A 59,811-nucleotide genomic window follows, 5' to 3' on the forward strand; every position below is an offset into this window, starting at 1 on the left:
AGCATATTTTCCAAGCAAAATGTTGGCTGGGTCTAGGATGAACCCATATGGAGTTCAGAACCATTACCCAGTCAGTAAATGGATCCAGAACGTACCTTGAAGGGGCACCACTGCTCCCACCGCATGCCCTGCTCTTTCAGCTCGGCACCCTTGCTTCAGAGAGAGCTATCTTACAGCGCCTATGTCCTGGTAGAGCGGGGGGATGTATTTATTGTTTGCCTTAGAGAGGGCTCTTTTGTAGATGTTCTTATCTTTAATCAGGCGGTGTCTCAGCCCAGACAAAACACATCTTCTGGCCCTTTCCTGGGAGAGATTAGAGGCAAATCTTCACAATGAATGCATTGAGAACTGGTCCCTGGAACCCAGAGTCTTGGCTCTACAGAGAGCCCCCTTTCCCCATGAACTATCTGGAAGTCACCTAATCTTCTTCTAATCTCTCAGACAATCCCTTTTCTTTTCATTAATGTGCCCTGTGATGTGGACGGGTGCATTTCATTCACAGGTGGCTGCAGACAGTGCACTTATTGGGATGGGCGCACAGCTGCGTACACAAGCCACACAAATAGCTGAAAGGGGATGATGACAAAGAGAAGTGATGCAGGACGTTTGTCATGTCACCATGCCATGAAACCACTTTATGATGTCATGGTTGCCTTGTTAATGAGACAGCTAAAGCATTGCTGTGACATCACAAATCTTTATAATCAAATGCAACCAAGAAAATCTAACAGGCCGATACAGTACAGTGCACTCCGGTGGAGCTCCGACGGAGCGCACTGTTAGCCGGCATTTGGACGCACGTTTTCGATGCGCTAGCTTTACCCCTTATTCAGAAAGGGGTAATAGCGCGTCGAAAATGCGCGTCCAACCTCCCCCAAACCTAATAGCGCCCGCAACATGCAAATGTATGTTGATGGCCCTATTAAGTATTCCCGCGCGATTCAGTAAGTAAAATGTGCAGCCAAGCCGCACATTTTACTTTAAGAAATTAGCGCCTACCCAAAGTTAGGCGTTAATTTCTCCAGGCACCGGGAAAGTGCACAGAAAAGCCGTAAAAACTGCTTTTCTGTGCACCCTGCGACTTAATATCATGGCGATATTAAGTCGGAGGTCCCAAAAGTTAAAAAAAAGTAAAAAAAAAAAAAAATTTGAAATAGGACCGCGGCTCGCGGGTTGGAAACCGGACGCTCAATTTTGCTGGCATCTGTGTTCCGAACCCATGGCTATCAGCGGGCTCGAGAACCAACGCCGGCAAAATTGAGCGTCGGCTGTCAAACCCGCTGACAGCCACTGCTCCTGTCAAAAAGGAAGCGCTAGGGACGCGCTAGTGTCCCTAGCGCCTCTTTTTACCGCCGACCCTAATTTAAATAAATTACTGTATCGCGTGCACAGGAGAGTGTCCTGGGCGCTCGCCCGCTCTCCTGAGTTTTTTACTGTATCGGCCCGTAAGTCAGCAGCCAATTGACACCCGAAGCCATCTAGTTTTCATTGTAGAATGCAACTATGTAAAAAAAAAAAATTGGTTAAAAGCATGTTTCTTGCGAAAGGGATGAGAAGGGTGTTACGTCACTGTGGTTATGAGAGTAGCCAAGAGAAACGTCTCTGGGATGATGGCAGATTCTGTAAGGCATTGGTTAAAACAAATTAAGCACAATAATAAGGATTTGAAATTCCAGGGGTGTGGTCTTCTCCTGAAGAGCCTGGAAGATTCCACCAGTGGGAATAAGTTCAAGAGAGGTCATTAAAAGGTTTTGCGTGTGACAAAAATGACACCTGTGAATTGCCCCAGCTGTGTGAATCCCAGTCCAGGAAATCAAACCAGAATAAAGAGTCACTGGGGGTTTTTTTTTACCAGACTGCAGGTGGGTTTCAGGAACTGATGCTGGCCAACAATTCTCTGGGCTAATTCCTTCATGACCTCAGCTCTTGAAAAAACACATCTGGGGTTGTGCAGCTCATTCCCACTCTGCAATATCTGCAACTGTTATTACTGGGAAGGGAACGTTAGGTCTAGATATGCAGGGAGCAGAGTCTCTGTGTCCTGCCCGGCGAATCAAGAACACAAAATAAAGTGTGAACACAATGGAGCAGGTGAAAGGCTGTGTATTAAGTCTGGCTCACTCAGTGTTAAACTTCTAGTGTACAGGCACACACACACAGACCCCACACAACACGCTGGGAAGGAATGCACTGGGTTACATTTAGGGATAATTACACAATAAGGAGTCCATACTATTGTGAGGGAAAATCCAGATCACAATACAAGTTTTGCTTTTACAATAATACTTTGTAACAATACATTCAACATTACAGATTCTTCATACAGATATGGAGATAGCGTCATAGCCACAAATATGCTGCAGAGGGAGACAGAGAGAGAGCAGTTCACTGCATCACATCAGGAATTCATTGCCACAAGCACAAGGAGATCTTTTAATTTGGGCTTAAATGACCACAATTGTGTTCATTGGTTTGCTGTATAACCAGGGTTGCCAACTGTCAGTGTATTTACTGACAGCAAAAGAAAAAACCAGACATGTCGTCAGTAGCAATGGCCTGTCTGCAGTCCCGGAGTCCTGAGGCTGTGAGAGGCTGCTGCACTCGGGAGTTGGGGATTGGGACTCGGTGCAGAAAGAGGTGAATCTTGGCGTAGTACATGCAGCTGTGCACAAAATAGCGACAGTAAAATGCCAGCAAACATCTGGGAAACTGTCAGTAAAAAAAAGCACGTTCTTGAGTTGGCAACCCTGAGGCCAATTTTTGAAAGATTTAGGGAAATGACTAGCAGTCCTAAATTTAGGTGAATTTTCAGCTAAGAACTTAGGAGGGCATTTTCAAAGGAGTTACGTGTGCTTCTGTATTTTGTCTTGTAAACAGCTCTTGTGGTCCTTGTTCTGTATCATATTGTTATATTATCTTATGTACCCCTCCCAAACATTAGAGGGTGTGGGAAATAAATTCTTTAAATAAATACTATTGTAGCAATCTTTAAAAGCCCATTTACATGCATTGGGCCTGAAGCAATTACATGCTTAAAATTGGGTTTTATACGTGTAAGTGGGCATTTGAAAATTGCTACAATATATGCCTTTGTATTGTCGATAGGATAATCATGGGTAAGTGCACTTTACGCATGTAAATGGACTTTTTTAAAATTGCTGTGGTAGTATGTTACAGTTACGCATTAACTCATTTGAAAATGTGTGAAGAGCATTTACATATGTAAAACCAAGTTTTAAGGATGTAAATCTTTTGAAAATTACCTCCATAGGATCTGAAATAGGCATGTAAGATTTAGGCAATCAGCTTTTTTTTTAATTGGCCTCCCTGTGTCTAACCAAGCAAAGGCAAATGATACAACATCAATATTCCAACATTATATTTCTATTTTTGTTCATCTTTTATTTAATAGATGCTGGCTACTACAATTGTTATTCTGTCTGACTCTAAGATACAGCTGTGTAAGCATGAAAAACATCTGCAGCAAACAGCACAACACAGGCTCCCTCCAAACTCCAGGTCCCTCTTGCAGCGTGATGCTTCCAGTCCTGTGCTTCAGCTTGCTTGCAGGTTGTTGAGGAGACCCTCATCCGTGTCTACCTTTTGCCTTGTAGACAGACAGCTGCACAGCTGTCCTCCAGGTGTCAGGTGCCCACAGCTGGCGAATGAGGCGTGAGCCTCATACCCAGGCCTTCACGTGACTGTTCCATGCCTGGGCGCACCCACATAGACCACCGTCCTGGTACCACCGCCACTTCACGCCCTTGTAGATGGCCCTGGCATAGGGCTGAAAGCACAGAAAGAGGCGGAAGCGACGGGCCAGGCTGCAGTAAATGGCCATGGCGAGCACAATCAGCGGGGACATGATGACAAAGCCCAAAATGATCAGAGCAGAGGAGCTGCTGTCATCCAGAACCGTTTTGCAGTAGGAGGCATTGGAGTGGAACACCTGTGGCAGAAGAAAGAACATTATCAGTGCAGGGAGGAGGGCGAGAAAGAGTGAGACCTGTCCGGAAGGACCTCCTCTGGATCCACCCTAGAAATGTAACAAAAGAAAATCTGACCCCCCCCCCAGGTCCCTGCGGCAAAGTTTTCAGCATTCTGCAGCAGTGGAAATTTGCATAATTTTGCATAAAATTCATATCTCTGACTATGCAAAACTGTCTATTGTTTATTGTTAAAGAATAGCTAGACTGTCTATACAAAAGCAAGATTTACCAAATACAAAAATCAACTATTTATCAAACTCTTCACTGTGAAATGTCATTTTTGGTTGGAATTGAAATACAGTGCAACTCTCCTGTTTATATTTGCTTGAGAAAGTCCTTGGCATTTTCCGAGTAAATGACCTTAAATATGCTGAAAACGCCCTCAGCATCAGTAGTTTGTCAAGCTATTGATTACACAGAAAAGTATATTGGATGCATGGTATCAGACACAGTCAGAGAGTAACTTTAAAATGGACGTGCGGGTGCACACATGCACGTGGATATGGGCGAGAGGCCAAATGCACTGCAAATTTATATCCTGTGCATGCATACGCACGCATTTTCTAAAGTAGCCCTGGCGCGTGCACGAGTGCTCCTAATTTTAAGTTTGTATGCAGACAGCAGCGTAATGTCGGCTTTGAGCCATGCAGTCATGACCAGTTTCACCAGTTTAGTCACCAGTGTAGGTCCTGGTTCTTTAGCCTGCACTCTTCCCAGTAACCCTTAAGCACTTCATAGATGCCTGGAAATAGTTTTTAAACACAATGTGAGAAATCTCACTCAAGGCAAAACCTTTGGGACAAATACGAGGAGGGCCTGCTGGGAGGGCTTGGACATCAGGGAATATCAGGAGGACACAGACGGAGAGACAGACCTGAAACCAACCCTAGTATCATACTCCTGAGGACAGAGGCCTGTTCCTAAACATTGCAGTGGTGAGCAGAAGATGAGATTTCATAAAGGAAGACACTGGTTATTTTGTGCACCAGCGCTCCGAGAAGCCGTTCCTTTTCCAAGATCAGTCAACAAGCTGAAGATACGCTCAACTTCTGTGCTACTATATAATGTATTGTATATTCTAGCCAAAATCACAGAAAAATAGTCAACATCCGTCTGTCAGAACACCTGGATAACCACAAAATCTTATCTGCATCGCAATTCGGCTTCTGTAAATTCTTCAGCACGGAAACACTCCTACTAACACTCACTGACACCATACTCAAGGGCACTGACCAAGGGCATTACTTCCTCCTAGCAATGCTCGACATCTCATCTGCGTTTGACACTGTCAGCCATAAAATCCTGTTAAACCAACTCTCTGACATCGGCATAACAGGGACAGTGTTACTCTAGTTTAAATCCTACCTTGAAAATAGTTCAAGGTCAAGTTGGTAACAATGAATCTGATCCTATGAACCTCGCACTCTCCTCTACCCTTTTCAACATCTACATGTTACCCCTCTGCAAACTCTTATCTGAACTAGGTATCACCCATTTCATCTATGCGGACGATGTCTAAATCCTCATACCCTTCACTGACTCTTTACCTAAAGCCTTAAAGATCTGGGGCAACTGCCTCGCCACAATCAATCAACTCCTCACTACCATGCACCTAGCGCTTAACCCCGCCAAAACAGAACTCCTTGTCATTTCCACCGATGCCCTCCGCTCGTCCCACACAGACTCCAACCCTTTGTCTCCCACCTCTCCCCTCTCCCTGCATGTACGAAACCTGGGTGTTACCTTCGACAACAATCTTAACCTAAAAGCATTCATGAAATCCACCCTAAAAGAACGCAACTTCAAACTCCCTGTTCTAAGGAAACTAAGACCCCCTCCTACATTGCAATGACTTTAGAACCTTTCTTCAGACCTTAATCTTCTCCAAAATCGACTATTGCAACTCCCTCCTCCTAGGCCTCCCCGCTTCTACCATTAAACCTCTACAATTACTACAGAATGCTACAGCCAGAATACTGACCAATACACCCAAGAAAGATCACATTACCCCCATCCTAAAGAGTCTCCACTGGCTCCCTATTTCCTCAAGAATTCACTACAAAAGCCTCTTACTAATACACAAGACCCTTTACAACGAAAACATACATTGGCTACACGACTCCCTCCAATTCCATACGTCCAACAGACCCACTCGAGCCGCCTATCAAGGAACACTCCACATACCAGCCCCTAAACTGACCCACCTCTCCTCCACAAGGGCGCGGGCATTTTCGATAGCGGGTCCCTTATTATGGAAGGAATTGCCTCCCGACCTCCACATAGAATCATGCACACAGAAGTTTAAAAAGAAACTGAAAACATGGCTTTTCAAGCAGGCCTTCGACTAAATGCCCGTCCCTCTCACTCGTCTTTCCTTGTGCTTAAACCTCCTTTGCAACCTCTGCCATTTTTGGTCTTCCTCCCAACAATTGCCTCTCCCCAGACTTACCTCTCATTTTACCCATCTTCTCAGCCTCCTCCTTTACTTTTGCATGTCTTAGATGCCCTCGCCCTTAAACATGCATAATGATAATATGTATAGTGTTATCCATATTTGGCAACCCCACATGCCCCCCAACCGCCCTATGTAAATTTCCAAACTCCCTATCTATGCTGCCGCCTTATTAATCTCAGTCATAGTTTTACTTTCAGACTTAGACAAATGTTATCCCTTCCTTCTGCAAATGTGCACTATGTAAATATGTTATGTAAAGTGCAGCAGTTATGCTACACTCTACCAATTTGCGCTATGTAAATGGTTTAATTATATCTGTACTATACCTTATAATCACAATGTTCCTTGTAAACCAGTTCTATGTAACCACAATGTTCCTTGTAAACTGATACGATGTGCAAACGGTTATCGGTATACAAAAACCAATAAATAAATAAAATAAATACAAATATGCAAAGAAAACATGCTTAAAACATGAAAGCAGACACTCGCCAGTGACCAATGATTACAACTTAGCACACTACAGGATTTCAGAAACGCGAAATCTTTCATGTCTGACCTGTGCAGTATGATGGTGATAAATATTTAAAGAGGTGAGTCTAATAATTTGTCCCGAGTGAGCTTTGTCACATTGTGTTTATCATTACTGATTCACGTTTTGGGGTTCTTTTTATTCATTTTAGTCAGACTTGCACCTCATCCACAGCAGGACGCCCGTCCAGATGCCTGGGTACTCGCGCACGTATCTCTCAGCCTCACCCTGGGACGTCTCGTTCCTCCTCCTTTTTACGAGATATTTCCACGTTGGCACTTGTGCACATATGTGGCCGGTTGGACATGCGCATGTGCTGAATGCGCCCCATCTCCTGACTTTGGAGCGTGTCCGGCTTATTAGCGAAGGTTAGAAACTTGTCAGCAACACTGAAATTAATGTCATTTCTGCCAGTTGGGGGCTCCCAGCAGTTGCAGACTTCCAACACACATCCAGGTCTTTGTAGCTAGGTCACGTATGAAGGTACAAAAAGAATCTTTGTATAGAGTGAAATTCTTCTAAAGGGACATCACTCCATCTTGCAATGATAACAAAATCATCTTTGGTTTCATTTAGGAGATCTTTGAAGGATAAAACTTTCTGATTGCATTATCTATCCACTCCCACATCGCCCCTCCCCTTCAGGAGAGGTGGGAGGGAGATAACAGGAGGGGAGGGGGCTGGATTAAGGAGCAGAAGTGCCTCTTCTCTGCTCTGTACTGTTCCAGCCTCAGCCTCTCCTGTCACTTGCAGGCAGCTTGTGAGGGAAGGGGCTGTAGGGGCAGGAAGCAGACAGAGCCGAGTGTGAGTGACTCTGGACATGCACCTTGTAGCTTTATTCACATGGCTGAAGGAGGTGGGAGAGCTGTGGGTTTGTTGATTGTGCCGCAGGATGTAAGTTATGTGGCAACAGATTAATTAGGTGTTTCTGCAGGAGTCTGGGGGCACTGGGTATAATGCACATGATTTGCCTTTATTTCCCAGAATCATTTTTTTTTTAAATTCATGTGGTAAAAGTTAGTTTTTTTTGACCAGTCTTTTAGTTAGTGTTAATATTGAATCCATTACTCTGCATTCCAGAAGCGGCTGTCAGTAACAAGTTCCAGTATTAGACAAATCCCAATAGACACCGATGACCAATAGGACCACTCATTTTATACAACCTTTTCTGGACCTAGTTAACACCACTATATTGGGGTCTTTATAATGAGGCACAGTGCTGACCACCTGAATTTCACGGCTCTGAGCCCTGATCTCTTGTGGGACCCCCACTGACTCCAAGAATGCTCCACAGCAAACCACGAATCATGGACGGTGTGAATCTGCCACTGTTAGTTGACCACTAGCGGTGAATGACTTTCTGACCAACAGCAGACTCTTCAACAACGTGATTTAGCAACAGTAAAGGAGAGAGAGGCTGCTCTTCAGCCACAGCCGATGCAAGCTGTTAGAACATGAACGATATGCTATAAACTTCCTGGCAAATGCTGATACAGACACTGCATCCATCTTAGGGGGTCCTGCTGCTTTCCCTAGGGTGTGAGGAAGGCTGCCTCGCCGATACCCATGAAGAGAACAATAAAGACATAGACATTAGTGACAGGGCTGAGGAGCTTCCCTCTCTGGACCCTACGTCGCCAGCTTGCAGGTGCCGCACATCCCCAGTGCGCTGCTGTGCCGCTGAAGTCTCCCATTGTTGCTCCCTGTCCTTCTGGGCTCACCCTGGGTTCCTTTTGCGCAGTTAACATAGTTTGCTGAGGAAAATTCATGCATGAGAAAAGGCAGAAGGAGGCGAGAGGAGAAAGGCAGGCAGAATGAAAAGCTCCTTTCAGGCCCCGGACAATAGGGCACATTGTAAGCAGGCCCCTGACAAAGCTGAAGCTCTGCTGGGAACTCAGCCCTCATCTCAGCTGCTTTTCTTAGATGAAATGTTGTTTCTGATTTATGACATTGTGATTTATTTCTTCCTTTTTATTTATCTATTTTTTTTTAATCTAAAGTGCTTCAAAACTTCACATGAATGGGTTGATGGTTGTCTGAAATCACAATATTGTATCTATGCAGACTAGATAGGCCCTAATGCTCTTGCTCTGCGCTTCCCATGAGCCTTTCTGGAATTTCCTCCACCTACGTGTGACTGGCCCAGGCCACATCACACGCACACTGCTGCCTGGTGGGCCATAAGTGTCCAAGTGCAGCTCACACTCATCCACGTGCAACGAGCACAGGAAGGAGGGACAAACGGGGGCGGGGAGAGCGGTTACCTTTGGACTATCGCATGGGATTTGCTGAATTGTCAGTTTGCAGTATCCCCGGCCCTGCCTACCTCCTCCCCCATCCCATTAAATTGTGATTAAAGCCAGGAAAAATGTGAAAGGCCTCTTCTGCCTGGGAGGAGGGAGGGAGAGGAGCTGCATCACCCAGGAAAAGGACCCCGGTGTCATTGCGACCTTCAGCTCAGGGTTCAGGGGCAGCCAGAGAAGCCAATGGAAAGTTAGGGTTTATTCACAAAAGGTAACAAAGCTGGGAACAGAATAAGTCCCCTGTATTGATCCATGGGGAGACCTCGCTGGCAATATTTTAGGCAATTCTGAAAGATGCAGAAAAGGGTGATCCCAACTGGTAAGAGGGTGGAACGGCTTGCAGAAGAGAACAGAGGTCAGACAGGTTTATAAACCCATGAGCAGTGTGGAACAAGTTGATAGGGAACAGCTATTTACTCTTTCCAATAGTCCTGCAAGTAAAACCAGTAACAAATTTAAGAATTTAGGTTTTCAGTCAACATACAATTGGAACTGTCGCCAGAGGATATGATGAATGTTGATACTATATTGGGTTTAAAGAAGGTTTGTACTTGTTTCTGGAGGACAGATCCATTAGAAATTATCAGGAACAGCGTCCCTTATAGGCAGGCGCTGGGAGTGATCTCCCCATTAGGTATACCATTGGTTATTTCTTTCAAGTGACTCAGGCCTGACGCCCCCCCCCCCCCCCCCCCCAGCGACTCCAGAGGCTGGCAGAATAGACAGATGGGTCTGTCAGGGCCTTACAGCGAGGGGGGGGGGGGGAGGATGCTATCTTACATCCAACTCTTCTGCACAGTCCCTAAAGTGAGGGGCCCAGGCTGGCCTCTCTGCCATTAACCGCATCACACGTCACAGTAGAACCCGCTCAGGAATCGTCGGCAGAGAGAAAAGATGGATGACCCGAGTGGAAACAATAATGTGCGCTCCATGAAGAAATGTATTGATCTGAGTCTGCTGGCAGGCTGCGGATTGTTCCCCCCAGGTAAACTGGGTGTTTTGTGGTTGCAGTTAGCTCCCTGGTGCCATTTATTGCGCTGATCGTCTCCATGGGAGGGAGGAAAGATTCTGAGGCCGGACTGATTCACAATAACAGAAAAAATTAAAGTGTAAATGGTGTTTTTTCTTTCTCACTTCTCTGCTGTTTTTTTGTTCAGCTTGAAAGAAGGCCCAGGAGACAATGCAAAGCCCAGTCATGCAAGAAATTGGAAATCAGCTGAAACCCCATCATTAAAGCACAGGCACTTTCCGAAAAAAGACTATGGATTTCAGGAACACAAGGACTTCTGATCTCTCCCACCCTTCTGCATATCTCCCTTGCTTAGCCTGTATGCTTAAGGGAACAGGAGCTTAGCAGAGTACCCTATGGCCCAGTCCCTGCCCTTATTATACAGCAGGAGCCCCTGGGAGCTCGATCCCTGACCTTACTATACAGCAGGAGCCCAGTCCCTGTCATTATACAGCAGGAGCCCCCAGGAGCCCAATCCCTTGCCCTTATTATACAGCAGGAGCCCTTGAGAGTTCAGTTCCTGTCCTTATTATACAGCAAGAGCCCCCAGGAGCCCAGTCCCTGTCCTTATTATACAGCAGGAGCCTCCGGGAGCCCAGCACCTGCCCTTATTATACAGCAGGAGCCCTTGAGAGTTCAGTTCCTGTCCTTATTATACAGCAAGAGCCCCCAGGAGCCCAGTCCCTGTCCTTATTATACAGCAGGAGCCTCCGGGAGCCCAGCACCTGCCCTTATTATACAGCAGGAGCCCTTGAGAGCTCAGTTCCTGTCCTTATTATACAGCAGGAGCCCCCAGGAACCCAATCACTGCCCTTATTATACTGAAGGATCTATTCCCTGTCCTTATTATACAGCAGGAGCCTCCGGGAGCCCAGCACCTGCCCTTATTATACAGCAGGAGCCCTTGAGAGCTCAGTTCCTGTCCTTATTATACAGCAGAAGCCCCCAGGAACCCAATCCCTGCCCTTATTATACTGCAGGATCTAGTCCCTGTCCTTATTGATCTTCAGAATTCCTACAGTACCTGCCAAGCTCTGAGAGCAGAGCCATTGCCCCTTCCCTGCACAGATCCTCATTGCTTCTGGAAACTGGCAGGAGGTTCAAAGCAACGCCGAGTAATGTCCTTGCTAGAAAGAGTGGTTTTAAAGACTGCTTCGATGATTCTGATGGTGAATTAATCCGGCCATGACATTGCAGTTCTCATTTGTAAAGCAGAACTTGCGCATTCATTTTAGTCAAAGTCCTTTACTAATCAAGGTGGACTGTTAAAGGGTTTTTTTTTCCAGTTACACGGTTATTGATAAGCATTAGAGAAAGTAATTATGCGAATTTCTGTGCGCCCTTCACGATTGCCCTCAGCAGGCTCTTTGTTCGTTATTGGCAGAATGCATGAATGTGGACACTTCTCCTGCTTGTACTGTGCATAAAGTCATTCGCATCAGAGATTTTCTCTGCCGGGCTCTTGGACACCTGAGACAGACTCCAGTGGAAGGAAGGGGCTGGATATGCTGGAGTCTGCAGGGTTAGGAGAGTGGCTGCGGGATGCTGCTGGCCTGTTCGTCAGCTCTGATGGCTGCTTCCTGACCTCCAGCGAGCTCCCAGTGGCTGCAGTCGTGGGGGTGGCCTGGGCTTTCCCTTCTGCTTACTGATGCTCCTCAGCTGCTTCCCGCATGATCGCTCCGTCGCAGGCAGTCATTTGTGCCCCTGTCACGCTGATCTTTTACTTAATGCGCCCAGGCCTCACCTCAGTAAGAACTTGCCCTTCAGTGTCATTTAGATGAAAATCACCCACATTTCACAATGTCAGAGCAACATCACGAGCAAGCAGTGAGGTGAAGAAGCAGTAAATTGTACTTTGGCTCTTGGGCAGCAAATGTTTAAACTCTTTTGTTTAAGCTGTAGCTAGAGAAGAGTTATAACGTGGAAAATGTCTAGAGAAGCTAATTAATCCTGTGCGGTCCAGCATACATCAGTTCTGGCTGGAAATAATAAACTTGCGCTTCCAGGTCTGCCGGCACGCTGGGGGTCACGGAATAAAAGGTTTCCAGTTCTCCCCTCCTGTTTCTTGAGGAAGACCCTGACAAATACTTAGTGCCACTTAACAGGCTCACTTCTGACACAGCTGGCTATGGGGCGCTGATCATTCCCCCACGCTGGCCAGCTCAACAGTTAGTTGGATACGTGACAGCCACCTTGCCGGAACAATCTGACTATTGCGCCGCACCCGACCGGCTATTCACGTATCCGGCTAACTGTTTAGCCGGATAAACGCTGGGATAAATGAAACGAGGATGGGGGTAGAGCTATGTATCCGGCCAGGTAAGGCTCTGACTACCCACCCTCCCTTAACCAGCTAACGGCTTATCCGGCTAAACAGTAAATGGGAGACGTGGCAGCTGCTAAACGCAGTCACATTTTGAAAGAGAGCCATTTAAACGTGTCCGGGTCCCGAGAATATTCAGGGGCCACCCCAAGCCTCGGAATATCTCGGCCAAGTTAGCGGTTAACATTGACTTTGAATGTGGGAGTACTTTGCCTTTGATTTTCTTTTCTTTTTTTTTTTAATTTTTGGAAGGTTCTTCTCAAATCAGACAGGAGAGAAATGAAACCCCTGAAATCTTAGATGTGGCAGAAGAATAAGAAGTTACTAATGCACACGGAAGCCCGCCCAAAGGTCATGGATAAGGAGTGGGATGGGATCCAGAGAGAGGACCCTACCTCAGGCATCAAATATCCACCGGTCCAGCAGGGCTACATATTCACAGAATAGGGGAGAAGCCTCAGGAGGTTAGTCTGAGAATTAGGAGAGAGGCTGGAGAGGAGGATAGTAAGGCAGCTGGTCTGGCCGGGTCTCGGCTCCTCTGGGCAGGTTTCTGGATGGTTATTTCTCTGCCAGTGCCTTTATTCCTAAGGGGACACTGCTCGTACCCACTCTCCATACATCACTGGGGCAGAAAATGAAAGGCGTTTTTAGACTCAAACATATTTACTTTTTGTCCGAGAAATCCACAGTGGAATCGTTTAACATTTTTAAGGGGAAAACACGCAGGATGACAATTAAGGAGCCCAGGGATGCAGAAAGAGAGGCTGTCTCTAGAGCTCCTTCACTCATCAGGATGGAAACAGAACTGATTTTTTTCGGTTCTGTTCACAGTAATTATTACGTTTCAACAAACTGCATTTTTTTTTTACTCAGTTTCACTGATTTTCTTTTTACTTCTAACAAAAATGAGAACAGACATTACAAAGATTTATTACCATGGGACCAATATATGCATAGCTATTTTTTCTAAGAAATTGGGAGAAAGTCAGAGGTCGATAGTCAGCACATCTGGCTAAGTGGTGCTTAATAAATATTTCTGTTTGCTGTTCACTGAGGAAAAACCAGAAATATGAGCACAGAAACCGTCACAAATAGGAACTGAAGAAAGGTCGATCTCAAACAATGATACCAAAATCTGCAATGAAAAATATGAGGAAGAGCTTAGCAAAGCTTGAGAAATGGCCGAGAGTCTGCTAGATAAGATTTAATGCTAAAAATGCACGGCCATGCATTTGAGTTGTAAAACCCCAAGGAAGGCATACATTATAAGGGGTAAAGTTCATCTGAGCACAAAACAAGCGTGGGATCTGGGGGTGATCAAATCTGATGATCTTAAGGTGGTCAAAGAGGCAGATAAAGTGGCAGCAAAAGCCAGATGAATGCTTGGGTGTATAGTGAGTGAAATAGCTGGCTGGAAAAAAGAGGTGCTATTGCCTCTGGAGAAGTATCTGGCGAGTCCTTACTTGGAGTACTGCGTACAATCCCGAGACAAAGTTCCTCATGAGAGGCTTCTAGGAAAAGTAAAAAGTCATGGGATAGGTGGCGATGTCCTTTCGTGGATTAAAACTGGCTAAAAGGAAACAGAGAGTAGGATTAAATGGTCAATTTTCTCAGTGGAAGGGAGTGGACAGTGGAGTGCCTCAGGGATCTGTATTGGGACCCGTACTTTTCAATATATTTATAAATGATCTGGAAAGAAATACGACGAGTGAGATAATCAAATTTGCAGAGTAGTTAAATCACAAGCAGATTGTGATACATTGCAGGAAGACCTTGTGAGACTGGAAAATTGGGCATCAAAATGGCAAATGAAATTTAATGTGGATAAGTGCAAGGTGTTGCATATAGGGAAAAATAACCCTTGCTGTAGTTACACAATGTTAGGTTCTATCTTAGGAGCTACCACCCAGGAAAGAGATCTAGGCGTCATAGTGGATAACACATTGAAATCGTCGGCTCAGTGTGCTGCAGCAGTCAAAAAAGCAACAGAATGTTGGGAATTATTAGAAAGGGAATGGTGAATAAAACGGAAAATGTCATAATACCTCTGTATCGCTCCATGGTGAGACCGCACCTTGAATACTGTGTACAATTCTGGTTGTAAAATTCCTGATGTTTAAGGATGGAAAACTAGAATAGGGAGCAACTATAACTGTGAAGCTGCTTGTGTGCTAGGATCCCCTGAAGAAGCCCAAACGGATGAAACGAGGGACCTTGTTGGAACATTGAGAAGGAGGGGTATTTTCTTATGATGGCTGTGAATGTGTGGCTATGATGGATGGATGGATGAAGTGTGTGTGAATAGGTGATTTAGATATTCTCGGAAAACGTTATAGTTGATATTGTGCACCTTGTGAGTATATTAGTCCTGAAGTATTGTTTTAGATTTTGTTATTTGAGATATGTATTTCATGTCTAATTCATGATTTTTTTTAAAGTTCTTTAAAACTTTTGTACAAATCTGTTGGGTCTTTCTGCTGGGTAGTGCATTTCAAAGCAAAGATTCAAAGTTGTGCAAAGAAACAGATCTAGGAATAGAAATGAAAACAATTGCAAAGTCCTTAAATATCCACTGGAGCCCAGTCAAGATGATTATTAATAAGTGGAATGTGTCTAGATCAGGTGTCTCCAAACTGGGTGACTGAGCAAGAAGGGGACTGACCAGGGAGGCAGCCAAGAGGCTTTCATGGTCAAGACTGGTCAAAGGGTGCATGTGAGAACAGTTTCCCAAGCACGCCACAAAGCCAGTCTGTGGTGGGCAGGCAAGAAGGAAGCCATTGCTCAAGGAAGCCCACCTTAAATTCACGAAACCCGCAGAGGATGCTGTAGCCATGTGGCAAACAGTGTTGTGGTCTAATAAAAATAAAATACAACATTTTGGCCTGAAGGCAAAGTGTTACATTTGGCAGAAACCCAACACAGAAGGTCGCCCAGAGAATACCATCCCCACTGTGAAGCATGGTGGCGGCAGCATTAGGTTATGGGGATGTTTCTCATCAACAGGAGCTGGGGCACTTGTCATGATAGAAAGGACAAAAGGTGGACCGAAAAGACCTTGAGAAAAACCTGCTGCCCTCTGCACGAAAAGCTGAAACCTTTCAGCACCTACAGCCAAAGCTACCCTGCAGTGCCAATAAGATAAACGTTCCCGAGTGGCCTAGTCGGAGCCCTAACCTCAATCCAATCAAAACTCTGTGAGATGAAGATTGCTGTCCATCAGCACTCCCCAAGAAACTTGAGCAATTTTGTAAAGAAGCATCAAATATTGACAAATATAGGCATGCAAAGTTAGTGCAGCTCCATCCCAACAGACTCTCAGCTGTCATTGTTGCAAAGATGCTTCCACCAGTCTCTGAGACTCATCCAGTTGCTGGATTTCAGGGGGGGGGTTTTGGATATGTATATGCTTTGTCCACCAATAAAACAATTTTGACCCTGAAATGTATGGAGTATGCTGCGATGATAGTGGAAAAAACTCCTCATTGGAATGCATGCAGGTCTGATGCAACAAAATGCCAAAAATATTCAAGAAGGTGCAGACTTTGGATAGCCACTGTGTGCATGTCTGTGTGTGTGTGTGTGTGTGTGTCTGTGTTTCTGTGTGCGTGTCTGTCTGTGTGTCTTGCCTGTGTGTGTGTGTCTGTGTGTCTGTGTGTGTATGTGTCTATGTGTGTGTCTGTGTGTGTGTGTCTGTGTGCGTGTGTGTGTGTGTGTCTGTGTGTGTGTCTTGCGTGTGTGCGAGTGTCTGTGTGTGTGCGTGTGTGTCTGTGTGTGTGTGTGTCTCTGTGTGTGTGTCTCTCTCTGTGTGTGTCTGTGTGTGTGTGTGACTGTGTGTGTGTCTGTGTGTGTGCGTGTGTGTCTGTGTGTGTCTCTGAGTGTGTCTGTGTGTGTGTCTGACCATCCAGCCATTTATCTATCCATAATGTGTTTGTGTGTCCATGTCATAAACTCAGTTTATGCTTTCCAGCATTATAGCACTACATATCTAGTCATCCCTAGAGAAGGATTACCAGGTATTCACAGGACAGCTGCCACCCTCACCCTTTCATGCCTAGCATGAATATGAGCTATGCAGGCTGACCTCTGGCATCCAGCAGTGTTCACTGTATCCTATCTTCCTGAGCCAAAATTGCATCTTGCATAACTCTACTCCACTGGACAAACTTCTTAAGTGGCATAGGAAACTGGTGAAATTGTTTTGTTCCATGCTATTGATTTCATGGCACTCATTAAACAGCCACCTCTTTAGCTGGGCTTAATTACTGGGAGGGTCATATCAATAATGATATCAGTGCAAGGTGCTGAAGGGGAATGATAATGATAATGGCAACAGAGAGGCACAGGATTAACTGATATGGAAAATAAATTGCCATCTCCTCCCCCGAAGACACCTCCTGGTATCCACAGCTCCTTGCAAATAATTCTTATGTTGATCCAATAAACCATATTGGAACCTGCAGAGAAAATCCAGTTTACTGCAGAATCAATGCAGATTTTAGTACTCTGCACTGGTCCTATACCTTAGTTATCTGACGAGCAGGGGACTGTAATCTGGCACCTTGCCTGAATTAGCTCTATGAACAAAAAAATAAAAATATCCCCAGATAGTTAAAAAATGACATTTTATTGAGATTTTTTTCTCTACGCTTCACATGCTTCTATTGTCGCCCATGCAGAAATCAAAGCCAAGTGTTGACGGATGTAATATTATTAACGAGCTTCAAATCTCTCCAATAACTTCCGAATGACATTAACTGAATCTGCAAATTATTTGACATTAATCACCAAGATTACTCATGGTATAAATTTACAGAAAAGTATGTGACTATAACATGCTTAAAATTGCCCTTTGAAAGAAGCCAGCTTAATGCACCGAATATGAATCGCAATCACAAAATGCAACTCAGCAGGGATATGATGTGACCCAGGGTTCGGAGGATTCCTGTTGACTGATCATATCCTTTTGGTATTGCTCTTCTGGTGCACCATGGTATTTGTAGTGCTGCTGAAGACATAACACTATAGATGCCAGCATGCATTGGGCTGGAAACTAAAAAAAACAGGGTTAGGCTGTCTCCCTAGAGAATGTGATCGTATCATATCCTGCTTCCAAAGTCCCACTCCTCTGAGGTATACATTACACAGAGGGTTTGCTTTAAGTATATACTTTGTTTAGTTTTCATCAAGTGCACAACAAATCTCATTATTGTATCAGTATGCATTGTCCTACAATGCTGTGGCAGTAAAATGTTCCTCTAAAGTAAGGGAACTCCAGAATGCATCTCTATTATTCAGTGGCCTGACCCATAAGAATATAGAGCCTTAGGTGCCACTTCTTGACTTGCCAGAATGGGTGGTTCCAAATAGATGGCAAAGGTCATGCCATTTTATTTTTACATTAGGCATTAAAGCAATAACAGGACAGTCAATTCAAGGGAGACTTAATAATTGCACTGTGCAAGCATATCCCGAGACCTAGGAAAGCATTGTAAATCAGCCCGCCAGAAGAACAAACAACTCAAGGGGACTCCTTTCCAACGGAAGGGGACAGTAGGACTACCTTTCACTCCCAGGGCAGAATCTGGAGAAACCTAGAGCATGGAGCCAGGAAATGAGGAAACCTTTGTTAGGCATGGGGAGGCCAAGAAGCAAAGCTTTCTCGGGGGAAGAGCGCTCTAGAACAAGAGGCTTCAATATGAGGCTTGCTGGGAGGTGGCTTGGAAGGAGGGTAGACTCAGACGCAACATCAGAAACTTGTCTTCACAGAAAGGACAGAGGGAAAGGTTGGAGATCAACTGGAGTCTGTGGGATAAAACTGGGCAGACTCGCTGGGTCCTATGGTGCCAGTCTGCGTTCATTTTCCTCATTTCTCTAATGTGCTGGAGGGGGCACCCAAGAACCCCTTCTTAACAAACGTGGAGTGGAGCAGAGCTGACCAGTGACCCTGGACAGGAGACTGGCAGCATCTTACTGGGGGTGAGAGGCAGGGCAGGGACACAGGCTCTCGATCTGAACTCATATCTCAAAAGAGCCAATGCAACTCTGACATCTGTTGTTCTAGCAAGTCATGTTTTCATAATTTGTAGCTTTATATTTTTAGGGCTGGGGGCCTGCTGATGCTAATGGTCTCCGTTCCATTGTAATCCAGCTTTCCTCACAGTAACCTACAGGAGAGATTAGCCAAAGTATTCGCTTTTATTTAGGGCATTACCCATGAATGCAGTCTGCAAGTCAAACTTCGGCTTTCACAGAAGCACAAACGCCTTCTTGTGCAGCGCAATCAAACCTCATGAGTTGAGTTTTCAAAGGTTTGCAGAGAAGCTGACATCCCCACGTGAATAGGGAGCTGGAATGGAACCTACCGGCCATCTAACACATTTTTAACGGAACGCATTGAGGGTGAGAGGGGAGTTAGAAAGATTAGAAACATAGAAATGACTGCAGAAAAGGACCAAACGGTCCATCCAGTCTGCCCAGCAAGCTGATGGTAGCACCTGCCGTACCATACAGGTCACCCCCATCCTTAGTTTCCCAAATCATCAAAGTCAGGACCCTTGTTGGTTGCTGTCTGAGTCCAATTACCCGTTACCTCTTCCCATTGAAGCAGAGAGCAGTGTTGTCCAATAGTTTCATCAAACGTTTCAGGCTTATTAGTCAAGGATAGTAACAGCTGCATCAGCAAGTTACTTGTTTTCTCAGACCGTAAAATTCAAAGTCCTTGTTGGTTGCTGTCTGAATCTAATTCCCCTTTTCCCCCTGCCATTGAAACAGAGAGCAATGATGGAGTTGCATCAAGAGTATGAAGACTTATTGGTTAAGGGTAGTAACCGCCACACCAGCAAGTTACCCCCATGCACTTTTCCTCATTCCCATCCTCTAACCTTAAGAGATCCTCAGTGTTTATCCCATGCCCCATTGAATTCCTTCACTGTTTTTGTCTTCACCCCCTCCTCCGGAAGGGCATTCCAGGCATCCACCACCCTCTCCGTGAAGATATATTTCCTGACGTTGGTTCTGAGTCGTCCTCCCTGGAGTTTCATTTCATGACCTCTTGTATTGATTTCTTTCCAACGGAGAAGGTTTGTCAATTGTGCATCATTAAACCTTTCAGGTATCTGAAGGTCTGTATCTTATCTCCCCTGCACCTCCTCTCTTCCAGGGTTATACATATTCACATCCTTCAGTCTCGTCTCATAAGTCTTCCAATGCTGACCCCACACCATTTTGGTCTCCCTTCTCTGGACTGCCTCCATCCTGTCTCTGTCTCCTTTTTGAGATGCGGTCTCCAGAACTGAACCCAGTATCCAGGTGAGACCTCACCAAGGACCTGTACAAGGGGATTATCACCTCCTCTTTCCGCTGGTTATTCCTCGCTCTGTGCAGCCCAGCATTCTGCTGGCTTTAGCTATCGCCTTGCCACATTGCTTCACCGTCTTCAGATCTCCAGACACTATCACCCCAAGGTCTCTCTCTGGGTCCGTGCACATCAGTCTTTCACTCCCATCACATACAGCTCTTTTGGATTACCAAATCCCAGATGCCTGACTCTGCACTTCTTGGCATTGTAAGTGAGTGATCTTATAAAGAGAACAGTCTACTAATTTACAGCAGGTTAGAAATCTAAATCATATTTATCTTGCTGCACTGGCTACTGTAGGTATTCAAATAGATTTCTTATTCATGTATCTTATTTTATTTGTGCACAAATTTACCTGCCTAGAATACCACTCTGGCACAGACATTCACTCCTAAATGAATAATATCTTTAGATTAGATTAGCAACTTCCAGATATTTTCCCTTGGGAGGACTTGCTCAAGACTGAGAGGAAAGTAATAGAATTCACCCTAAGGAACTTCTCCAAGCCAAGAGCAGGAGGCTCAGTTTGAAGGGAATTGTCAGGAATTTACTAGAGGGAAATTTCAGGAAAAGTTAATAAAAGTGATGCTCTCAGCAGCTCGCGGCAGATAAGGGTAATAATAAATACTATTTGGGCTGTTGAAAATAGGATTGGGAAATACTGATGACTTCCAAGTCAGACATATTTTTAAAAAGAATATATTTCACAACTCCCTTTAACTTTATTTTTTTTACCTTCATTATAAATTATTCTTCCCTACAGCGGAATTCCCTTTCCTGATCCCTGGGCTCCTCTTGTTTGACTTCTTTCATCCATGATTGAAGATTGATGGAAATGCCCCTTTATAATAAGTCTTTAGTGGTCAGCACAGTGGGCTATGAAGCAGGGAGACAAGGCTTCAAGATCTACTCTCACTCTTTGTGACCTTTGGCAAGTCCCTTTGCCCTCCGTTCTCTCAGATTTTAATACGCGCGAGGTGGGGATCATTTCTGCTAACTTCACGCGGCGACGCATCCCGGCCTTCCCCAGTTCCCTACCTCCCTTCCCCTTCCCCTCTCCTCCCTAAACACTTTATCCTACCTTTTTTTTTTTTCTTATTTTGTTGCTTTCTTCTCCGTTGGAGCAGTAGCAACATGTGCGCGCCCTCTGTCCCTTCCCGGCACAGTAGCAAATGCCCGCCTCCAGCCCTGCCCCTCCCGGCCCCCCGGACCGCCCCTTTTCTTTGCCCCGGCACTTCTGAGCATAACGGGAGTTACACGGGTGGCCGGGTCCCTTTGAAAATGTGCGCGGCGCGCACAAGGCCCGACAACATTTTCACAATCGACCCGTTAGATGGTAAGCCAACTAGGAATAGGCAAATACCTACAGTACCTGAACGTAATCCTCTTTGAAGTGCCAAAAAGCAGAATATTAAAATAAGTAAGGCTCTTTTGGTGATCTCATAAGGCGCTGCCTGTGATGTCACAGTGTTCAGCTTACTGTGAACAATGTTTTCCGTAGCCGTGCTATTTGGGTGACGTCATCGTGACGGCGCTCTTCCCGACATTCACGTCTCCAAGCTAAAGTTTTTGAACTGCCGCGCCTGCACGGTGCTTCCCGGGCAAAGCACGAGCCCGGTCTCTTCAGTTAGTGAGAAAGCAGAAAGATGGACAGGAGAGGGTATGCACGGCTACGGAAAACATTGTTTACAGTAAGCAAACTTGCTTCTTTTCCGTGGATAAGCAGGCTGAGTTAGCCCTGCTGTCTGGGAGTCCCAAGCCCAAAGGAAAAAAGAAAACTTTGTGTAATGAGGTTGCCTGGTGAACCATTAAGCGTATTCAGAACATGATTGAGTCATTTTTTTTCCCTACTTCCTCATCGACATGTCTTGTCGACCAAGCACCCTTGATAAAACTGCTCTTCCCAGACCTCTGTCTGACTCTAATAGTTGGTCAAGGCAGTAATGAGTGGTAAAGGTGTGCACTGATGGCCAAGTGGCCGCTTTGAAGACGTCGCAGAGATGTGCTACAGAGGATGCTGCGGCAACGACTGAAGTGGACAAGGGTAGTTGTGCTGAGGAGCTACAGAACTGAATGCCATTCATGATCCACGATTGTTCTCTTTGAACCTGCTACTCCTAGCGAGATAAGGTTGAATGAGATGAACAGTTGTGAGGCTCGGCGGTGAGGTTGAGTTCTTTGTTTCTAGTAAGTCAAAGCTCTTTTACAGTCCAAAGTATGGAGCGCAGACTCTCTTCTGTCCCTGTGAGGTTTGGGAAAGAAGATGGGTAATGAAATGTCCTGATTAACGTGAAAAGCTGAAACCACTTTAGGCAGAAACGTGGGGTGAGTCCTGAGTACGACTGAAGTAGGGAGAAAAGTGAACCAATGCCTGCAGCTCACTGACTCTTCCGGCCGAGGTGATTGCTATGAAAAAAAAAACCACTTTCCAAGTGAGAATCTTCAAATGCACAGACTGAAGTGGTTCAGAAAGGGCTCTCATTAGAGCTGATAACACCACATTCAAATCCCAGGGCACTGGAGGTTTGCGGATTGGAGGATGAAGATTAAAAAGTCCTTTCATAAAATGTGAAACTAATGGATGAGAAGCTATTGATTCTTTGATTCTTTCATGATAAGCAGCAATAGCACTTAGATAAACTCTAATTGATGATGTTGCTAACCCCACCTTAGACAGATGTACTAATTAAGCAGGAAAGGATTTCTGAGGGCGCAGAGGAGAAAGGGCTAATGTTTCAACTCTGACACCAGTCGGCATATTTTCTCCGTTTAAAGGAATAATTGCATCTGGTTGATGGTTTTCTTGCTGCTATGATAATTCTCTGGATATCTGCTGAAACTGTTAAAAAAAAAAAGGTTTGTAAAGCCTTGAATTCAACATCCAGGCCATCAGGTGGAGGGTGCAGAAGAGATCCTCCCTCCTGAGTCAGGAGATCTGGATTTTGGTCTGTAAGGCGGAAATATTTGTACGGTTTCCGCTGGTTTTAGTATGATTTACTATACTGCTGATAGTAGCTTCTTAAAGACTAAGAGTTAGAAACTGCTGAGACTGAACAGCTACATTCTGTTCTTTTAATTGAGCTACATATCCTTAAGCTTCTCACCAAACAAGTTGTCTGGAAAGCATGGAAGATTGGCTAGCTTCTCGTGTACATCTTCTCTGATCGAGCTAGGTGGAACCAGGCCATTCGAAGAGCCGCTATAAAGTTTCAAAGGATTCATATACTGCCCTGAGGAGTTGGTGGAGACCTTCCTGCAGGTCATAGAATGACTGAGGTGCAACCGGTTGGCCTGATTCAGAGCGTAAAAATGGCTTCAGTAGTTATAAGGTCTCATGGAGATACTGCACCATATGAAATCGGTGCTTTTGAATTCTTGATGTTAACATAGCACTTTGAAAAATTTTCTTGGCATAGCCATCTATGATTTTATGTTCTTTCAATGGAGGACTAGAAGCATGCAGTCTAGACTTCTTTGCCCGTTTTATCACTGACTCCACAACAACTGATTGGTGAGGAAGCTGAACAACACCGTATATGGCTGACTTTTGTAGTTTAAATTTTAAATCTAACTTCCTGGAGACTGGAAGAATTGACTGAGGGTTCTCCCACATCTTGGACAGGACTGAGTCCAGCAGCTTATGTGATGGAAGAGCTGATGGTTCGGCCGGTACATCTAGAATCTTTAGTAACCTGAACACTTCTTCTCGAGCGTCAAGGACCTTATGGACCTCCACTCCCAGAAGATTGCCCAGTTTTTCCACAAATCTTGAGTAGGTGAGATCCTCTGGAGGAGAGGACTGGACCAGAGGGAATTCCCATTGAGCTATCTATGGAATGATCTCGTGGAGAGTAATCCTGTGGATAACTGTGGTCACTAACTAGTGGAGAGTGTTGGATCATATGAGGATGATCCTCCAGAGCTGGAGATGGATACTCCCCAGAAGAAGAAAGATTGGATGGTGGATTTGGATCTCCACTTGGACCGGGAAGGTGTGGAGGAGAAATTTGTGGATGCAATGTTGAGAATAGGTTCTTAATGATAGAGGAGATCTGGTCTAATGCTTATTGAGATTGAATGGCCTGTGGATCAGATTTCTTATGGTGTCATTCTCCCTGAGGAGAATGGGAGTGTCTTCCCTGAGGATGAAGTTCCACAGCTAAAATTTCAGTAGACAATTGTGGCTTCCAAGATCCCCCTTCTCAGTCAGGAAGTCTAGTTTTTGGTAAAGGATCCTCTTGGAGAATAAGGCGTTGTAGGTATGAAGCCAGAACATACGGATTCAGCTTCAGGTGATGATGCTGATCTAGAGCTAATTGGTTTTGGAGGAGGCGAGGCTGAGAAGGAATCTCCTGGAACGAATCAGTCGAGAGGATTGGAAATTTGTGTGATTCGACTCTGTTAGTCTAAGTGCTTTTTTGTGTTGCATGATCAGTTGAGTGTTTTGTGGAGACTGTGATGGTGTTAGAACGACTAGTCTGCGTCGATGCGCAGAACTTGGCTGGTCTTGGTGCAGGTGCTTCATGTGTTGAGAGCTGCGTCGATGTTGAAGGACACACCAATGCTCCGTGTGTCAAGGGTCACTTCAATGTGTCGTGCAGCAACAGCCGTGTCGATGCGTCATGCATACAGGTGTGCTTCTTTTCCAATCCTTTCTTCAACGGTTCTGGTGGATCATGTTCTCTAGTCTGGCATCTATACTCTGACAGCGCTTTCGATGCCTCTTTTTCATGGGCTTTTGAATTTGAAGCTGATTTAGGTTTTTTAGGTGCTGAGGTGACCTCTACCCCTAGAGGAATTGGATGTTTCTTACCCCTAGGTTCTTCCAATGAGGCTCTCCTGGCCACCTCATGTGACATCTACCTGGGTCCCGGGGAGGAGTGAATGGAGGGCCTCGGAGAGGGCGCATCACTGCCCGAAGACGAAGCACCTTCGCCGCTCTCTGTTTCCTTACCCTAGGAGACATATGGCTGCAGTCCCTACATTTTGCCTGGTCATGGTCTGGACCTAGGCAAATGTAGCAGTAATTATGGTTGTCAGTGATAGACATTATGGGTCTGCACTGACAGTATTTAAACCCTGTTTTTTTTGGGTTCGACATCGTAGTAATGAAAAATGCTGTTTGGGGAATCGCTAATGCGACTGAAAAAAAAGAAAAAAGAGAGAGATAAGAATGTGAAAAGACACAGAGACTTCGAGAGACGTCCGTGTCTGAGCGCGGAAAAAAACTAACTGAAGAGACCGGGCTCGTGCTTTGCGCGGGAAGCTCCACGCAGACACGGCAGTTCAAAAACTTTAGCTTGGAGATGTGAAAGTCTACGAGAGCGCTGTCGTGATGACATCACCAAAATAGCATGGCTAATTCAACCTGCTTATCGATAGGAAAAAACCTTTCCTATTTGATCTGAATAGAAGGTTAGACTGCGTTATGTTTAGTCAGCTTTTTCTGGAATCTCTTTTACAGCCACAGCTGAAACAAGACAGAGGACCAACTGAGAGATAAATGCTTCCAATGCCAGCAGGCAGAAAATTACTACTGAGACATTGCCAGGTACCTATCCTGGAGGCTTTTATGTCATTAGGCAGAACATTGTGAAAGGTGCAGTGCTTTGCATATTTCCAAAAGAGCTGGAAAACCAAGCAAACCTTAGGTCTTCTTCTCTCCACTTATAGGAACAGCCAGCCTTGTTAATCATTTTGCCTGCTAAATATTTGCATCACATTTTGCAATTATTATGACAAGGTATTCATATAGTTATGGTATTTAGAGGGTAATTTATAAAGCAACAGTGACTTAATGGGCAAATTGGCTGTTTGAAAATTGTCCGTACTATAAGCATATAAAAGTAGCCAGGTAGGACCTCTATAGGCAGAGTTTTGCACAATAACTTTTTGAAAAGGTGGAATAGTTTTACCCACAGCAAGTGGACACATTCCCAGAGCAGGACTGGGGACGGGTTTCCACTTGCACACAAATACTTTTGCAGTTTGATTTTCTCAGAGGTGGAAATGTATGCCAGTCATTTTTCTGGGAAAATTTTTAAAGGGAAAATCAGTTTATACTTTCTTTTTGAAAATTAGTGTTAAGTCTGCAGGTAAAAAGTACCCCCAGACTCAGCAGCAATGCCCAATTTTAAATTACCCCCACATTAGGGCGTGGGTTAGCCCTGACCACGAATGCTTTTCTAAAATGTGGCTCTCCCTCCTACTGTCAAGATTTCTTCTTTCATTTATACCCTGCCCGCGTGTGACTGAAGTGATCTCATTTCAGAATGGGAGAGGGGGCTGGAGGTGGGGAGTGAGGGCTTGCATGGCCTCTCCCTTATTTCCTTCTGCTCATTTCTTTGATCTTACACTCTTTAGCCGGTTTGATTCCATTTCAATTCCTGTCTTGTAAAACAGTGAACTCTTCTGCCAGCTGCTGGTCTCCCAAGAGATGCAGGTGTTGAGCAATTCCCATTTTTAAAGCATTGTAAATCATCATCATTATCAAGTATAATTTCATTTTCTAAAAAGGCTGCTTCTCCTGGTATTGGGCTCAGCAGAGAGAGATAAGTAGCCCAGCTTTTCATGAGATGATCTTATCTGCAGCTTGGGGCCCCGGTGCCTTCTGACAGGGCAGGCAGTTATGTAAAAGCCACTTATGTAACTGAGGGGAAGCAATGAGTCTGACAAGAGCTGTCTGTGACCGCCTCTGCTTGGTTATCTCTCTCTCCGTTTATTGGACCAGCAGCGCAGGTGGGTCCCGTGCTGCCTAAGATAACCCGGGCCCCCAGGACAACTGGAAAAGCGCAGATCCTCTTCACTCCGCCTCCTTCTCCCTCTCCCTTTCGGGCCGGCGAGACCAATCCCCGGTGCCCCCTGGGTCTTTGAGGAGGAGGCGGGAATTTCCAGGGTGATAATTTATTTATTTAAGGCTTTTATATACCGAAAACCGTTTGCACATCGTATCGGTTTACATGGAACAGGTAACATTTACAAATAACATGTTGTAACATAACGGAAATAAATAATATCGGGTAACATTTACAAATAATATATTGTAACATAACGGAAATAAATAATATCGGGTAACATTTACAAATAATATATTGCAACATAACGGAAATAAATAATATCGGGTAACATTTACAAATAATATATTGTAACATAACGGAAATAAATAATATCGGGTAACATTTACAAATAACATGTTGCAACATAACGGAAATAAATAATATCGGGTAACATTTACAAATAATATATTGTAACATAACGGAAATAAATAATATCGGGTAACATTTACAAATAATATATTGTAACATAACGGAAATAAATAATATCGGGTAACATTTACAAATAATATATTGTAACATAACGGAAATAAATAGTATCGGGTAATAATTGCGATTAACTTATTGTAGCATAACATGACATAAGTATGAGGATTAAATATATAAAAGTAGGAGTTTATAATTACCAGCTAGGAGAGGGAAATTAAACATGATAGATGATAGGATATCCTTTAAGGGAGAATGATGTAATAACTTAAAGGGTGGGTGATGAGAGGGGGGTATAGCCTTTTTTGGGGGGAAGGGCATGGAGGAAGGCGGGCAGGATAGCAGGAGCAGGGGGGAAGGAAGGGGGATGGAGAGAGTTAGGAGAAGGCTTGTTTGAAGAGCCATATTTTTAATTTCTGCGTACATGGTTCTAAGAGTAGGTCAGGAGGCATTGCGTTCCAGTTTGAGGGACCTGCTATTGATAAGGCTCGATCTCTTGTGGAGGAGAGGTGTGTGAGTTTAGGGGATGGTATGGGCAGGGTACCTTTATAGGCGGATCTCGTGGGTCTATTGGATGAGTGGAAGTGGAGGGAGTCATTTAGCCACTGGAAATTCTGGTTGTGTAGGGTCTTGTGTATGAGGGAGAGGCTTTTGTAGAGGATTCGGTAGGATATGGGGAGCCAATGGAGGTTTCTCAGTATGGGTGTGATGTGATGTTTCCTGCGTTTGTTGGTGAGGATTTGGGCAGCTCATTCTGTAACATTTGTAGGGGTTTGATGGTGGAGGCAGGGAGGCCTAGGAGGAGGGAGTTGCAGTAGACAATCTTTGAGAATATTATGGCCTGAAGGACTGTATGAAAGTCATTGAGATGTAGTAGAGGTCTTAGTTTCTTAAGGACCTGAAGCTTGAAGTAGCATTCCCTCATGGTGGATTTTATGAATGTTTTTAAGTTCAATTGGTTGTCAATGATAACACCTAGATTTTGCACGTGTTGTGGTAATGGTGTCAGAGGGGGTTGGGTGTTGGAGTAAGTGTGATTGAGGGTGAGCGGGTTATGGGAGATGATGAGGAGTTCAGTTTTTGCAGTGTTGAGTGCGAGGTTGAGATTTGTAAGTAGGCAATTGATTGTGTAGGTAGAGAATCCGTGATGGGGATGATAATTTGGACGTCATCTGCATATAGGAAGTGGGTGAGGCCTAGGTCAGATAGGAGATGGTAGAGAGGTAACATGTAGATGTTGAAGAGGGTGGATGATAGGGCAGAGCCTTGAGGTACACCTCGGGTTAGTTCTATAGGATCGGATTCAAAGGCACCCAATTTGACTTTGTAGTGTCTATTTTTGAGGTAGGATTCGAACCAGAGGAGAGCATTTCCAGTTATACCAATGTTTGTGAGATGCTTTAGTAGAATTTTATGGCTGATGTTGTCGAATGCTGAAGAGATGTTGAGCATTGCTAGGAGGTAGGAATGCCCTACCTCTTAGCAATGCTAATTGATAATTGATTGATTTGATGGCCCCATGCATCATGGCTATGGGTGACAGCACGGGGCCCAGCTGCACAGGGTATGTTTTATGTTTGCCATGCACCCCCTCTTCCACTAGGCCTGGCTCGGAGCAGGTAGAGCGGTAAACCTGGATCTCGCTCACGCCTCGCCTCCCTCTCCCTGATGTTTGTTTTTTACGTTGCTCTTTTGTTATGTGTGCAGGCTGTCGCAGCAGTGGGTACCCTAGCACATGCTGAGAAGCTAAGAGGATCTGAGATGGGAAGTGCTGCAGGTCTGGTCTCAGACCTGGCTGCGGCGGGAGCCTGAGATGGATGGGTCTGGTGACTTTGCTGTGCTGTGGCGGTTAGGGACTGTTCACGTGTTACAAATGATGCCTGATATTGGTCAGCTCGGGTACTGTATACAATAAAGCTGCGGCCTTTTGCCCTCCGAATGGTTTCTGGTGTTTCTGTCAGTTGGTGTAGAAATGTTAGAGGATGGGCGAGAGAAGTGTAGGGCGATCCTGGGTGTCTTCCTGTTAATCCCTACGCTGAACGTGAGATGTGTGACACGCTTGCACTGTACGCGCGTGCGCACGGGGTTTCAGAACCGAAAGGAGAAGTTTCTGCGGGTTAGCTGCTTTCCCACCAAGGAGCGAGCGCTTCTGACAACTTCCCAGCTCCGTCCAGCCCAGGCCTTGCTCTCTGGGGGGGCAGGGACGCCGCAGATTCCTGGCGCTGCCCGCAGTGCCTGAGCAGTAGAAAACCTGAAGCGGGCGCCAGCGTACCAGCAGGAACGCCATACCCTGCAGCCCTCTCCAGCATCGTAAATATTCAAACACTGCTATCAGACTTGTGCTCTGCAAGCACTTAGAGGATAACAGTTATGGCTGCATGGCATCCTTCAGAGCACAGATTTAAGCCTTTTCCATTTCCCTCCCCAACAGAAATAAATCTGTACGGTGAATGTATTTTGGGGAAAAAAAAAGCCTGCAGCAATTTAAAAATCCTCACCTGATTGAAAACGATGGTTGATGTACCTTGTTGATAGAAAGCCTGCAATGATCATTCTGATGCTAGTTCATACATGTTTAGCAGTTCAAAGCAACTTTTATTGTTTGTATCATTTTTCTTATATTTTAGTTGTAGATTTAGTTGTAATTTTATGTGATATCTTAATTTATGTTTTAATTATGAACGTATTACTTTGTAAGCCTTTATGAGTTATTGATATAACACAGTATAAAATTTATTAAATAAATAATATCTCAAGAGAGATTTCAATCAAGAGAGAACCTGCTAGAGATGTGACTCTCTTGAGATTACATAAGAACATAAGAATTGCCATGCTAGGTCAGACCGAGGGTCCATCAAGCTCAGTAATCTGTCTCCAACAGTGGCCAATCCAAGTCACAAGTATCTGGCAAGTACCCTAACATTAAGTAGATCCCAAGCTACTAATGCTGACAACAAGCAGTGGCTATTTCCTGTTGATTAATAGCAGTTTAAGATCATAAGAACATAAGAAATTGCCATGCTGGGTGAGACTAAGGGTCCATCAAGCCCAGCATCCTGTTTCCAACAGAGGCCAAAACCAGGCCACAAGAACCTGGCAATTACCCAAACAGTAAGAAGATCCCATGCTACTGATGCAATGGACTTCTCCTCCAGGAACTTATCCAAACCTTTTTTGAACCCAGCTACACTAACTGCCTACACTACACTGTGTATCCATCAAGTCTAGAGGGTGTGAATAAAGAGGAGGCATTCAAACACTGCACGGAGCGGCAGTAGCCACAGAGGCATTCACGGAGCGGGATGCCAGTGGCCAGTAGTTGGTGTTCCACCTTCACAGAGCAGAAGGATGGAGGGCTGCTATCTAAAAATAAATAAATAAATAAAATAAAAAGAGGGGTGGGTAAGGGTGTGGCCTGCTTGTTACAGCGGTTGCTACCCCTAATTGATTAGGGCTGGAGGGTACTGGAAGCCAATAGTAAGGTGGGAGAGAAAAAAAGGGGAAAAAATGGATAAAGTGCGTAGCTTGCTGGGCAGACTGGATGGGCCGTTTGGTCTTCTTCTGCCGTCATTTCTATGTTTCTATGTTAACTGAGTGAAAAAGAATTCTCTCCGATTTGTTTGATTGGAAAGAGGCAATACAAGAGCCTGGGTTTATGCCATTGTATCACCTTCATTTCCTGCAGTCTCCCATTGATCTTCATTTGGGTAAGCACAGTTTATAATTTAATCTGCAAAGCCAACCCCCAGGATCATTCATTAGGCATGTGCTTGTCCAGGGAAGGAAATGCCATTATTAAAATCAGCGGTGTGCTTGGCTGCTTCAGGATGGAAAGGTTAATGAGATTGTCGTGCTCCCATCTAGAGCTGGGGCAAGAACTGTAGAGGTGGCTATGGGGCCCAGCGCTGAATGCCTTAAAAACCACAACAGACAAGTCACACTCTGCATTCATTTTTAGCTCCTAAGCGGCATTTAGAGTTCTTTGTACCTAGCTTAATTGTTAAAAAGGAAAGTCTGTTAAGTTCTGGCTTTCTGTATTAATTGGAAGCTGCTGAGCAGAGGTCGTTGAGAGGAGAGAGCTCCTCGCTAAGTCTGGGCTTTCTGCGGCAGAGCAGGATTAATTGGCCCTCGCCTTGCATCGCTCTCTAATCATCCCTTTGCTCAGATTCAATGTGGAAGCCTCGGATTTAACCTTGGCGGATAAACAGCTAATTTGTCTTGCACTGTGTCTGCTGAGCGTCATTTTTCAAGCAGTGTTTTTGAAGGCAGAAGGTGCCAGCTCCATTGCAGCCCTATGCCTGGGGTTCTAGGGTCAGGTCTACATTGATTTTCCCTTCCTGATGTTTTCAGCAGAGGGAGTCAGAAAAATCTCCCACCACACAAGAAGTTTGTGATTGATTCTTCCTTGATTTAAAGGACATTTCAGAAGGGGATTCAACTCTATAATGATCACTATTAACTAAGTAGACTCAAGGGTAGATTTTAAAAAGCCTGAGCGGGCGTCCATGAGTGCAAGGTTCCCGGCACGTGCACATGGATGCAGCTATTTTATAATAAGCACGCGTTGGCACGGCACGTTATAAAATGCGTTTCTCGCACACACATATGCACCGCATGTGCCCTCCTCCGCGCGTGGGGGGGGATTTTAAAATAATTGGGCAGTGTTGCAATCAGGCCTTTGCCCAGTTCCCTAACCCTAACCTTCCTCCCTGAACTCTAAACCCCTAGCTATCCCCGATTTATTTTTATACTGTTATGCTATTGTTGCCAATCATTCCATGTATTTGTTATGCCATATCTTACTGGTGCAATGTTTATTGTGAGCCAATTCGATGTGCAAACGGCTATCGGTATATAAAACCTATTAAATAAAATAAATACTTACTGCTCCTCTGGAGCAGAAGTAAACTCCAAGTGCTGGCATGCGCTTCCCCGGGACCTGTGCTTTTTAATATATTAATAAATGATCTGGAAAGGAATATGATGAGCGAGGTTATCAAATTTACGAATGACATAAAATTATTCAGAATAGTTAATTTCAAGCGGATTGTGATGAATTGAAGGAGGACCTTGTGAGTCTGGAAGATTGGGCTTCCAAATGGCAGATGAAATTTAATGTGGATAAGTGCAAGGTGATGCATATAGGGAAAAATAACCCTTGCAATAGTTACATAATATTAGGTTCCATATTAGGTGCTACAGCCCAAGAAAGAGATCTAGGCGTCATAGTGGATAACACATTGAAATCGTCGGCTCAGTGTGCTGCAGCAGTCAAAAAAGCAAACAATGTTAGGAATTATTAGGAAGGGAATGGTTAATAGAACGGAAAATGTCATAATGCCTCTGTATCGCTCCATGGTGAGACCGCACCTTGAATACTGTGTACAATTCTGGTCGCCGCATCTCAAAAAAAGATATAATTGTGATGGAGAAGGTACAGAGAAGGGCGACCAAAATGATAAAGGGGATGGAACAGCTCCCCTATGAGGAAAGGCTGAAGAGGTTAGGGCTGTTCAGCTTGGAGAAGAGACGGCTGAGGGGGGAATATGATAGAAGTCTACAAAATCATGAAAGGACTTGAACAAGTTAATGTAAATCGGTTATTTACTCTCTCAGACAACGTAGAAGGACTAGTGTGAACTCCATGAAGTTAGCAAGTAGCTCATTTAAAACAAATTGAAAATGTTCTTTTTCACTCAGCGCATAGTTAAGCTCTGGAATTCATTACCAGAGGATGTGGTTACAGCAGTTAAGTGTAACTGGGTTTAAAAAAGGTCTGGATAAGTTCCTAGAGGAAAAATCCAGAAACCGCTATTAATAATCAATAATAGCTTGTAATTTTATTTAATGTTTGGGTACTTGCCAGGTACTTGTGATTTGGATTGGCCACTGTTGGAAATAGGATGCTGGGCTTGATGGACCCTTGGTCTGACCCAGTATGGCAATTCTTATGTTCTTATAAATATTAATAAAGCAATGCTAGAGAATTGTCCCAAGCTTGTGAAAGGCAGCAGGATGAATTCACCTCCCATCCCCACCCGGCAGTTTTAATGAACTGTGGGGACCACAGACTGCTCTGCTTGAAGTTTAATGCTTATTTTCCCAAATACTAAGATTATATTAGTACAAATTGTTTTCGGTGCAGTACATGATAGAGGTGCCAATAATATGCAAAATGTAGGGGCTGAAAATAGCACAGACTGCAGCAAAGATCAGACTGGGGAGTCAGGAAAGGTGCAGAGACTGGGGAAGGCAGAAAAATCAAAAGCCATAGGTGCTCTTTTAACTGGCTAAATGGCCTCAGGCTGATATATTCAAACCTCACCTGCTCTCTTGTCTTCCATTACATGGAAGTCCTGGCAGAAATCTGGATGGATTTTTAACTGCGCTCTGTATTGCTGGGAAAACAGCTCCACCCTGTCCCTCCTGTCTTGCATGGTCCTGCCTCTGCCTCCCATGCTTCAGGAGGTTCCCTGCCTGCTTCTAACGCCCTCTTAATTCACTTCGGCTTCACAAAGTTTCAATAAGCCTTCTGGGAAGCCTTTTAGCACAGAGAGAGCCGGGGACCCTGGGTCACTGAAGTCATTACCCTCGATTTCCTTAACATTAATCTGAAACTACTCCAAGCCAGGGCTGGAACCCAAGAAGGTGGCACAATCCTTGTCTGGGCCACCTCTAAATGTGGAGCCCAGGTCTGTTCAGAACATGAAGTGGACCAATCTGTTTCTTTCTAATGATCTTCTATGTCTTCCAGGTTGCACTTTTACATTAACCCTCCCTGCACCAGAGGCCACTAACCTCATCCACGTTTCCCTACCCAGTTCCCTCACGACGCTGTCACTGTCTTCACTTTACCAGCAGTATTAGCAATGCTTAATTAATTTATACATTCGTTTAATTTCACTGTCCCCCAAGTGAAAACAAAGTCAGCTGGATGCACAGTAAAAGTGGAACAGCTAAAAACTTGGTTTCTGCTCTTAAATAATTGTCTTGGAAAAAAAAATGTGGAGCAGAGTAAGAGGAGAGAGCGCTGCAGCTGCTGAGAGCTCGTAATAAGGACCAGTGGGCCGATGCCACCCATCCAGCCTCTTCCACCTCTCGGTGCAGTGGTTTAAACCCCAGCCAATCGCACTTCTTTGCAATTAGGAAATCCGGGTGCTTCTCCTATGCTTTGTTGAATTCTGTTATTCTTTGGGTCCCCACCGCCACCTCTGGGAGGTTCTTCCACGATTCCATGAAAAAATAGTTCCCGATGTCACTCTGAGTCTGCTATGACCTCTTATTCTGGGAGGGCACTGCATAGGCTCCCAGGGATGGAAGGAAAAGTCAGAATCACACATTCTTAAAGAAAGGGACTGTGTGCTCCGGTCTGGGGGGACTGTGAGGACTGCAGTGAGACCCCGACTCGTTTAAGTTTCTGGGCAGGGTACTAACAGCAAAGAATGATTACTCTTGTTTGATTTATTCATCTGCAACATTTATTACTCGCCTTATCTGCAAAGCACGCAAAGCGCGTTACAAGTAAAAACAGAAAAGCAGCTAAAAATTAACCACCTAGAATAATTAAATTCAAACAGAAGCAATAAAGCATAAGATACAAAAAACTGCAGAAAAGCAATAAAATCCCATAAAAAATATTATTGAAGACAATAATGACAACTCAGCCATACAAAAACACAACACAGAAAAAAATGGTATAATAGAAAGCTCATATGATCACGAGTAGCATGTATTTTCAATATAGGCAGGCCAGAAATTATTTTAATAATAAATAAATAAACAGAAGGGGAGACAAGACAAACAGCCAAAGACGTACCTTTTAAACAGGCATGCAGGCACACATGTGTGCACTTTTGCCGGCTCACGCCAAGGGACACGGCCATATATACATTCGTGTTATAAAATAGGCTAAACGCACGCACATGTGCACACAGTTTTAAGTAGGCAGATGCCCCTGCATGCAAATACTGCACATATCACGTAAGTGGGGGGATTTTGGTAGAAACATGTGCCAATGCAATTGCCAGTTTTCCCAGTTCATTCCCAGTTCCTAAACCCCCTAGTTAAATAGCCTCCCTTTTACCCTGTTAACCCCGACCTTTGAAACCCCGCTCATATTTTAACTTTTTTTTGTGCTTTCTGACTTACACGCCATCCACAGGAGAAGTAGAGTTACGTGGCGGGGACCCTGGCGTGTTTTTATTTATTTATTTTAAATCTTTTCTATACCGTCGTTTAGTAGTGCACCATCACAACGGTTTACAGGGCGGCACGCATATGTGTATTTGATTAAATTCTTACTAACAAAGTGCCAAAACATTTACGGTAACAATTTTCATAATCTAAGGTATATAATGTGAGATCTGGATCTTGTCTTTTATATGATTAATAGGAAATCATATAATGATTGAACTTTAAACTGCAAGTTTATTAATTTATTCTATAATGATGATGGATATACAATTATGCTAATAGGGTGCCTTTAGCTTTGTGTAGATGTTCATTCGCTTATTCCTTTAAACTTCTTGTTCCCCATTCATATTGTAGAATGCTTTTTTTGAAAAGCCATGTTTTTAAACTTTTTTTAAAGCTTTTTAAATCACTTTGTAATCTTGTTTCGAGTGGCAATGAGTTCCATAATGCTGGTCCGGCTAAGGAAAGGGCTCGTTCTCTAACTTGGGTAAGTTTTGCTGTCTTGACTGAGGGGATGGTTAGTAAAGCTCTGTTGGCTGATCTAAGATTTCTTTGTGGGACGTGAAAGCGTAGCGCTGTGTTTAACCAGTCTACTTTTTCTTCGTTGATCAGTTTGTGAATTGTGCATAGTGTTTTATATTGTGCTCTTTGTTCTATTGGCAGCCAGTGTAATTCGGCCAGTGTTTGGGTGATGTGTTCCCTTTTGTTTTTACCAGTCAGTATTCTGGCAGCCGAGTTTTGTAATATCTGAAGAGGTCTTATTGTTGAGTATGGTAGTCCCAGAAATAGAGTATTGCAGTAGTCTGTACTGGAGAATATAAGTGCTTGTAAGACTGTTCGGAAGTGCGCTTGGGTTAATAGGGGTTTAAGCCTCCTGAGGACCATTAGTTTGGCGTATCCTTCTCTAGTTTTTTGTGATATGTGTTGCTTCAGGCTGAGTTCCGTGTCAATTATTACTCCTAAGTTCCGAGCCTTCTCGGTTAGTACTATTTCTTGATTGTTTTTAAGTTTGATTGGGTTTTTGATTATCTCAGAGCTTTTACGCTCTAGGTGTATAAATTCAGTTTTTTCAATGTTAATTACTAGTTCCATTTGGTTAAGTAATTGCTTAATTATGTCTAGGTACATCAGTGCTAGGTTTAATGTCGTGTGCTTGTGCACGTAAGTATTTACGCGCCGGTTTCATTGAGAGATCCAGGAACGCCCTGCTCCTTTATTACTGGGAGATACGCACGTTTGCGGGTACCTTTAAAAACCCGCACGGCGCGCGCCAGACCGACGTGCACGTATCTCCCGGTTTTGGCGCACACCAGGCTTTTAAAATTCACCTTTTAATGTATCAACAAACAAATCAAATCATTAAACCACCACTAACACATGACAGAAACCAAACAGAAACAAATAAACCTTCCGCACATAACCTAGCATCAAGCACTTTCGGGCCGATATAGTAAAACCTGCGGGAGAGCCGGCGCACCGAGGCGAGCGCCCACTCTCCCGACGCGCGCACAGGCCACTCTCCTGGGCGCACGCGGTAAAAGGAGGCGCTAGGGACACCTTGGGTAGGCACTAATTTTTGAAAGTAAAATGTGCGGCTTGGCTGCACATTTTACTTTCTGTATCGTGCGGGACCAATAGGCTCATCAACCTGCATTTGCATGTTGTGGGCGCTATTAGTTTCGGGGGGGGGGGGGGGGGGGAGTTGACCACGCATTTTCCACGCGCCGTTACCCCTTACTGTATAAGGGGTAAAAATAGCGCGTGGAAAACGTGCGTCCAAGCCCGAGCTAACTTTACTGTATCAGCCCGATTCTAAGGAACAGCATAACTGAGATCCCTGAAAGTGCATCCACCAAGAAGGAAGGAAGAGCCGGTTTATCAGTTAGGAACTTTCATTCTATGCTAGAAGAACGGCGAGTTTCATCTCCTTAAAGTGGGGGCAATTAATAAAGAATTATCTTGAGTTGTTATTTTTTTATCATGATGTATACATTTTTTTTTTTTTTTAAAGCAGAGGACAAGAAAATTCAACAAAGAATAAAACGTGAAGCACAGAATTTACAGGGGCCTGATATCCAAATTTCTAACCAATCAGACTGCTTCAAATCAGCCTGAGGAGTTCGTAGGTCTTGTAACAACTGGGGAGAGAGAGCGGGTTACTGCACATGAAGGACGGATGCAGCCGGTGAGAGCCGGTGACCTTGCGGTCTTACTCTGTGCATCTTCCAGCTGCAGAACGACTTCCTATCAGCACAGCTGCTAATCTGCTAAACTTTTTCGCACTGGGAAATGAGTGAGAAGGCTGAAAAAGAATGTGCAGGCGCTGGAAGGAACAGAATGTGAGATATTTTACTGTGAGGCTAAAAATGGAAAGTAGCACATTAGGCAAATATCTTTCTGGAAAGTGCTGTCTGAGGGCTCACCGCTAGGTATGTGTTGTTTACAGGCAATTCAATAGTTATTTCATTTGCTAATGAAACCTATTTCTGTCACCTCACATCCATTTATAGTGTTAAAATTAAAAAAAAAAAAAAGGCCTGAAAAGCTAGAAATAAAATGTAGGGTAGAGGGGGTAGAGACGCGCAGACTCTTGGCACAAAAGCTTCATGAAATTGTCCTCACTTCTCTCCATCAGTGCTTGGAGGACCTTGGGTAAAGGCAGCGCCTGACTGCCCTCCCCAGGAGATGGCTAAATCTTCATTTCATGCGTTTCACAACCCCTTCAAAGTCTTTTTTTTCTTTTCCTTCTCTCCCTACACTTTTCTTTTTTTTTTTCCCCCCTGTATTCCCTTTCCCATCTCTCCTGGAAGAGGATACTTTTGTAATAGGCCAACAAAACTGACAGCAAAAATGTGCAGCAGTTACACCGCTTTTGGAAGTGAAATTATATGCATAAGGTCACCTTGAAAAATATCCCACAAAAAATACCCCCTGCACACAATTACACCTGCTATTATCTGTGCCGGGAGTTTAGGGGGGGAATTTCACCTGCACATTTTTCAAATTGCAAAACTATGCAGATAAGTGCAAGCCCTTCCCTCCCAGACAGAGAGCCTCCGCACACACCGGGTAAGCCCACATAGCAGGCAAGCAATTTCATAACGGACCTCACTTGCAGAAAATGCCCTTGCACAAATGACTCTCCCTATCCTTTCTGATAACTGGGAGGGGGAAATCTGGTCTAGAGGGTTAAACACCTCATCCTCCGCCTCTCGACTTTTCCAATGAAGGAATGCATGCAACCTCTTCAGGAGTGCCTGAAACCTACAGCCTCTTACCTGCCTCTTCAGGTTGCCTTATCTCAATAGCTCTTTCTACTGTGAACCTTTCAAGGACAAAGACTCCAGAGCTTTGCACTGGCAGCTTCTGCATATTCCCTCCCACGCCTCCCTCAGGGCGGCAGGCACCAGACCTGCTCTCCTTTACCTGTAAGACTTCTTGATTTCATGCGGCACTGCAGGCAAACAGCACAGTAACAAAGCCAGAATACAAATTTCCCTTCGGCATAACTCCTTCCCTCATCCTGTCAAGCCAAACTCAGCAAATCTTCCTGTATCACGGGAACCACTACTGGGCAGTCTTTATTTACATATTTAAATTATTTTAAAATATTTGTATACCATTTCCCAGAAGAATGAAGTGTCTGAAGCAGTGAGCAAGAAAAATGAACATTCTTAATGAACGAATTTCGAAATTGTCTTCAAACCAGTCTTAAACTGCAAAATGAAGAGCCTTCAGTCTTGGATGCATTTAAAACTAATTCCACCAGCCTTGCAAGGCCTGGATTCTCCAGCGAGGGAAATAGTCAAATGCCTAGGGGTGCTGGGCTCCCCCAAGCCCCACTCATCCTGAGCGGCAGCGCTCTTGCACGTCTGCCCCCAAAGGTGCAGAGGGGTACAGGCTGTAAACTGGAATCCCTAGCAGCCCACCTCTGTGCCACTCGGACGTAGTGACCACTGGCACAGGTCAGAGGAAGGCACCCCATCCCCCTCCCTCATTCCACCTCTGTACCTAGAGGCACTTGAAAGCCAAACGCTGCTCAGAAGGTTGCACTAATATTTCCTATGTTTCCTTGATGAGGCCCCCATGATTTCCTCTCCCATTATAGTAGATATTGTTTCTCCTCAAGGGATTGGCAAAATCACTTTGGGGTTTCGGTAAACCTTGGTTTAAATTGTGCTCTGTCTTCTTCTTCTCTCAGGGGTTCTCAGGTCTGGTCTTCAAAGGCTGTCCAAACATTTGGTCCCAGAATAAAGCCAACATACATAGTTTGCTCTGAAGACCAGACCTGTTTGTGGCCGCTGGGGTAGAGGTAGGGGTGAGTGTGAGAGAAGGTTGAGCCACTTCTGGCCTTACTCCATTGCAGCTATGGGCTTTTAATACCAATTTCTTTCAGAAAAACAGAAACTACAGGTATCTTGGGTAAAAACCTAAACAAGGAGTGACTCGGCATGTCCTAGATCATATTTCTTTATGTTATGGAGTCATCTAATAACTCTTAGTGTAATAAACATCTCCACAGCTGTGCTACAGCCATCACATTTTGAGGCGTCTCAGAGGCCTTTTCAAAACGAAACCCCTTCATTGTCAGGGTAATAATGAACTTTGCAGACCCAGGTTCCTGTTTGTTCCTTTGACACTGATGCTATTTATAACAAGGTCTGTGCTTTACATTTCCAGTTATTATTTTTGTTCTTTTCCCCTTTGCCTTTGTTTATAAAAGTCATTTCCTGAGGTTGCTGCATGAAATAATGCTGACCCTGTCCTTCCTTCCTCATCTATAGGTGCCTTAATCCATGGACAGAGCTTCTGGTAAAATGCTTAGACAGAAATAATCAGGCCCCTGAGATGGGCTTCAGTCACGTGGATTATCTTATTATTTTCCTTCTACAAAAAGTAGGAAGATGCAGTGGCTCCAGCTCCCCGGCTGACACAAAGTCAGTGCACACTGCACAGTACACAGTCAGGGATTCAGGGCACAGTTAGCAGGGAACTCGGACCCGGCTCTTTGATCTACGCTCTACTGCATCCATACTCCGCATAGCTGTGGAAATTGTTGCCAGAGGACGTGGTCAAAGTTAATAGCACAGCTGGGTTTAACAAAGGTTTGGACAAGTTTCTGGAGGAGGGGTCCATTAACACTTATCAGCCAGGCAGGCTTAGGGATCGTCTCCTCCTGTATTGGGGAATGAGTAACAGGGATGGCATTTTCTGGGTTTTTTTAAGTGACCTGGATTGGCCAATCCAGACAGGCTCCTGGGCTCACTGGCTCACTGGCCTGACCCAGCATGGCATTTCTTCTGTATATGATGGCAGATAAGGACCTGTTGGCCCATCCAGGTATTATAAATAGCTTCAAGCTGCAAAAATATCACCAAAGTCAGTGTCCAGAGAAGCTCAGTTCATTTCTGTTTGGGGGAGAGAGGGGAGAGGGGGAAGAATCTAAGAATTCCATACACCCCCAACTCCAAAGTATTGGGTCGGACCAAGGGTTCATTCAATTTCTTTCTTTCTTTTTTTTTTTTTTGAGAACTCTAGGAGTGTAAACCATCTGGTCCAGGTGATTTGCTACTCTTTAGTTTGTCAGTTTGCCTTATTACATCTTCCAGATTCACCATGTTTTCTTTCAGTTCCTCTGAATCATCACCATTAAATACTGTTTCTGGCACGGGTTTCTCCCTAACATCCTCCTCAGTAAACAGTAAAGCAAAAAAATAATGTAGTCTTTCCACAATGGCCTTGTCTTCCCTAAGTGAGCCTTTTATTTGGTCCAAATAACTCCCTCATTTGTTGGAATGGCAATAGCAAAATATCCTAGTTTTATCATAAAAGCATGGTAATTTGTAGATGTCAAATTCTTTCAGCATTTCTGCTTTGATGGTTCTTGTATTCTGTGTGGAAGAAACAAACTCTGAGAAGTTAACAGAAGCCTTGTGACCAATGGTTTCACACAGGACGCCTTTGCTGTAGCTCAGATTTTGGAGGCTGCCTTCCCTGGTGTCAGGAGCCTGGGTAGTGCTTTGGACAGCTGTGGTACATTTTTCAGCTATTGTCTCATTCCTAATACACAAAGCTGGCTTTGCTTTTATTATTTTTTGTAACAGTTTTTAGAACAAGCTTTTTTTTTCCATAAACAAAGAATGGGAGAAAAGCCCTAGTGAGTCAGACTCTAAGAGCTGCTTGTCTTATTAGCTGATATTTTCTCTCCATAGTACAGACCAAAAGAATAATTTTCTGTCACTACCCGATGAACATATGTTGAATGATAAGCAGAAAAAAATCAGAGACACAGAGCTGAGAATGATCCAATGTCATTTGAAGTTTGATTTCCTTTACCTCTAAGAGTAATGGTAGAAAGCCCGGCGGCAGGGCATGACTTCAGAAGGAGATCCACGAAGCAGTGTTTACGCCCTGCCACGAGGTCTCTGTGTCAGTTCTCCACCACCCAAGCATCTCCCTCCTTATGTACCGAGGAACGCAATAGTCAGGGGACCGGTGAGCCGCTAATCCCATCAGCCGCACTCAAAGAGATGAGCCACCAGGGCAGAACCTGCATCACAGACAAGATCTCAGCTTCAGATCTGCCCGCCTTCCTGCCAAGGTAGTCCCCAGTGGTCTGGGGAGTGCCCTTCCAGAACGTTCCTGTACGTTGTGAGCCTCTTAAAAGCTTGATTTTGAACAGCCAGTGCTTTCATCGGGACACGGAAAGGAAGAAATTCAGAGGAAGAAAGGTTCTTGCATGTGCAGCACTAACAATAAGTGATAGCAGAAACAATTCAGAAGAGCGCATTCGAATTTCAATATTCATCCCTTAGAATGCCTCCTAATGTTAGGCGTTAATATTGCTGCTAATGCAATGCATGCAAGTTCCTGATCTGCCGGTAGATTTAAGACATTTTTGCTTGTACCTGCTTTGTATTTTACATTTTTTTCTGGTTGAGTGTCCGCACGCCCCTCGTTTGATGAGGTTACTGCTCCCCGAGTCCTTGTGTGCAATACTAAACCTTTGTGTATTTTTCCCAGTTATCACCTGCCTGAAAATCTTGCAAGGTTCATTACACCGGTGGCCCAGTTTCGGAATCTCTTCCCCCCTCTTCTCCCACAGGTTAAGGGATTGTGCGCACCGAGTTTCCAGAATATTAATGCACTGGTAAGCTGAACTCTGCTGTCCTAGCTGCATGGGATGCAGAAGGAAGGTCGCTCAGCCATACAGATTGGGAATATCTCCAGTGCCATCCCCCCCACACACACACAGCCATGTGAAAATCTGGAATATTTTTGGTCAGATCTGGCAAAGATAAAGATTAAACACCCATGATGGCCAAGCATAGCAGATGCACCTGTGGTGTTAACCTATGCGATCTGATAAGAGCTGGAAAGTAATATACTATTACATACTGGCCGATACTTTAACATTCGCAGGAGAGCCGGCGCTCCGAGGCGAGCACTCGCTCTCCCAATGCGCGCCCAGGCCACTCTCCTGGGCGCGCAATCGAGTATGCAAACGAGGGCCCGCGGTAAAAGGAGGCGCTAGGGCACTAGTGCGTCCCTAGCGCCTCCTTTTTGACAGGAGCGTCGGCTGTCAGCGGGTTTGACAGCCGACGCTCAATTTTACTGGCGTCAGTTCTCGAACCCGCTGACAGCCACGGGCTCGGAAACCGGACGCCGGCAAAATTGAGCGTCCGCCTTCCGACCCGCAGGCCGTCGGCTGATTTAAATTTTTTTTTTTCTTAAATTTTGGGGCCTCCGACTTAATATCGCCATGATATTAAGTCGGAGGGTGCACAGAAAAGCAGTTTTTTCTGCTTTTCTGTGCACTTTCCCAGTGCCGGCAGAAATTAACGCCGACCTTTGGATAGGTGCTAATTTCTGAAAGTAAAATGTGCGGCTTGACTGCACATTTTGCTTTCTGTATCGCACAGGCATAACTAATAGGGCCATCAACGTGCATTTGCATGTTGCGGGCGCTATTAGGTTCGGGGCGGGGGGGGGGGGGTTGGCCGTGCGTTTTCGAGGCGCTATTACCCCTTACTGTATAAGGGGTAAAAATAGCGCGTCGAAAAGGCGTGGCCTAACGCGGGCTAACAGTGCCCTCCGCCGGAGCGCACTGTACTGTATCGGCCCGATTAAAGTAAAGACCAAAATGGACCGTGCAGTCTGCCCAGCAGTTCTACCTGCCACCCTCTCCCCATGCTTTTCATCTGCCCCTGCATGCAGGCCACCCTTTCCTGCTCCTTCCAGGTCCCTCCCCAGTTCCCCCTTTTCCTCATGCCCGTCCTCTGGCCGCAGGGGGTCCCCTGCCCTTTTGAATTCCATCGCTACCTCTTCCGGGGGAGCGTCCCAAGCATCCATCACCCTGTCCGTGAAGAAATATTCTCTTGGAGCTTCATGAATTATATTAAGCACTAAAAGGGCAGGAAGCAAGGAAAACAATTTGATAGCCTGGAGGAGGTGAAGGAAGGCAGGATAATCAGATTAAATTTACAGTGAGCAGATTATTGATCACCCAGAGAGAGATTCAGCGGCTGTAAGAACTCATTTACCCTAATGAATGGCCACTAACACAGCCTGGACACTTCATTTTCAGCCTTTTCTGCCCAATCTGCTCAAATCAAATCCCATCTCCCGGCTCGCTACCGGTACCAGTGCTGTCGAGAACTGGGTGGGACTTTTGGGTTAGAAGCAGGAACTGTAAGAAGTTTGTATGGGAGGATGGGTGAAGCCTCAGGAATAATCTGCCACCTGACTGAGGTAGCACATTCTCCACATTAGGGGGGGCCTGTGTAAGTGGGACGCTTGCTTTACTGGGGACAAAAGCTTCTCCGATGGTCGTTTCACAGCCACTTCACAAGCTAAATGCTAATCAAATGATCAGAGCCTTTTATTAAGTAGGAACCCTCAGTTTAGAGGACGTGGGATGCTGATGAGAGAGACACCCAGTTATGCAGGACACAGAGGGTCGTCCTGCTCAAACGAAGCAAGGAACAAGTTAAATGCCTTCCTTCCTGCTAAATGCTAGGCAGCAGCCGATACTGTTCCCTGTGTCCCGGGGGAGAGGTCACAGCTCTCTGTGTGTTATCGCTTTCTGCGCCCGCCTCTCCTCTCACTTCTGAAAATACTCAGCCCTGGTGAAATCTTCAGTGACAGGGAAATGGGGGCAGCAGCGGCAGCCACCTCTGCCAGGAGCTCTGCTTGCCCGAGCACAGAGAGCCTGCCTCAGTCTTTCTCCAAAGTCTCTGCTATTTGCAGTTCTTTTACTGGTAAAGTGCCTTCCTCCCAGACACCCCACCGCAAATTCAAGAGCTTTGCTACATAGGGAAACCAACATCTCCTCATCTCCTCAGCTTGGACAGAGTAAGGTTAAACCCCAAACAGATCCCATCTGTGCAATGCATGCCCAGCATCTGCAGCAGGGGAATGGATCCTCGCTCCGCCTGGCTGCTGTCCTCTTCTGAGTTTTGGAAAGGTTACTCAAGGTAGGAGGAAATGTGCTTTCCACATTAATAGGCCCCTGTTGGATGAGCAACGGAAGGCAGCCTTCTACTGAATGTAATTACTGGAAGTTATAATTAATCTGCCGCTTCAGCCACTGATGGGCCCTAGGACACCAAGCAGAATCCGTAATCTGATTTCAGTGGCAAATAAAAAAAAGGCAAAACTGGAAGAAGGACAGGGACAAAAGGACTAACGGCCGCAATGGGTTAATAAGTGGGCAAAGCTTGCAGCCTTTTACAAAGATGAATCCTGGTGGTACCCCCGACCTTTGTGGCAATGGAACTGGACCGGCCAACGAGATTTCCAGACGCTGTCCCCCAGGAGTAGCACTAGGATCAGAGCACTAGCTTTATCCGCTGCTGCTCTGGCAGTTAAATGGCTGTAAGAAGAATGAGAAACTGAGGAGCCAGACAGAATGGGAAACTCTGCAAGGCATAAAAATGCATTAAGATGTTCTTTAGAAGGGCTTAGCTCCAGGAACAATAGGCAGAAAAGAAGAGATATGCAAATCTATGCATGCGATGTGGGATCTGCTCTGCAGTGCTGGATTGTGACTACGTCTCAAAACTTAATTTTAAAAAAGGCTGAACAAAAGAAAAACAACTCACCCTGCTGGAGTTATCTCATCTGTCTCAAGGAGAGAGGAGTTCTCTGGCACTTTTCAGGCTACTTCTCCCATTAATTGGCAAGAGACTCACTTTTTTTCTGATACCCAGAATTGTAACTTGGTTTATGCCGCTGCAATAGCCTGCACTGGTTAACCCACGGTGGGACGCGCATCCGTAACCGCTTATGCAATACGGGGATTAGCGCATCCAAACCAGCGCACGGCTGGTAGCGCTCATCACATGGGAATTCATGCTGTTGAGGCTGTTAGCTATTACCCACTTATGAAAAAAGAAATCTGTGCCCATTAAGTCTTGAGGGGCCCCTAAACAGAAAAGCAGAAAATGCTGCTTAATATTGTGGCGATATGAAGTGGGAGGAACCGAAAAAAGGAGTTAGGTAATAAAAAAAATGTCTTTCCAGCGGTCAGGTTAGGAAAACAGATGTTCCTAAAATTGAGCACAATTTCCCCTAGTGCCTCCTTTTCAATGCAGTGGCTCATTTGCCTGGTGGATTGGGCGCACATTAGGAAAGCGGGCGCCCAGTTTGGATGCGCAGTTTCAGCGCGTCCATGTGGCATCGGCCCGTTTGACAGTTAATTAAGCTGAGCTGGGCTTGATATGGATTGAAGGGAAGCAAGGCTTGAATTGGCAGTGTTAACCCTAGAGAAACGCGTGGAATAACATGCGCACAGCTCTTTGCACGTTCATGTGCGTACAGCGGCGGATTCCCGATGACGACCGGCCCAGAAGATGCCACGTGGTCTGCCCGAGTGCGGCTCCGTCACGCGACTAGAGCCTGATCCCTCGATAGGCCCGTCCGCCCCTGTGTGCATACAACTTTGCTCGTCATGTAACAAGAAGTTTTGTGCACAAATATGAACACAGGTAGTGTACCTGCATGCAAATCCCATCTTAATAAAGGCTTTACCTATTACTCCCCAATGCAGGGCAGTATCTTAAAGTCTTGAAGGCTTAACACAAGGTTTTGTTTCTTTTTTGTATTTTAGTAGAAGTAGAATAAAGTTAATTCATATTTCTGTGGCTAGAGTTAGTCTAAGTACTGTGCCCCAGTGTGGTCCTGGACCTGGCGTTCCTGGTGTGGGGATCCTGGCCTTGGGTCTCCCAGGTCCGGGGTGGGCCACTGCAGTTAGGAAGCCCAGATCTGGGGCCACACTGGCACAGCACCATTGACAGACAGTAGCCCCAGAAATGCGAGTTAGCTTCTATTCCATCTCTGACACAGGAGTTAAATTACTAAATATTACAAGAATGGACTAAGCATGGGAGGTATCTGAATCCAGTCCCCTGAGCCGGAAACCCCCTGGCCCCCAAACAGAGGGACCCCTGAGTCAGAGATGCAGAATTGTTGTATGTGCAACTGGCTACCATTTTGTAAGCTCATTGGGCCATGGACTTATCGCAGCATCATTTTCACTCTGTCATATGTAAGCTCTTTGAGGTAGGCCCTTAAAGTAGCCCAATTGTCACTACTGCGCAGTGCTCATTGTGTCCATTGCTTCTCCAGATTCATTGCATTTCAGTGTACAAGGCCCTCTCTCATGCAGCTCCCGCCTGGCCAACGGTTCTACCACCAGCTGTTCTCAGGTCTCACGCACTGAGATGAATCCAGAGCCGCACTAGGCAACAGCAGTAGTTGCACATGGAATGAGCACTGAACAATGGTGACAATTGTGCAACTGTATGCACCTTTCACAAAGAGCTTACATAGTGATAGTGAGATGCACACAGAACCAATGTGCATCACTTTGATCTATGCAAGAAAAGTGATGCATCAAATACAATAAACTAACTAACTAATGGTGATATTTGTACTAATGGTGATATTTGCCCAAAGAGAAGGACATTTTTTAAACTTTCTGCCTGGCTAGAGCCTTTTCAACTGTTTTATGCTCCTAAATCATGGTTTGGGCACGCAAAATCTGATTTCTGCAAGCTCGTCATTTTTTTGGCGCATGATTTTGGTTTTGGGTGCATACACTTAGCTTCCTGCTCTGAATGTAAACTTTGTGATTAGTTATTTAAAACCATAAGATGGATACCAGGGTAATTATAAAGAAGCAATGCATGTAGAGACATACAATGCCCATTTTAAGTCCTGTCTTATCACATCGGGCCCCGGGATAGATAGGGGGTTTCCTTGCAATGAAAAGAGAGAACTGATCTGTCACCATTGTCTCCTCCTCACTCCTTTTCAAATGGTGACACCCAGCAACATGGAAGGCTTAGTCAACAGAGTGAAGGTCCTGCCAGGGCTGAGCTTGGCCTAGGCAAATGTATCTCCAGTGCCGGTGCTTGTATTGTCTGTGTTGCAGGCAGATAAGAGCCGAACATCCTCTGTCCTCATGCAAGCGATCAGGAAAAATCCTTGGCTGAGTCAACAGTAGCTTTGCCTCCTAAGCCAGTTCAACTCCGATGGTGTGATTCCCAAATACCTCCGGGTTTTCAGGGATGGCTGATCCAGACCTGTTTTACCCTCCTGCGTGGCTGGACTTGGAGATTACAATTATGTGCAAAATGAGGATTAGGTGAACCAGTCTCGAAAAACGGAGCCAGCTGGTTTGATAACGTGACAGGCTCGATCAGCTTTCCTTCAATATTCCTTAGAAGACATCTCAGAATGTATGGAAATGGGATTTAAAAGAGAAGCGGACCAGAATGAGGTGGCAAGGTTCCTGCTCTCTCCAGAGGGCTACAACATGAGCAATGTCAACGTGTCAGCAAGGTAACAACTGAAAACTCTCCCAGTAAACTAATGGCAGTGCTGGTACAGCGCAAGCTGTCGGCATTCTGTCATTTTGCAATTCTAAATTAATCCCAGTTGACTAATTTCATTGGTGATAATTAACAAGCCAACCAGTAAGACTGAGCTGTCAATGATTAAAAACGGGATGAAGTATTCAGTAACTCATCTCAGGCACGCGCACCCCCCAGTTTATGGTGTTGAGCAGTCTAGCACTAGTGTTGCCACCTGATTCAGGTCATCCTTAACAGAATGACTAAGCCCCGCTCTTCTTAATCCCCAACCCTCAGAAGACTCTGCCATTCAGGTGCTCAGGGTTCCTGTTCAGTGCCATAGCTCACTATATTTTTTAGGGTCTCTGATGACATTTCAGTGCTTTTCGAAATGGGTTGTATAAAATATGCATAACTAAGTTGTACCCAAATGGGCATGGGATAAACTCTAACGGCCGGATTTTAAATGCCCTGCGCGCGTAAATCCGGCCGGATTTACGCGCGCAGGTCCCTCATGCGCCTATTTTGCATAGGCCGCTGGCACGCGCAGAGCCCCGGGGCTTCATAAAAGGGGCGTGTTGGGGGCATGTCAGGGGCGTTCCGAAAATGACGTGGCGTTTCGGGGGCGTGACACGGCGTTTCGGGGGCGGGCCCGGGGGCATGGCGTCGGCCCGGGGGAGTGGTCGAGGCCTCCGGACCAGCTCCTGGGTCGGGTGATGGCGCGCAAGCAGCTTGCTGGCGCGCACAAATTTACATCTGCTTTCAGCAGGCGTAAATCTGCCAACAAAGGTAAGGGGGAGGGTTTAGATAGGGCCGGGGGGGGGGTGGGTTAGGTAGGGGAAGGGAACAGGCAGCACGCGCTGGGCTCAGCGCGCGCAGGTTGCAGAAATGTGCACCCCCTTGCGCGCGCCGACCCCGGATTTTATAAGATACGCACGGCTACGCGCGTATCTTATAAAATCCAGCATACTTTTGTTCGCGCCTGGTGCGCGAACAAAAGTATGCGCTCGCGCAAAATTATAAAATCTACCCCTAAGGATCCTAAAGGCTCGTGGATGATAATAAAGAAAAGGGTGCATGGGGGTAACCTGCACAGAGCGGCAGTTACTGCCCTTAATCAGAAGGCATGGGGATTACTACCCTTAACCAATTAGCCTTGATGTTTTTGACACAATTGCAACAACGCTCTCTGCTTTGTCAGCAAGGGTGGGGGGTATTCAATTCTGAATACAGCCAATGCTGGGCCCTGACTTTTTTATGGTCTGGGGTACTGATACGCAGACATTAGGGACAAAGCTCGGGGCTGCTTCTGTGGCCAAGTCCAAAAGCAAAGCGCGTTCAAGCAGCGGCACTGTCTGAAATATCAGGAAGGCTGCTCACCCTGTGAAAACGTTGCTAGCAGTAGTTTAGTTACGGGTTTGACAGTTGCTTGGTTTGGATTGTAAACATATTACCACCCTTATCATAAGGCTTGGTGGCAAGATGCACAGCGCAGCAGTTATCACCATAAGAAGCTTGCTGGGCAGACAGGATGGACCGTTTCATCTTTCTCTGACGAGAATACTAAGTTACTGTGTAAATCTCCCTTACTCATGGGCTAGGATAAGAGGCTGAAGGGGAGAATCCCCGCACAGAGAGGGTGAGGGATCAATGAGGGGCCTCTCAGAGCAGGTAACAGAAGTCAGAAGAGAAAGGGGGAGCTGAGAGCGCAGCATGAGAGCACTGCTGGGGACATTTGGCCTCCGGCTCCCAGCACAAGTGAGAAATATAGGAAAAAGCAAAGATTCATTAAAGTTTTCCTGCATGTGAAATCTTGTCTTCCCTAGCACGGGGGAGGGGGAGGGGGGAGTCATTAGTTGTGCTGAGAGGACTGGAGTGGAAGGCATCATTAATCTGATGGGGTAAAGGGCTCCGGGTGCAATCTGCATTACAGGCAGGGAGGGGGCACAGCTCTCTCCTGCGCTGCAGCCAGGGCTGTAAATGAGACCCAGCTTAACATATTCCCCATGGACACGAACGGGAGGAAATCTCAGTACTTCTGGCCCTGGAATGGTGCAGATGTCAGGGCTGGAATTAGAGCCCACACGGGAGGAAAGCTAAGGAGAGCTGGGATTTGCTTGGCTTCAGTTTTAAGCTGTCGCTGATATACTTTTAAGGAAGCAAGTAGCACAAGTGCCCTGCTCCAATCTTTTCTCTGCCAGTCGGAGCGGGCACATGGCACATGGAAGTGGGCAGCTGGATCAATCTGGACGTTCCCAGAGGGAGATGCACTCTCCAGGCAGGTGAAGGTGTCTGATCTCAGGACAAGATGGGACAGATGGACAGCCTGACGTTCAGGAGTCACACAGAACTTGGATAGTTTCTAGGGGTGAACACTAAATATATATATATATATATTTCATTTTGGTTTTTATTCAAGGGTGGGAGTTTAATTTCATTTGTTGTTTTTGTTTGTCTCATTTATTTGAAATGAAAAGGAAAAAATTGTAAAAAGAAATCAAAAGGAAACTAAAGGATCAGGTTCCACACCAAAACAAAACTCAGCACTGCCAAAATGTAAAAATTGAAACCCCTGACCCTTCCCCTATGTCCCCTCCCCCCAATCTGCTGCTTTCTTTCCATGGATGCTTCTTACCCCTTCAGTGGGATCTGCAAAGTCTAAATGGGACTCCGAGGCTGGCACCAGTTTGTTTTATGGTCATGCAAAAAAGGCGCCCACCTCAGCACCAACTGGTGCCGCTTTCAAATCATCACCTGGGAATCGCCCCTGCCCCATTTGAACAGAGACCCCAAGGAATGGGTAAGAAGTGTCTGCAGGGTGGAGGGGGTCTCGGTTTTTTTAAATGTTGGCAGTGCTGTGTTTTTTTGAGGTGGCAGCGGTGGGAGACCGGGCTGGGATGGGCGCCTGCTATTTTTCAAAGAGAATGAAAAACTTGATGAATTTCGTTGGGGGCGTCATTTCGTTTCATTGTAAAACAAGGCGTAAGGAAACAGGCTGCTTTGTTGCATTTTTCTTGTCATTTCAAAATGAATGCAGCTGCATCCTCTTTTACAGACGCACAGGCTGAGCATTGGTACCTGCGTGCTCTGTACACTTCAGGGCAATTTTCAGACCGTTCACACTGGAACAAAATCTGTGGCTACGTTTTAGCTACATTCTCTGCACCAATTTTCAAAGACCAAGGATGCACTTACTTTCCCTTTGAAACTTGTTATGAGTACAAAGTACTGGTGAACTTTTATACTGGCTTTTTACTCTCTGTGCATGGAAAATAATGCACAGAGAGTAAAAATTGCAACTTAAGTGGATTATTTTCTAAAACCTCCCAAAATGCATCTCAGGAATGCCTGCCCTAAATGTGATTAAAAATGTGGGCATTGTGGAACATGCAGGCACTTTTAAGTGGATTGAGAGAGGCTTGAAAGTTGTCCTCTAAAGGCTTTGCCCTGGTGTTTTCACCATTAAAGACAATGGGATATTTTCACTGATAAGTTCTGTGCAATTCTTTTCACCACAGCAACACTGGGGTAAATCTTCAGTAAGTGAACCCTGAGGTGGACTTGGTTGCTTCCCCAGCTTGAAGTTGGCCATAACATCAAATATTGTCAGGTTTCTTATTTAAACTCCCCATAGGCAAAAAAAAAAAAAGCCCTTGCTTTTTCTATTGCTACTAATCATTGATTCTTTAGCGCTACCAGACACAAGAACTAGTCATCAGTTTACTGGACGTTCCCGGAAAGACTGAAACCCAAGCCCCCCTCACCCTTCACATAAATCTGTTTCTTCTGGAGTTGAAAGTCTATGGGAATGGCACTGAATGTTCTGGACATCATCCAGTTACTGATGGACAGACAGCTCCTTACATGTGCCATTTTTAGTTTTACAAGGAACTGTAAAAATAGACAAAAATAGCTGTGATTTCAAGAACTTAACAGTGAGCTGGTTGCTTTGCTTTCTGCACAGTACAGAACATGATGAAATTAAAATAAACATTAAAAGGTCATACAGATTTTTGGGCTGAGTTGGGATGCGCTGAGTTAAATTACCATATATATATAGATAGATAGATAGATAGATAGATAGATAGATATTTCTTAAAGAGCTAAGTGAAGCAAGAAATAGCCCAAGCCCTAGGTAATCTCTAGAGCAGGGACAGCTCCCGCCTTCCCTTGCTGGCTGTTTTCCCATCTGTCAGGTTAAGTTTTTCCACCTTTGGCCCCATTCTCCTCCCTTCTATCAGGCTGGGTTTTCCCCCATGCTCATTCACACTGACCTTGGTTTCTCTATTAGTTATTAAGCTGGGTCCTACTACGCAAGTTCAAGACTTGACAAATGGCTCCAAGCTGTAAAAACAGTGTGTGACAAAATGAATCCATGTTACCTTTGGACAGAAGTTACATAATCAGAGCACAAGTCGGTGCTTACCCTGAATGGCCATGGAAGTACTGATATACCTCTATTAATCCTGAGACAATGTAGCCAATGAAAAAACTATTACATAAACTGGGAGTTGCAGTTCCATGAGAAAAACTGGTGTAAGGGATGCTGCAGCTTTATTTGTTTTATCTATTTATTTAATTAGACATGTTAGGTACCGTCATTCGCTGTATAGATCACAACGGTTTACAAAGTGACATTCATAGTTATAACTCAACAGACAAACAACGATGCTTACAGATGTAGAATTCCTGTACAGGCATTAATATCTATCTAGGGAATTTTCTATCACATATTAATAACGGGTCTAGTACTTAAGGCAAGGAGTATGGGGAATTCAAATGATACAAATGATAAGATAATTTTCACATCATTTATTTATTCTCTCATTGGACAATCATCTTTACCTATAAATCTATTTTAATAATCCCAATTCCTATTCCGTGTGAAAAACAGAAAGCAACACAAGAGCTAGCCTGAAGTAGCCAAAGAAGAGGGAAGAACATTGTAGAATGAAAAAAAAAAATAGGAAAAGAAGGCTCACTCTTGTAACACTTTCAGCAAGCAGAGGTTCCCACCTGTCCCAGACTCCCAGTCCTTGGGCTGACCCAGTCTGGGGATGCTGGAAAGGCAGCACCCACAGGTCCTAGGGAAGGCGAGCACCTGCACCTTCAGGCAGGGCTGGTGCAAGGGTCTGTAGCACCCTAGGCAGACCAATGTACCACTGCCCCCTCCCCCCATCTCCCCAAACCCAGTGTGAGTTGAATGTGCCCCTCTGACAGTGCTTCCTCTTGCTCTCTACACCAGGTCACACAGACCTATCAAGCGCTCCGCAACTGTTGTCACTCCTTCACATTTTGATAATGGCGCCCTCATGTATGCCAGCTGCACCCCACCCACTAACGCCACCCTAGGCAGCTGCATAGACCTGCCTAATAGTCGTGCTGACCCTGCCTTCAGGGAAAAGTGCTGCTGCCCAGAAATGAGGCTCTCTCCATGCTGCAGTATGGACTCTTCTAGCCACAGTGGCCTGGCCAATCCCAAGGCTATCTTCTGCTTCACCTGGAAGTCCAAGATGGATGGGGTGAAATGTGTAGCTTTTTCCGAGAAGCACCTAAGGGGGGGCGGGGGAAAGTGAGTGCTTGATCTCACCACCATACTTGGAGCTTCTTCGTTTGCAGCCCCATCAAAATCATTCTGACAAGCAATAACAAAGATCAAACAGGGAACCTCCTGACTTGGTTTGTCTTAGAAGTTGAGATGGGCCAGGTGTGAGAGTTCACTGCCCTTCTACTACAATTTGCTCCTGCACTACAAGGAGATGGAAATGTTTGTGAAAGATGATGGACTACAACTTGTCACACTGGCCTTTTGGATACTAAAAACAACAGAAGCTGACCTGCACAAAGGAACCCATGAGCATCCTAGTAGTAGCCACTTGTACCATGGTGTGGCAAAATATTTATTTATTTATTTATTTTAGGACATTTTAACTCACAGGACCAAAAAAGCTTGCTCCCTATGGGGTACACTGTAACATCTATAATTTAAAACATCAGACATGTGAACAATGCAATATTACCTTAAAAACATCATCATACAATGTGCAATAATAAAAACCTAAGAATGAAAAGCCCCTCACTGTTTAAACATCTGATTCCAGAACTCAATATTTAACAATTACCGAAGGCTAAGTGAAAGAAAGGAGCCTTAACCTCTTTCCCTCATGAGAGGCTTCTAAGAAAACTAAAAAGTCATGGGATAGGAGGCGATGTCCTTTCGTGGATTACAAACTGGTTAAAAGACAGGAAACAGAGAGTAGGATTAAATGGTCAATTTTCTCAGTGGTAAAAGGTAAACAGTGGAGTGCCTCAGGGATCTGTATTGGGACCCTTACTTTTCAATATATTTATAAATGATCTGGAAAGGGGTACACCGAGTGAGATGATAAAATTTGCTGATGATACAAAATTATCCTGAGTAGTTAAATCACAAGCGGATTGTAATAAATTACAGGAGGACCTTGCAAGACCGGAAGATTGGGCATCCAAATGGCAGATAAAATTTAATGTGGACAAGTGCAAGGTGATGCATATAGGGAAAAATAACCCATGCTATAATTACACAATGTTAGGTTCCATATTAGGAGCTACCACCCAGGAAAAAGATCTAGGCATCATAGTGGAAAATACTTTAAAATCATCGGCTCAGTGTGCTGCAGCAGTCAAAAAAGCAAACAGAATGTTAGGAATTATTAGGAAGGGAATGGTGAATAAAATGGAAAATGTCATAATGCCTCTGTATCGCTCCATGGTGAGACCGCATCTTGAATGCTGTGTGGAATTCTGGTCACTGCATCTCAAAAAAGATAATAGGTGTGATGGAGAAGGTACAGAGTAGGGCAACCAAAATGATAAAGGGGATGGAACAGCTCCCCTATGAGGAAAGGTTGAAGAGGTTAGGGCTGTTCAGTTTGGAGACGAGATGACTAAGGAGGGATATGATAGAGGTCTACAAAATCATGAAAGGACTTGAACAAGTTAATGTAAATCAATTATTTACTCTCTCAAATAATAGAAGGACTAGGGTGAACTCCATGAAGTTAGCAAGTAGCTCATTTAAAACAAATTGAAGAAGATTCTTTTTCATTCAGTGCATAGTTAAGCTCTGGAATTCATTGCCAGAGGATGTGGTTACAGCAGTTAGTGTAACTGGGTTTAAAAAAGGTTTGCATAAGTTCCTAGAAGAAAAATCCATAAACTGCTATTAATTAATAAGTATTAGTAGCTTGAGATTTATTTAATGTTTGGGTACTTGCCATGTTCTTATGGCCTGGATTGGCCACTGTTGGAAACAGGATGCTGGGCTTGATGGATCCTTGGTCTGACCCAGTATGGCAATTTCTTATGTTCTAAATAATCATCTTCCAGTAAAAAATCTAAAGGAATAGGACCAGTGACTGAAAAAGTGTGGTGGTAGCTAACAGCTGGAACCAAGTCCCATTTTTCCCTCTGATTGAAGGAACATAAACAGGAAAAGAACTTGTAATCTTAACCTAACATGGTCATTTTCAGTTTGTTTAATTTCATATGAACCAAATTCATAACCAAAGCTGTACCCTGCTGACATAAATCTTGTTTAATAGCCCCATTACTTTAGGGCTGTGATGCTTTGCATCCATAAAACAATATAGTGCTGACTGGTGTCCTTGTAAATGTAATATTTATTTTGGTTTGGTAACTGTACTGAAATTAAACAAACAGTAAAGGAATTGAATCCCTAAAACTCCTTCCTCCCCCGAAATGAAAAAAAAACAAGATGTACGGAGATGACAATCTTGCCTCTGCACATCCTTATGTGGGATATTTACCCATACGCACAGAGCCAATGCTTGGATGAGCAGACAGAGCACCCTGCACCAAGGCATTCAGGCATGCAAGGGGCCTGAAAAGGTAGAGGCTGAAAAGACAACCCTTGTCCACTTCTGGACGTGACCTTGTGCACAGGGCTTACTGAAGCCTAGGGAAATATGTCAGCTCCCAATGACAGAAGGATAATCCTTCTCTTCACCGGGAACCAGCTTGGGTACCACCCAGGCCTGCCTCGCGCTGCTCCAGAGCTTGACCGTCGTTAAGGGGACCCAAGAGAAAGATGAAGAATGAAACCCACCAGAAGGACTGTGCAGGCCTGGTTATTGATACCAGCAGCTTATTGATGTTGCCATATTAATCTACAAGATGTAAATGCTTTCTAAATTTGCCCTACAAAACTGTAAGGATGTGGCTGGAAATGTAATCGGGGGGCTTTTCTTTTTTCCTTTTGTTTGATATGCAGTGGTTGTTGACTTTATGTACTGACTCACGTGTACAGTCTCTTACTTACCCACTGAGAACCATGGATTGAGTGGGCTATACATTTTATCATTAAATAAGTACATTGTTTTCATTTTGTTTTCTATTTTAGTGCTGGCAATTTGCAAATCATGCACCAAAACAGAAAATGAAATGAACTAGAAATGAATTTGCTTGTGGATTTTTTTTTTCATTTCATTGGAAATGACGTGAAATGGAAGAGTCAGTTTCGGTGCATTTTTCATGTCGTGTCATAAAGAACGCGCATCCTTCTATGTGGTTTGATTTTCTCTGATACTCTGACACTACGCAGGAGATGAGTAAAAAATACAGGTGCCAACCTTCAGCACGCAATGTTTTAGTAAAGTGCTAAGAAATGATCTAACTCCCAGTGCAGCATAATCTGTGTTGCAAAATCTTTATTATTAAATCAGCAATATTTATTTTGTTTCAAAAACATGTTCAGCCTTTTTTGGCTGAGATGAAGTGCAAGATCTGAATCGTAAACTGAGGGTGGTCCCTGACTGTAGGGGCGAGGCGGGCACCGTCCTACCTCTCATATGGGACTGTGCTGTTTTGGGGTCCTGGCGAGAGCCTTCTGCTGCTCCGGAGATGTCAGGAGGCACAGGCGTGCTTATTCCTGCCTCTCTGGTTTGAGCCTCCTGCTTTGGAGGAGAAGGAGAACCTGCACCCTCTTACATTGGCTTTCCGCGCACGGGCGCAGTGGGTTTGGGCTGTGAGCTGAAACTCCTGTGGTAGCTGGGTCTGCCGGTGCCAGGCTGATTAGGTTCTGGTGTTTGGGGTACGGGACAAGGACATACAGCAAGCTGGTGATATAGATGAAGATGAAAGGCTCAGTAAATAACAATGAATGTATCTATTAATGGTGCCCCTGTGATTATTCACTCATTCTGTAGGATAAAGCTTTACACTCGAAGGCTCTGGGACTGCAGCTAATTCATCAGGATAGGACCAACAATTGTGTAAATTGGAAAAAAAAAAAAAAAAAGAGCAGGGTATTTGTTGCTCATCCCTTGCCTTTTCCCTTCCAGGAGAGAAGATGATGACTGTTATTATAAGTCATTATTTCTCATTTGAGTCTAGTTCTGATGGAAATTTCTGCCTAGGAGGGCAGGCAGATTTATCTTTCATCTTCAAGGATCTCGGGCTCTGAAAAGCACAGGCAATGCCCTGCTCCTGCACAGAGGTGAGCAGTGAAAGAGATGCCCCGTGCGCGGCTATACCCTGGGGCAGAATCTGGGCAGCCTGGCATGCAGTGCTGCTGGGTGACCTGTAACAGTCTGTGCTTTACTTCCCCAAGAGCTGCCAGGTAGGAGAACCTGTACCTAAACATCTGTCCCATCATCAGGAAACTTGGAAGAGCAGATGACGTTAGCCATTCCCGCACACACACAAAGCCTGGCACTATACTTACTGAAATGCCCACAGATACACACACACACACACACAAAGCCTGGCACTATATTTACTGAAATGCCCACAGATACACACACACACACACAAAGCCTGGCACTACACTTACTGAAATGCCCACAGATACACACACACACACACAAAGCCTGGCACTACACTTACTGAAATGCCCACAGATACACACACACACACACACACAAAGCCTGGCACTACACTTACTGAAATGCCCACAGATACACACACACACACACACACACACAAAGCCTGGCACTACACTTACTGAAATGCCCACAGATACACACACACACACACACACACACACACACACAAAGCCTGGCACTACACTTACTGAAATGCCCACAGATGCGCACACACACACACACACACACACACACAAAGCCTGGCACTACACTTACTGAAATGCCCACAGATGCACACACACACACACACACACACACACAAAGCCTGGCACTACACTTACTGAAATGCCCACAGATGCACACACACACACACACACACACACACACACACAAAGCCTGGCACTACACTTACTGAAATGCCCACAGATGCACACACACACACACAAAGCCTGGCACTACACTTACTGAAATGCCCACAGATGCACACACAGACCCCTTGCACGGATCTCCCTTGACAAACACACAACCATCACAGGGCTCCGTCATTAAGAAACAATTTGATATCCCAACCTTCACAGGTGCACTCCTGGCCACCCTGAGTTCAGAGGAGGTGGGCAGGGTTCATCCTGCTCGTGACCTTCAGCTCAGGGAAGGGGAAGGGGTAACATTGGGACGAGTCCCCCCTACCCCTGCAAGGTTTAGCAGCCGCTCCTTCCGCTCCCCCGTTACCGGCGCAGCCCTGAGACGCCCTGTAGCCTTCCTGCCCGCCTGCTCGCCCTGGCAATCCACGGGAACTAGAGCTAGCGCTAGGGCAGGGGGGGGGGGGGGGGGGCTCCGCTGCACTTACCCTGGAGTGGCACTGAAAGCCGAAGTACACCACCACGACCGTGGGCAGCAGCACCACCGTGAAGACGGTGCCCATGACGAGAAAGTTCAGCAGCAGGACCAGCAGGTTGGCGGCGGTGACCAGCAGGCTCCAAGCCCAGCAGCTGCCCGGGCTGCGGCGCTCCAGGGGGAGCAGCTGCTCCTCCAGGCTGTAGGCTGGGGGGCCGGGGATCATGCGGGAGGTGTCCGCCTCCAGGTCTTCGATGTCCGGCTCGGCCATGGCCAGGCAAGTCCCCTGCCCTAGCGTCCGGGGCGCGGGCAGCGGCTGAAGGCAGCGCGGAGCTGCGGGAGGGCTGCGCCGCTGCCGGCAGAGTCCACGGAGCCTCGCCCCTGGCCCCGGGGGAGGAGATCGACTCCCGGCTCACGGGTCCTGGCCGTGCAACTTTCCTCCATCCCTCCCCATCCTGGGGGGGTGCACGGGACTCCCGGTCCCTGCCGGCAGGGTCAGGCAGGCTGTGCACTTGCACTCTCCCAGCGCTGGATGTGTGAGGCTGCATCAGACGGCTCTCCCCCCACCTCCCCTCCCCTCCCCTCCCCTCCCCCTCCGACTGCGTCGGCTCCAGCCCTGAGCAGGCTCCGCGGCACCTGGGTCCCACTCCCCGCTCTCAGCTCCCCCGGGGGACCCTGCAAACAAGCAGAGCTGCCGCCTTGCACCCCGGAACCAGGCACGGCCCCTGCCTGCCACCTGCACGCGCTCTTCGGATGCGCGTGGGCACGGTTCATCTAGCAGCACCTCTTGTGCTATGATCCTGCACTGTTAATAACAAAAGTTTTCCGATTGCAAGC

At 45.4% G+C, this 59,811-nt stretch overlaps 1 protein-coding gene across 1 annotated transcript; it reads right to left on the minus strand.

Annotated features, from left to right (window-relative positions):
• Positions 1-2,087: 2,087 nt before the first annotated feature.
• On the minus strand, positions 2,088-59,527 carry TMEM88B (transmembrane protein 88B). The gene is made up of 2 exons (XM_029577819.1): positions 58,988-59,527; positions 2,088-3,949 (listed from the first exon to the last, which is right to left on the minus strand). The coding sequence occupies exons 1-2, from the start codon at positions 59,243-59,245 to the stop codon at positions 3,680-3,682; spliced, it is 528 nt and encodes a 175-aa protein (XP_029433679.1). The 5' UTR covers positions 59,246-59,527; the 3' UTR covers positions 2,088-3,679.
• Between the last annotated feature and the right edge of the window lie 284 nt (positions 59,528-59,811).

Source organism: Rhinatrema bivittatum, chromosome 15 (assembly GCF_901001135.1).
Source record: "Rhinatrema bivittatum chromosome 15, aRhiBiv1.1, whole genome shotgun sequence".
In the NCBI taxonomy this organism is placed as follows: domain Eukaryota; kingdom Metazoa; phylum Chordata; class Amphibia; order Gymnophiona; family Rhinatrematidae; genus Rhinatrema; species Rhinatrema bivittatum.

Bases quoted from the DNA above. Each gene is read 5' to 3' on its own strand.
- TMEM88B (XM_029577819.1), bottom strand. From the start codon at position 59,245: ATGGCCGAGCCGGACATCGAAGACCTGGAGGCGGACACCTCCCGCATG. The intron at 3,950-58,987 runs GTAAGTGCAGCG...CTTCTGCCACAG, and splicing joins GCTTTCAGTGCCACTCCAGG to GTGTTCCACTCCAATGCCTC.